This window comes from Dipodomys ordii, unplaced genomic scaffold, assembly GCF_000151885.1.
Source record: "Dipodomys ordii isolate 6190 unplaced genomic scaffold, Dord_2.0 Scaffold13, whole genome shotgun sequence".
NCBI lineage: Eukaryota > Metazoa > Chordata > Mammalia > Rodentia > Heteromyidae > Dipodomys > Dipodomys ordii.
The window spans coordinates 12621500-12690159 of NW_012267229.1; the positions used below are offsets into that span (position 1 = coordinate 12621500).

Consider the following 68660-nt stretch of genomic DNA (forward strand, 5'->3'; position numbering starts at 1 on the left):
GATAATGAGTACATTTCTTATCAAGCATTGTAGCCTCCTCCTTTGTTTACCCTTCCCATCCCTTCCCAGCCTCCCCCCGCCCCCATATATATATGCTTACTGCTGGCCACCAGTGGCTCATATCTATAGTCTTAGCTACTCAAGAGGCTGAGATCCATCTGGGCCCGTCTGGGCAGAAAAGTCTGAGACTCTTATCTCCAATGAGCCAGCAAAAAAAAAAAAAGGCTGGAATGGCTCAAGTAGTAGCCAGCTCTGAACACCAAGCATCCAGGTGCCAGTGGCTCAACATGCCTGTAATCCTAGCTTCCCAGGAAGCTTAAGATCTGAGGATCACAGTCCCAAGCCAGTCCAGGCAGGAAAGTTCATGAGACTCTTGATCTCTAATCACCAAAAAAAACGAAGAGGAGCTGTCGTTCAAGTGTTGAACACCAGCCTTGAAAAAAAGAGACAGTGCTCAGGCCCTGAGTTGCAGCTCAGGTACTGGCACAAACAAACATAGGATTGTACATTCAGGCCAGTTTAGTCTCTATAGTAACACTCTGTCAAAGCCCACCATAAATTATTCTGGATTATGCCTGTGATTACCAGTTCAGACCTATAGGAACAAGATCATCTTTTCAAAAGGAGGAGACTGCTGGGCGCCGGTGGCTCACGCTTATAATCCCAGCTACTCAGGAGGCTGAGAGCTGAAGATCACAGCTCAAATCCAGCCTGGGCAGGAAAGTCTTTTTTTTTTTTTTTTTTGGTCAGTCGTGGGGCTTGGGCGCTTTCCCTGTGCTCCTCAGCTCAAGACGAGTGCTCTACCACTTGAGCCACAGTGCCACTTCCGGTTTTCTAGTGGTTTAGTAGAGGTAAGAATCTCACAGACTTTCCTGCCCAGGCTGGCTTTGAACTGTGATCCTCAGATCTCAGCCTCCTGAGTAGCTAGGATTACAAGTGTGAGCCACTGACGCCAGGCTTCCATAAGACTCTTATCTCAATTAACCACCAGAAAACCAGAAGTGGCGCTGTGTCTCAAGTGGTAGAGTGCTAGCCTTGAGCTGAAGAGCACAGAGACAGTGCCCAGGCCCATAGTTCAAACCCCACGACTGACCAAAAAAAAAAAAAGGAGGTGACTTGTGAAGTCTATTTTACTATGTGTCCTGTCCCCACCCTAGATTTGGCACACAGCCTAAAATTGGTAATGCTGCTGGCTCGGAGCTGTGATGCCAGCCTATGCCCTCCAAGCTAAGAAGACATGCCTGCCTCATCTCCTACCAAATAAGGAGATGGAGCCCACATACAAAGGTAGTCCTGCTAATGTGTGCCTCATCCTCCACTCACATTCATGTTTTCTTTTCCTCCTCCAGATTTTAATGCCAAAAACAAAAAGAAAGTGGCAGAGATATACCAGGCCCTGAATAGTGATCCCACCGACGTGGCTGCCCTCAGACGCATGGCTATCAGTGAAGGCGGGCTCCTGACAGATGAGATCAGACGGGAAGTGTGGCCCAAGCTCCTCAATGTCAACATCAGTGACCCGCCTCCTCAGTCAGGTAAGGGAAGCCTGCCCAGAAGCCGGGAGAGAACCCGAGGAGCTTTGATGCCTGGGCTTGGAGCAGGAGCGGATGACTCAGTGGGAACATGTAGGAAATGCTTGTGCCCACGTGAAGAGCACTGAAATGAAGTTCTGGCCAGGCAGGATTTACTTGAGTCCAGGCTGGTTGTCAGAGTTGAGCTGGGCTCTGGGCAGTGGTAATACATTTTGAGAAATGTATAGCAAAAGCCTTATTGGGAAATACAACAGTCCTTTGGCATTGCAGTATTCAGTAATTGCTCTGAAAGCTGTTACTTCACTCATTTGCAGAGTCAGGTAGTGAAAGCTCCCTGGGCTACAGCTGGAAAGACAAAGGAACGCACTGTCGCCATGTGGCTGTTCACCCTCACCCCGTTCCCTTTCTTGCTTCCCTGCTCTTGGGGCAGAATGCCAGTGGCTGGAGATTCTGTCATTTACTTGGCAAATCTTTGGACTCCCGCTGTGTGCCGGGAGCTGGAGGTGACCCTCTCGCCAGCAGATTCACAGTGGCATGATGCCCCCATGTGGGGGCTGCTCTGTCACCGCCACGTTCTTTGGAATTGGTGGCCTCAGAGCGGTCAGCTTTTCGTTGGAAGGCAAAGGCACTGGCATGTCCCACTCAGTCCCAAGGGCTGCGCTGCTGTCACACTCCCGATGAGGTGAGGCGGGGTGCTGCAGGCTCCTCTGCTGCCCTTCAGTGTGGGCTGAGGAAAGCGCCCCCGTGTGGATGTGTTAGCAACAGCTCCCTCCTGCCTTTAGTTCCAGCCTCCGCTTTACAGTGCCTTGCTGGTAGAATTTCAGAGCTAAGAGATGTTAGGTTTGGGGGCAGGGATGCTGGGGATCCAACTCCAGGCCTGTGTGTACGAGGCAAGTGCTTTCCCACAGAGCAATGATATTCACAGCCCAAGGTCCCTTAGCTCCCCCTCCAGCTTCGCAGACATTCCTGCAGTAACGCATTCCCCTTCCTCTAGGAAAGGACCTGCGGCAGATGAGCAAGGACTACCAACAGGTGCTGCTGGATGTCAGGCGGTCTTTACGGCGCTTTCCCCCTGGTGAGAAGCTGTTCCATCTTGCCCCATCTCGAGTAAAGCTTCCTGTCCCCCTGTATTTGCTGTCCCCAAGTTGGCATCCCCTCACCTTCCACTGTGATAGCCCGCCCCAGAGGTGGTCATGAGAGAGCGAGGGGCTGGTCTTCGTGTCTCCTTCACACCATAAGAGCCACTTGATAGGGATTATTAGGGCCATGGTCTGGTGTTGAGAGGCATGTGGGTTTGGAATTCCATCTTTAAGTGGGACGGGAAGGGAGACCCTTCCCTCATGCTTTATGGAGTCTGCTCCTAAAACTGCCTCCTGCTTCCCAGGGAGCAGAGCAGAGGAGCCAGCCTCAGGCCTCCTCCGTGGGACCTGGTCCCTCTGTCTTCACAGATGCTTCACCTAGCCTTTACTGCCTCATCCCTGCCCCTGTCGCTCTGGGACTCTCACGCCTCCTGTTGACTGCTAACTTAGTTTGGATAAAACCTGGGCCGTAGTCCAGTCTCCTTTTCTTGCCCTGCTGGTCTGGATAGATGTATTCCCCTCTTTCCCTGGGCACCCCCTTTTCCTTCTCTCCTGTTTTTGTCACATCTGTGCCTCAGATTCTTTCTGTTGTACTTTCTTTCTCCATTCCTGTCTCAAACAGGCCTTAATTTTTACTCCTCTGCTTCGTTATTTTACCTCGGGTTCTTGGCTGACTTTGGGTTCTTATGTATCTCTGACAGTATGCTCTTTGGGAGAAGGGCTCTGTATTCAGTGTGAGCTGGGCCTTTGCTTGGCTTTGGCTCTTTGGGTGTTTTCCTATGAGAGCAGAGTCAGCAGTGCAGGAAGGCCGAGCTTCCACCGCCGTCCGTGAGGCTCCAGGTCTACCCAAATGGGGTTCAAACTGGGAATTCACAGTGGACATCCTTCCCTTTCATCTGGCTGCACGTTGCTCTGCCGTGCTTCGTCCACATGAGCCCTGTGAGTCAGCTGCCATCAGTGTGACTCTCTTGCAAAGTCTGGGTCCCTTGGGGTGTCGGTGTGCATGGATGTCAGCATGGGCCACTGGGGACCATTTTGCTCCTCTATCATGGGCTTTTCAAGTTGGCATAGACAGAGCTCTCTACGCTGTTTATTAAGACCACTCGCTTCCCAATGAACTCCTTTCTATCATATGCTAGCCAGAGTTGCATCTTCTGGAAAGATTTTGGTAGAGGAGCTGGAACAAAATTTATCATTTATAATTTAGTTTTCTGGCCATTACTAATTTCAGTTAGCTGGGCCTTGAGGTCCAGGTTCACCCCAGCTCCAGAAGTGCCTGGGAGAGGCAGGATTTGACCCAGTCAGGCTTGCCGCTTTGGCCTGGCACCTTTGGCTCTCAGGCTAAGTGAGCTTTTGGCCTTATCTTTGTTCTACACTAACTCAGGCAGAGCAGGTTAGCCATGGCACTGAAATCCAGATGAGCGTAAGTGAGTGCGGTCATTGTGTTCAGTGTGTACTATGGGGGAAAGTGAGGGAAGGGGTGACATTTTTTGAGAATTGGGCTCATTGTGCTCATTCCTTAAGGAATTGTAATCTCTTTGTACAACTCCTCAATAATAACAATGAAAAGGGAAGACGGAAGGGAAGCTAGGTGGGCTGAGGAACCGCACTGCCCGGCAGGGCACACGGCCCCACACTTGGAGTCGCTGAGTGTGTCCCCGCTCTTGGCTGCAGCTTGGGGCAGATGAGGCCTTCCTGCAATAGTTTTCTTTAGAGGGAAACACAACTTTTGCCATTTATAATTTTATATCCTTTAAAATGTAATTTCATCCCCAAAAGTTGCAAAATAGGGCAAAGAATTCCTTTTTCCCAGGTCTCTTTGTGTGAACATATTACCATTTCTGTTTTAACTGCTCTCTTCTCCACACAGAGAAATCTCATTGTGTTCTGCATAAGAGTAAACAGCTATAGACGCTTTACCCAAGACAGCACAGTTAGCAAGATCAGTGAAACAATGAAAAGTGTTCTTAGCGATCTGCAGAATTATTCAGCTTTCACTATTTATCCTAGTAATATCCTTTGTGTGAAGAAGAAATACAAATTCATGTATTGCCTGTTCAGTATCATCTGTGTTTTTTGCCAGCACTGGGGTTTGAGCTCAGGGATTCGACCTTGCTGGACAGGGACTCTACCACTTGAGTCACGTGCCTAGCCCTTTTTGACCTTAGTTATTTTTCAGAGATAGCCTCATCTTTTTTTTTTGCCAGGAGCTGACCTCACCCTGCAATAATCTAATCTGTGCTTCCCATATACCTGGGATTACAGGCATACACCTCCATACCTGGCTTATTGGTGTGGGATCTGCCTAACTTTTTTGCCCGTTGTGGCCTCAAACTACAGTCCTCCTGATCTCTGCCCACTAGCTAGCTGGAATTACAGGCATATGCCACGACTCTTGGTCCTCAATGTGTTGTTTGTTTGTTTTTTTTTGAGACAGTCTAGATAGCCTAAACTCCTGCCTAAGCCTCCCAAGCGCTACAATGAACAAGTAGCCACCAGCACACCCAGCAGTTGTCAGATCTCTCAGCTTCCCTTAATTGGTAACCATTCCTTTATATTTTATGGCAGGCCAATTGTTCTGCTGAACATCCCTTCCTTTGAGTTTTTCTGGCCCTTCTTTTTTTTGGGGGGGGGTCCAGTCGTGGGGCCTGAACTCTGGGCCTGGGCGCTGTCCCTCAGCTCTTCAGCTCAAGGCTTAGCGCTCTACCACTTGAGCCACAGCGCCACTTCCGGCTTTTTCCTTTTTGCTTATGTGGTGCTGAGGAGTCGAACCCAGGGCCTCATGCATGCAAGGCAAGCACTCTACCACTGAGCCACCTTCCCAGCCCCTTTCTGGCCCTTCTTCATGTGATTCAGGATTATGTATGCACCATGCGGATCTTGCAAGATGTCCTCAACTTACTTTTGCTTTATTTTCTCTTACTGGACACTTTTGCTGGAAATCACTGGCCCTTCTTCTTAACATCCTTGTTACTGGGTGATATCCAGTGTTCAAACATACCCTCCACCCCACCCCGTCCCCAGGCATGCCAGATGAAGAGCGAGAAGGGCTCCAGGAAGAGCTGATCGACATCATCCTCCTAGTTTTGGAGCGCAACCCCCAACTGCACTACTACCAGGGCTACCATGACATCGTGGTCACCTTCCTGCTAGTGGTGGGTGAGAGGCTGGCAACATCGCTGGTGGAAAAACTGTCTACCCACCACCTCAGGTACACATGCCCTGTACGAAAACTCCTGGCCCATTTTCTAGTCAGGTGTTTGAATGGTTTGGACGCATACCACCCACCCACTGCCGAGGTGCAGGACCCAACCATGCTCACTGGGTTGTCTCCCTGCAGGGATTTCATGGACCCCACGATGGACAACACCAAGCACATTTTAAACTATCTGATGCCCATCATTGACCAGGTGAACCCGGAACTCCATGACTTCATGCAGAGGTATGTCTGTGTGTCCATACATCAAAGCCCTACTTGGCACTACCCCTCCTTCAGTTCTTCTCCAAACCCAGTTCAGCTTTATCACCATCTTTCCTTGATTTATTTAGTTGCTTCAAGTTGCTTTCCAGTCTGAATAATGAGTTCAGCACACAGTATCAGAGCCCTGTTTGAGGACTATGCAGTTTTGTTTGGGGAATGCAAAAAAGGATGGTAGGGCCATGGCTTGAGTTTAGTTGTAGTGAGTAGAGGTGGACAGGCAGGTAGGCGAACACAGACTTTCATATTTCTGCCCCAACCGCCAAAGCCCTGGAGGTGGAAGGAAAGACAGCCACTGTGGGCAGGTTCATCTTCCAAGTACTAAGAAATAGTTCTTTGCAGAAGTCATAGATTAAAGGGGAGGAAAAGAGTCAGGCACTGGTGGTGCATACCTGTAATCCTAGCTACTCAAAAGGCTGAGGTCTGAGGATCACAGTTCAAAGCCAGAGTAGGCAAGAAAATCAGTGAGAGGGGCTGGGAATGTGGCTTAGTAGAGTGCTTGCCTAACATGCATGAAGCCCTGGGTTTGATTCCTCAGGACTACATAAACAGAAAAGGCTGGAAGTGGCTCTGTGGCTCAAGTGTAGAGTGCTAGTCTTAAGCAAAAGAAGCTCAGTGACAATGCCCAGGCCCTGAGTTCAAGCCCTAGAACTGAGAGAGAGACAGAGACAGAGAGGGAGGGAGGGAGAGAGGGAAGGAGGGAAGGAAGGAAGGAAGGAAAACTTAAAGAAAAGAAAAGAAAGTCTGTGAGACTCATCTCCAATTAACCACCAGAAAATCAGAAGTGGCACTGTGGCTTAAAGCCTTAAGCAGAAAAAGCTCAGGACAGCACCCAGGCCCTGAGTTCAGGCCCATGACCAACAAAAAAAAAAAAAGAGAGAGGGAGGAGGGGGTAACTTACGGTTTGGGATGTTTGGTTCCATGCTGCTGAAAAGTCCTAGCACATGCCAAGCAAGTGTGTACTATTGAGGTACCCTACTCCAGACAGCGCAGTGGCCTCATACCACCGAAATTACTTTTAAGCCTGGAAAGATGTGCCTGTGCCCTCAGTAGAGTAGACTCTCATGATTCCCACAAGACAGTATATTGGAAATGAACTTTACAACTCTGGGGTAGGGGGGAATGAGGGAGGTGAGAGAGGGAAGGGATAGTGAGAGAACCAAGGACAGGGGTAGAATGCTTGACAAGAAACGTACTCATTGCGCTACTGTAACTGTGACCTCTGTACAGCGTCTTCACAATACAGTTAAATGAAAAAAAAAACCCAAGAGTAGACTCTCAAGGAAAGCCTCAGCATCTTTGTGCATGGCAACTCCTTGTTCCTTAGTTAAGCATTAGGAGAGCACCCAGTAGCTAGGCTCCAGTGGCTCACACCTATCATCCTAGCTACTCAGGAGGCTGAGATCCGAGGATTGTGGTTCAAAGCCAGCCTGGGCAGAAAAGGCCATGAGACTCTTATTGCCAATAAATTACCAAAAAAAAGCTGGTGGCGGAACTATGGCTCACATGTAGAGTGCTAGCCTTAAGCAGAAGCCACTCAGGAACAGAACCTAAGCCCCAGGACCAGCCCAAAACAAAAAGAGTACCCAGTGAGAGGAGATACGATTTTGTTTATATTTATATTTTATTTATTTTTGTGATGCTGGGATCAGACTCTGGGCTTTTCGCATACGAAGCAAGTGTTCTACCAGTGGTACATCTCCAACCTCATGCTACTGGGTTTGTTTCTTTGTTTCTTTTTGTTGCAGTTGTGCTGCTACTGGGTTTTTAACCCAGGGCCTTGTGTCTCACTCGGGGCTAGTGCTCTTCCACTTGAGCCAGGCCTCCACTTCCAACTTCAGTTGATTAATGGACATAAGAGTCTGGACAATTTACCTCCTAGTAGCTAGGATTGTAGGTGTGAGCCACTGATGCCCAGCCCTCGTGGCACATTTTTAAAACATTGTATTTTGTGAAGAGATGCTGAATCCCTACATGGCAGACTTTCCCAAATGCTTCTTTCTCATCAGTGCTAAGGACAAAGAAGGCCCAGGAGCGGGGAGGGGGGAATGGCCCAGCGGGGAGCCTAACACCTCATTTTCCTTCGCTCCTAGTGCTGAGGTGGGGACCATCTTTGCCCTCAGCTGGCTCATCACCTGGTTTGGGCACGTGCTGATGGACTTCCGGCATGTCGTGCGGTTATATGACTTCTTCCTGGCCTGCCACCCATTGATGCCCATTTACTTCGCAGCTGTGGTAGGTACCTGCTGCAAGCCATAGGGAACGTGCAAGACTGTGTTTCCCCAGGCTGGGGCCCCTGTGTGCAGCTCTGTCAGTGGGGTGATCAGCGCCGAGACTCTGCTTTACTTCTTCCTTGGTGGACACAAAGTTTGCTGAGTGTCCTATCAGTGGAGGCTGAGAGGCGGGTGCCTGGGCCCCATTTGTCAAGTGTCTGAGGCAAGGCCTTCCTCCCCGCAGATCGTGTTGTATCGTGAGCAAGAAGTCCTGGACTGTGACTGTGACATGGCCTCAGTCCACCACCTGTTGTCGCAGATCCCTCAGGACCTGCCCTACGAGACACTCATCAGCAGAGCGGGAGATATTTTCCTTCAGTTTCCACCTTCGGAACTTGCACGTGAGGCAGCTGCCAAGCAGCAGGCTGAGAGGTGAGGGGCCCCCGAGGAGGTGGGGTGCCTTTGAGGGCTGGTGTCTGCGCTGGGGGGTCTGCCCAGGTGCTGCGTCTGGAGGAGTCCCCTCCTTCGAGGCTGTGGCTCTTGTCAGCGCGCTCAGTGCTGTGCATCCCAGCTCCTTTCCTTGCCCACTGGTGCCCATAGTGCCTCCTTTCTTCCTTCCCCTAGAATGGCAGCCTCTACCTTCAAAGACTTTGAGCTGGCATCGGCCCAGCAAAGGCCAGACATGGTGCTGAGGCAGCGCTTTCGGGGACTTCTGCAACCTGAGGCTCAAACAAAAGATGTCCTGACCAAACCAAGGACCAACCGCTTTGTGAAACTGGCAGTGATGGGGCTCACGGTGGCCCTGGGGGCGGCAGCGCTAGCCGTGGTAAAGAGTGCCCTGGAGTGGGCCCCGAAGTTTCAGCTGCAGCTGTTCCCCTGAATTTGGCCAGAAGAGCTACTTCCTCGCCCAGTACAGCAAAGGCCTCACCCTCCGTGGGAGGACTGGGAGGCTGGATTGCCTTGATTAAAAGGGTTTCTGCCAGGGTGATCTGTTCGTGCACCCTTGCCTGCCTGTTCGTGGCTGCCTTGGCTTGGGCAGCAGTGCAGCAGCAGAACCAACCTGCCACCCGCAGTGGACCTGGGTGCCCTGCAGCCTCCCCACACCGGAGAAGGGGAGGCTGGGCTTCCCTGGCTCTTGGGAGTCTCTAGGCTGCCAGGTAGAAAGTGAGCTGATTCTGGATGCTCAGTCAGACAGGAAGGAAGGGGCTACTCAGGTGGGGCCTTGGAATGAAAGTGAAGGGGTTGAAGAAACCAGCCAGGGAGCCCAGCCTCCTGCCAGGGCCTCATTCTCTCCTAAGAGCAGCTTCAATGGCTGGTTAGATCCAGAGTCAGGTGGGAAGTAGATTACTAGCTCGTTCCTGTGTCAGTCCAGGAATCATGTGGGCATTCCCAGTCTAGTGAGGAATAGTCTTGCTTAGACTGGTTTTGTCTACCTTCTCATTCTCCACAAGCAACTTTACTTAGAAAAGATACTTTTATTACTATTTTTAGAATTCTATACACCTGACACATAAGATAGTCTCACTTTATAAAAATAATAGTTCCTTCATGGAAGAAATGCTTCTCCTCAGAAGGATGAGCAGATCCTGAAGTTACTTTCTGCTCAGCTGTGTGACACTTCCCCTTTGCCTTGGTGGCATTCCCAGTGTCCTGGCCCATTTCCTTTCTTTCCCCATTTTCCAACAGTAGGTACCACTCACTTCTTTCACCTTGTCTTTGGGTTTATCTCAACTGCCAGTCTCTGCCTAGTTGGGAATGTCATTGGAAACTTACTGGCACCCAGCAAAGGGCAGATGGGTAGCCTCAAGCGCTAGCAGGAGCCCACACAGCTGCCCTGCCCCAAGGGCCCTCGAGGCCCTGGGAACTGGGGTCACTCAGTCCTTCTGGGACAGCTTTCCTGTAAGCAAAGCCAGGTTGATTTCTCCATGAACTCTGGCTTGGAAAACAAAGTGCCTTTGCTGCTCTAAAGGAGGGTGTATGCAGAGCAGCGTGTGCTTCTGGCTCCCCATTCTTTTCTGGGCACCGCTCTCATGGCAGGTGGTTTGGTGAACGTGCCAGTAGCACTGCGCCTGCCCTGGCCACAATTCCACACCCTCCCCGTGTGCCAGTGCCTGGCTCTTGGCACGCCAGGCAGCTGGCTATCTGCTGAGTTACACAAAGCACTTTAAAGCCAAAACAAGCGCACGGTGGGTCGTTCCCCATGTGCGGTCCTGCCTGGGCTGGCTGGGAAGTGGACAAAGGACGCAGAGGTGGCATTGTGGCAGACATCCTGTGTTCTCCCATGGCAGCCTTGTCCTCTCTGTAAAGTACTTGGACAGGGGTGGAGAGAGCAAGGGAGGAGAGCTTCATGCTGGTGTCCTAGGAAGCAGGTGGGGTTTATGCTGTGGCCTGGGAAGCAGAGTTTTCCATGGCTTTGCTCACATCAGGCCTCTCCCTGCCACTGAGGAGAAAGCATTACCTGTTTACCTTCAGGTGATTTACTTATTCTGTAAAGAATATGTGTAAATATTTTGTACAGAGCCCTGTATGAAATAAAGAGCCATATGTGGTAACTAATCCTTTGTCCTCTGGTAGCCTGGAGCTTGCTGAGAACAGGCCTGCTACCCTGCACTGCAGGCAGGCTGGAGCTGTGGTCTGTGCGTCCCTGGTGGGCCTTGACTTTCCAGGAGACCATGGGCCACCCTGCAGTTCCTGTGAAAGACTGACTTGCCTATGTCAGCTCTGGGGGCAACCCCCACACACACACACTCCCAGTTTTCTGTTCTTGTCCAGCCACCAGCAGCCTCAGTGTTCCCTGCTATTCGAACAGGCCTGCCAGTCCCAGCTGGGTTGTTTCAGGTGTTCATGGATGTCTTCTGGCGCTGAGGGGCGGTGTGAGGACCCAGGGCTGCCTGACAGGACTTCTTTAATGTTACCTCCCACCATGCCATGCTGCCCTTGATGTGGCAGCCATGGGCAATGGGCTACAGTGAGCAGTCTGCCTCTGGCTCACCCTGGAGGGCTGTGCAGACAATGAGTAGCTGGGGTGAGACCAGGGGCCAGGGTCTAGGGCTTCGGTTATTTTTCCAAGAAGTGGAAGACCAGTGTCTTGTTGCCCTTACCAATCCCTTTGGTCCCACTTGAGACAGACTAATTAGGTGACCTAAAGTGGGACCTTACAGTGGGCAGCCTTAGGGTGGGGCTGCTCACCAGAAAGACCAGGCGGTTAGGGGGCTGTCTGGGGTGGAGCTGAGCTTCTAGGGGAGTGGGGCAGAGATCATGGAAGCCCCTACCCCACCTTGTTCCCATCTGGCTGCTTCTGCATGCACCAAGTCCATTACTGAGCCTGGGAGTCTGGCAGCCCCAGGACAGGCAGAAGTGTGTCCCCAGGCGCCCCATCTGGTGGGCATCTGAGGCTGGGCAGTCGCTGGGCCAGCCCTTTCACTTGTGGCACTTGGTACCCACACCAGCTAGTGCTGGGGTTGTATTGCTGGATCCCAACTGGGGTCAGCCCCACACCTTCTGCAAGGGCAAAAGGAGACGACACGTGACTCCAGCACGAAGGCTGTGGGCGCACAGCCCAGGTGTGTGGCAGGACCTGGGATGGCTCTGCCGCTTCCTCTCAGTGCTGCAGGGAAGCTACTTAGTTGCCCTCAATGCGAGGTGAAGGCACCCCGCCCCTTGCTCTGCGGTCTGCTCAGGGTGCCTGGGTCAGCTTTTCTGAGTGGGCACCATGTAGCAGAGTGACAGCCTTTGGGGGGGGGGGGAGGTTATCAAAGCCATCTTGATGGTAGATTGGGCCACCTTGGCCCCCTCCATGGCAGCAACCTCCGTTTCCCTCTCTCTACCCAGCTGACCCCCAGCCCTGCACCACAGACTGACCTGCAAACTGCCTGTCCCAGAAGCTGGGCGCAGGTGTGCCAGGTCTGCCACAGCCTCCCTGCATGGTCAGCCCCATTACTGAAAACAACAGACCCATTCCCAGAGACCTCCACACGGGGCCCACGACAGTCACCCCTTCAAGGACAGTCCACATTCCCTCCTGGAAAACCATTTTAATTCACTTCAAGTGGCAGAACAGGAGACAGCGCTGGGTCAATGCGCTGTGCTTCAGTCCTGCCCGGTCTCTCTCTGGCTCTGAACAGGTTCACAGCAGCTCTCAGAGGCACCAAGCCTCCAATAACAACAGCAGAGCAAAGTTACCCCAAAAATGGACAAGCAGGGGAGACAGCAGGGGCTCTGTGTCCGGGGCAAAGGTGACACGGGAGGAGAATGGAGTTACGGAAGCTCAGAGGCTCCAGCCAGTGAGACCTTTGGCCAGGGGCTGCTTCAAGGCTGGCATCAGGCAGAGGAGAGAGTTGCCAAGAGCACTAAGAGGTCCAGCCAGCGAGCCCCGAGGAAAGGCAAAGGCACTGGGGCAGATGTGACTGTGGACAACAGCCGACTCGGGCTAGTCCTTGCGAGACCCGTGATGAGCATGCCGTCCATGCAGTGCAGGCCTCGCCATGCCAAGCACAGAGGCCTCTCACAGGCCAGAAATCAAAAGCAAGGCCAAAGCTCCAGGCCCAGACCTGCCCAGCAACTGCCTACAGATGTAAGGCTGGATTGGTGTGGAGTCCCGCCATCTTCGGTTCAGTGGCAGTTCTGACAGCTGGGGTGGCAAGGAATTCCATTGACCCTGCAGCGGCAGCCCCCACTGGTGTCCCCTGGGCCCTGAGACAGAGAGAAGAGGAGTCAAGGTGGTGACCACTCCATCAGCCCAGACTAGGCACACCTCCTCCCCCTCCCCCCCTCACCACGGTCCCAAAGGTCCTCCCCCCAGAGCAGCCTCTCCAAGGACGCCCCCTCATCCTGCCTGCCTGCTGGGAGCCACCACGGAGCCCTTTCTGAGCCGCCTCAGCCCCCTGGCCAAGAGCAGAAGCGAGTAGCTGGGCCTTGCATGTATGGACAGCCAGCAGAGGGCCGCGGGAGGGCCCCCCCCCAGCAGAGGGCCGCGGGAGGGCCCCCCCCCCCGCCTCCCGCAGAACACAAGCGACGCCAGCCTCCACGCGAGGTGCTCCCGGGTGACGGGCCCCCTGCTACGTACTTCCGCATTTTCCTCCCTTGATTCTAAGGAGAAGCCTGAGACAGGCCCTGCTACTGTTCCCATGTCAGGGATTTTATGTTTTCGAGGCTAGAGACATGGCTCAAGTAGGTAGAGTGTTTGTCTAGCAATGGTCCTGGGTTATATAGAATAAACAATTTTTACACTATGAAGTATTACACCATTTTATATTTTGCTAGCACTACAGTTTTTGGGGTTTTTTTTGGGGGGGGGGGTCCAGTCATGGGGCCTGAACTCTGGGCCTGGGCGCTGTCCCTCAGCTCTTCAGCTCAAGGCTAGCGCTCTACCACTTGAGCCACAGCGCCACTTCTGGTTTTTTTCTTTTTGCTTATGTGATACGGATGAATCGAACCCAGGGCCTCATGCATGCAAGGCAAGCACTCCACCACTGAGCCACCTTCCCAGCCCCCTAGCCCTACGGTTTTGACTCAAGGTCTTGCACTTTTGGCTCTGCTTGCTTGCTCTTCTGACACTCTATCACTTGAGCCACATTTCCAGACTGGGTTTTGCTGGTTATTTCGGAGACAAAGTCTCACAAACTTTCTGTCCTGGCTTTGAATCTTGGCCCTCTGGATCTCAGTTTCTTGAGCTAATATAAGCAAAAACCACTTGCACTTAGTCTTTTGATATGTCCAAACTACTTAAGTCCTAATAGTGCAGAGCTCGGGAGCTGTACAACACAGGCAGTCGGTTCCGTTTGGCTTATGGGCTGTAGTTTTCCAAGCTCCCTCTAAGGCCAACCCCAGCCCTGTTCCTGGGGGACTTACGCCCGGGCCCCAGCGCGGGCCCTTGGTGACCCAACAGATCTCCGTGTGGCACACCGTGCAGCGGATCCAGTCGCAGCCGTCCTTTTTCTGCACCACAATCTGGCACTGCGGGCAGTGCATGGCCTCGCCCTGCTGCAGCATCACCTGGGGCAAGGCAGGTGCTAAGCGGGCCACTCCCAGGGAGCAGTGTCGCCCTGCTGGGTTTACAGCAGTCCTCCCCACCGGGCCCTCTTCCCACTTCCACCGGGCCTCTTGGCTGACTCCCATCTCCAAACACGAGTGTGGCCGGGAGGGCCAGGCCTCCAGAAACTTACAAACGTGGCCCTTTCTCAGCCCCAGCTCTCAGACCCCCTGGCCCTTGGCCCTGCCTCACCCTCAGCATCTCCGTCGTCTGCCGGGCAGCCATGTCATTCTGAGCCCGAAGGGCCAGGTCGTCCTGATACTCCTTGCAGTTCATGTGCTCGTGGATGGCCTGCAGGAGTGGGGGACTCTGGGTGAGAGAAGCTTCCCCAGGGCTCAATTAAGGAGCTGGAAGGGGCTGGGAAGGTGGCTCAGGGGTAGAGTGTTTGCCTAGCATGCATGAAACCCTGGGTTTGATTCCTCAGTACCACATACTCAGAAAAAGCCAGAAATGACACTGTGGCTCAAGTGGAACAGTTCTAGCAGCTCAAGTAGGACAGTGCCCAGGCCCTGGGTTCAAGACCCAGGACTGGTACTTAAAAAAAAAAAGCCGGGCGCCGGTGGCTCACACCAGTAATCCTAGCTACTCAGGAGGCTGAGATCTGAGGATCACGGTTCAGAGCCAGCCCAGGCAGGAAACTCCATGAGATTCATCTCCAATAAACCACTAGAAAACTGGAAGTGGTACTGTAGCTCAAACGGTAGAGCGCTCGCCTTGAGCTGAAGAGCGCATGGACAGCACCTAAGCCCAGAGTTCAAGCCCCACAAAAAAATAAATAAAAAATAAAATAAAGGGCTGGGGTGGCTCAGTATAGAGTGCTTGCCTTGCATGCCTGAGGCCCTAGGTTCGATTCCTCAGCACCACATAAGCAAAAAGAAAAAAAATAAAAGATATTTCAAAAAAAAAAAAGCTACTAGAAGTGGTACTCACTAAACACTGTTGAAGATGAATTATACAACTTGTGGGTGGACAGGAGGGAAAAACTGGGAGAGAACAAGGAAGGTGTGACTTGTCCAGAAAGAAATGTACTTACTACCTGACTTAGACAACTGTAACCCCATGTAAATCACCTTTATAGTAACCATTTTTTTTAAAGGGTTTTTTTTTTTTTTTTTTTTTAAGGAAGCTGGAAAAGGGGAGGGGAGGGGAAGAGAGGGGCAGGGCAGGGCAAGGCAAGGACACAGGACACAAAGCTTTTTGTTTCGAGACAGCTTCTCACTATGTAGCCCAGGCTGGCCTTGTGTCCATCACAGTTCAGAAGAGGGCACAGAGAGCCACAAGCAGGGACGACCCAAGAGAATGCTGCCCCTTAGTGGGTGGCTTCCAAGGGCACACAGCCAAAGCGGCCTAGGGAAGATCAGGCAGGGCTGTCTGGGTTTGAGGTCAGAGCTCAGTTCAGATTAGGGTTGAAGTATGGTTTGGAGCTAGGCTTCCATGGGGGCCAAGTTAAGCACTTGGTCCAGCGCCAGGGCGCAGGCTGAGATTGGAGCAGGGGCTCATCTGGAACCTGGACAGGGATGTTGCACAATGGAGACCAAGATTCAGTGGATAACTGGGTCTGGACTCTTGGTCCAGGATCAGAGCTCAGGATGGGGCTCAGTTAGTGCTCTGTACTGGGTCAGGCCTATGTAGTGCTGAGGAACCTGCTGGGGCCGGGGCCGGGGCCGGGGCCTCTCCCTGACCCCACAGGGCTACCTTCCCAGGGCACCGAGCAGGAAGTGCCGTGAGCTAGCTGGGTGAGGACATGGCGGCAGCAGATCCTGCCCACCTTGCAGAGCAGGCAGTTGACGTGGAAGCACACGGGACAGGTGAACTCATTGACATCATCCTCAAAGAAGCACCAGCCCCTGCAGTCGGGGGTCTTGCAGTGGTAGCTGAATGCACTGCGGGTCTCTGCCAGGGAGACGCTGAGGTCCAGGAAGCGCTGGTAGTCCTCAGGGGACAGGAGCTGCCACGGATATGCATGCTCTGCTCATTCGAGCTCAGAAACCCCACAGCCAACCTTCCTCCAGCAAGCACACTCTACAAGCCTAGCCTAGTCCCTCAATTCCACCCAGCCCACACTCGGCTCTTCACCCAACCCTCCTATGCTTAAAAATGTCACCCAGAAAGGCTAATGCTCTGAAGACGAGGGAGGTGACGGCTCCACAGCAATGCCTTGACTGTGCACTTAAAAGTGGTTCAAATGGGCTGGGAAGGCGGCTCAGTGGTAGAGCGCTTGCCTTGCATGCTCGAGGCCCTGGGTTCGATTCCTCAGCACCACATAAGCAAAAAGAAAAAAAGCCGGAAGTGGCGCTGTGGCTTAAGTGGTAGAGCGCTAGCCTTGAGCTGAAGAGCTGAGGGACAGCGTCCAGGCCCAGAGTTCAGGCCCCACTACTGGACCCAAAAAAAAAAAAAAGTGGTTCAAATGGGGCTAGATGTGGTGGAGCACGCACTATCCCAGCTAGTTGGAGAGTTGTGGTAGGTGGACCAAGATCCCAGGACAGTCTGGATAAAAACATAGGACTCAGCCGGGAACCAGTGGCTCACGCCTATAATCCTAACTAAGGAAGCTGAGATCTGAGGCTCACAGTTCAAAGCCAGCCCAGGCAGGAAAGTCCGTGAGAGTCTTATCTCCAATTAACCACCAAAAAACTGGAAATGGCACTGTGGCTCAAATGGTAGAGTGCTTCCCTTAAGCTGAAGAGCTGAGGGACAATGCCTAGGCCCTGAGTTCAAGCTGTGGCTCAAGTGGGAAAACACCATCATTGAGCAAAAAAGCTCAAGGACAGTGCCCAGGCACTGAGTTCAAACCCCAGGACCAGAATAAAACAAAACAAACAAGCAAACATAAGACTCTGAAAAGCAAACTGAAGCAAAAAGATCACTTGCCTAGCAGGTGTGAAGCCCTGAGTTCAATCCCAGTACCAACAAAACAAAACAATAAATTAAATGTTATGTTTATCTGACCACAGTAAAAGGAAAATGGACAAAATTTCAATGAACAATGTGAGGAGTGTGGGGAAATCGTTATCCTGGTACATATGTCCACAAGAATAGTGCTGCGGCAGCAACAGCGCTACCACCTCAGCCTTTCCAAAGACAGTGCCCTGGCTGAGGAGGAGCAAGCAGGCTCCCTCCAGCGCCACTGACCACTAGGGATGACCTCTGCACAGGTTCCGAAGCACAGCTAACTGAGGCAGCTGTGCTGCTGCTGGTCTTGAGGGAACCCTCACACCCAAGTTCTCTCTTGACTGGGTGGTGGTCGTGAGGCTTACATTTGTTAAAACGCACCCAACTGCACACTTACAATGGGTCTATTTTATTGTGTGCAAAATATTTTCTAATAGAGGACATTAAGAACATGTAGACCCAGAAACATAGGGCAACCGGCCAAAATACAATGAGAGGCTCCCTGGGGCCCAGGACTGTGGGTGATTTTCCTTTTTGATGTTTGATCTGGTTTTCTGTGGTTTAGGCATGTTGCTTGTTGTTTCTCTAAAAACAACACCAACTGCCTCAGTCCGTGACCCTCGCCTCCCCACTCCCTGACCCCTCCATGTTGCTGAGGCTTGGGTCAGCTCCGATGGCTCCCCAGGGCTCTGCAGCCCTCAATGAACACTGGCCCAAGGTGGTCCCCTTAGCAGAGACAGACTTCCTGGGAAAACCCAGAGGCCTGTGACTATGGTGCTAAGAACAAAAGGAATGTCAGTCTCAGGGTCTCTCGCTACAGCAAGCCCACCTCAGCCAGCAGCCAGAGTTGTCTGCTCAGAAGCTCCAGGGACCAGGAGCTGCTCTGATGTCAGAGTGAGCCTGGTTCTTCCCTGGGCCAAGCCCCGTCTCACCTCCAGGAAACACTTAGGGAGGTTTGGGGAGGAGAGGTCCTGAGGAGAAAGAGTCACAGAAGAGAGGCAGGAGTGATAGAAAACACCTGGGGCCTTGTATATGAATCTGGGTGTTCCTTCTAAACCCAGGCCACCTCCTGGCTCCATGTTTTGGCCAGGGAGCTCAAAATGCCCAGTTCTGGAAAGGCCATTTCCCAGCAATTTTAAAGTTGGAAATCACATCCAACAACCACCTTACGGTCAGGGAAATGGAAGCCTAGAGAAGGAAGAAGATCTGCTCTAGGCACAGCCGTCAGCAAGGGAGCCTGGCAGTTAATGATCTCAACCACAGGGTCAACAGTGCACAGGTGCAGCACAAGCCTGCTGCTGCAGTGCCAACCACACAGATGCCTCCTGGCCATGTGATCTGTTTGGCCAATGGGACTGCAGCAAACAAGTCAGCGCTGCCCGCCAGCTCCCAGCCTGCAGACCTTCCCTTCCCATCCCTTCCTGCCCTTACCGCCCGGATCTCCCTCTCCAGCAGCTTGCCAGGACAGGAGTAGGTGTTGTCAATGAAGGGGCAGGAGACCTCTGCCTCTTGGCTGTTGCGGATGGTGCCCTGCAGGCACTCCCTGGGGAGGGAAAGGCAGGGGTTAGGCTCAGGCTGGCCACCCACACTTGCTGGGCACAGACTGATCCAGGGCCCCTCTTCAAGCACTCCCAGTTGGGTTACTCTTCAATTCCCTTTTCCCATGCCTCTGGCTGCCAAGCCATCACACCAAAACCACCACTTCTGACACCACTATTTCTGACTCCATGTACAGTACAGGCACCAGTGGCTGTGGGGTTAACATGGCCTTCCCACCACAATGGCAGCTCCAGGAGGCAGGAAGGGAGACTGGCACTCTGGCAGCTCCACCACGGTGGGGAATGAGCACCTTTTCCCAGCCCCGGGGTGGGAATGCTCCCCAGGAGACTCACAGGGGCCAACTGTCCAGCAGCAAAGGACGGGTGGAAGTAAGCCTGCCAGGCAGGCCCCCATGCCCTTACACAGACAGGACGACAAGGGACAGGTGAGGGAGGAGGCCCTGACCCTCAGAACTGCGGCCGCGGCTAAGTCAATGGGCCACTCTCTACCCCTCCTTTTTCATCTGCAACTGGAGAGGTAGAGTCTACAGTGCAGTTCTCTGGGCATCCAATCAGAAGGGTGAGTGCAAAGCCCCACCCACATACATCCACTTAGGGTAGGGCCTGGATGGGTACACAGGGGCGTGGGGCAGGGTCGCACCTGCAGAAGGTGTGCAGACACTCTCGCAGCACCACAGCCTCGCCAGGCGCCAACACTGAGTAGCACACCGGGCACTCAGCGGGCTCCGTGTTCAGCACCAGACTCTTCTGCTCCAGCTGGATATGCTGCTGATAGTTCCCCTCCTGCTGCTGCTGCTTCCGCTGGGCACATGGGTGGGCGGGGCCGTGGGGTGGGTCAGGGTCTGGGGTGGTGGGGCAGGAGTCCGGGCAGGGGAAAGCAGGGGCAGAGGGTGGGGAGGAGGTAGGCTGGAACTGCAAAGCTGGGTGCTGGAAGGCAGCTGAGGAGGCCAAGGGGCAGGAGGGGGGCCAGGCTGGAGCTGCTGCGGGTGTCAGCCAGGAGAGGTTTTGAATGGTGAGCCAGGGGTGGCAGAGTGGTGGTAAGGACACTTGGTGGAGCCAGAATGGGAGGAGCAAAGCCAGCGCACAGCCAGATCGCAGATGGGGCCAGACACTGAGTCAAAGCGAGGGTTGGGGCATGGATTCAAAGCCGTGATTCCAGGGTAACTCGGGGCGTGTCACCCCAGGGGGCAGTGGGGAGCCAGGTCACAGGAAGGCAGGGGTGAGCCAATACTAGAGGATAGCCTTGGGGTAAGAGTGGGGTCCAGGGTGAGGTGTCACTAGGTAGAGAAGGAGCAAGGTCACAGACAACCGGGGTGAGGTCATGGCTAAGTACAGTCAGAGTTACAGCTGGGGTGTTGAGGTGACAACCAGGAACATGGGCGGGGGGGGGGAGGGGGGAGGGGGGGAGGGATTAAAGGCAGGAGCAGAGACGCAGCCCACATGGGGCAGAGTAAGTGAAGAATCTGAAGGGCACCGAATGCGCTCAGGGTGACCTCAGAGTGGGTGGTTCAGAGTCAGTGCAGAGTGACAGCTAGCAGTGTACTCAGAGGGGCAAGAGGCGCGGTAGGTACAGCTGGCTCCCTTCCTGCCCAGGCCTCCTGCCAGGCGCAGTGGGTCCCCCTCCAGACCCAGACAGCGCCTCCAGTCTGTCCCCGGATGCGCACCCACCTGCTGGTACTGGCGCAGCGCCTCCTCCTCGCCAGCCAGCCGTGCTCGCTCCTCCTCGTCAGGCTGGTAGGATGCAGGCACCTGGTAGGCCTCGGGTCGCGCCCTGCAGCACATCTCACAGCCGGGCCTCGTGGGCTTGTTGATGAAGGTGCACCCTGGGCACTGCCAGCCCACCTGGAGGCAACAGGCTGTGAGTGGAGAGAGGCTGGACTAGGCACATGGGTCAGAGGAACACAGAAGGTGGCCACTTACTGGTGGGGGCTCTGCACCTGGCTGTCCTGGATCCTGAGGGGCACCAGGCTTGGGAAGGACAAGCTCCAGAGGACCACGTGGCTGCAATGTGAGATCCTTGAAGCCCAGATCTGTTGAAGGGGAAAGGGATAGTGGATCCATGTCCACACCCTGAGCAGCCAGGCAGAGCCCTCCCTGCTACCCTCCCTTCCTTCCTGGGCTGTCTCCAGCCTGTCCTGTCAGGTGGACACCCTGGATCCCCCAGGGTCTGGCCCTAGTGCACCCACCACTGTGCCACCTGGCTCTTCCCAGGCCACCTAAAGGACACCAGGAGAGGGACACTACTACACTGAAGTAGGCTTGATCAAACACAGACTTACTCCATTCACAAGGGCACTCCTGCCAAAAAGAAAGGAAGCAGGTAGGTACCTCAAGTGACTCACACCTGTAATACAGCCACTCAGGAAGCTAAGATCTGAGGAGTAAGGTTCAAAGCCAGTTGGATGAGGAAAGTCTGTGAGACTCTTCTCTCCAGTTAACCACCAATAGGCCAGAAGTAGAGCTGTGGTTTAAGTGGTAGAGCACCAGCCTTGAGTGACTAAGCTAAGGGGCAGTGTCCAGACCCAGTTCAAGCCTCAGTACTGACACAAAAATAAAGGAAGGAAGGGAGGAAGGGAGGAAGGGCTAGAACTTTTTATTTTTGGTCAGTCATGGGACTTGAACTCGGCCTGGGCACTGTCCCTCAGGTCTTCAGCTCAAGGTGAGCACTCTACTACTTGAGCCATAGCTCCACTTCTGGTTTTCTGGTGATTAATTGGAGATAAGAGTCTCAGGAACTTTCCTGCCTGGGCTGGTTTTGAACCTCTATCCTCAGGTCTCAGCCTCTTTAGTAGCTAGGATTACAGGCATGAGCCACCAGCACCCAGCTAATGCCGGACCTTTTAAAAGTCAGCTCAGGAGTCAAAGGACCAGAGGAGTCTCAAGATCAGAAGGGGCTGGAAGCTGAGCGCTGGTGGCTCACACCTGTAATCCTAGCTACTCAGGAGGCTGAGATCTGAGGATCAAGGTTCAAAGCCAGCCCAAGCAGGAAAGTCCATGAGACTCTTGCCTCCAATAATCCACCAGAAAAGTGCCAATTCCAGATTTTTCTGAGTGGTTTATTAGAGATAGTCTCACAAGACTTTCCTGCCTGGGCTGGCTTTTAACCCTGATCCTCAGCCTCCTGAGTAGCTAGGATTACAGGCATGAGCCACCAGTACCCGACTGAGACCCTTCTTTTTAAGGAAATCCATGCCAAAGCATTTTTTAGGAGAGAGGAACACAGAATGACCCAAATTATCTTGTATAAAGCAAGTCAAGGGCTGGGAAGGTGGCTCAGTGGTAGAGCGCTTGCCTTACATGCATGAGGCCCTGGGTTTGATTCCTCAGTACCACATAAGCAAAAAAGAAAAAAGTGGGAAGGGGCGCTGTGGCTCAAGTGGTAGAGCGCTAGCCTTGAGCTGAAGAGCTGAGGGACAGCACCCAGGCCCAGAGTTCAGGCTCCACGACTGGACCCAAATAAATAAATAAAGCAAGTCAAATGAGGTAAAATGTTAACATTAAAGGTGTATGGGAAATCTGTACCATTCTTTGGACAATCCTCTAACTTTCTACAGCTCTAAAATACTGCGCAAGTACTAAGTTTAGAATGAACACTAGTTGTAATTAGCCTCACACTCAACTTACAAATAGAGAAAACAGGAACAGAGACAGGAATGAGCTTGCCCGGGGTCACAAAGCTGGTAAGTTTGACAGGAGCAGTCAACCTGGCCCCCGATACCATGCCAGCTGTTGTCCAACTGGTTCTGTGAAATGCTCGCTAACACCCGTGTCCCCTCTTCCCCACAGGTGGTATCCTCTGCCCGTGGGCCCGAAGGGCTGCCCTGCCAGGGCCTCGCTGTGGACCGGGCCTCACCTTCCAGCATCCGCAGCTGCCGCTGCCGCTGCAACTCCTGAGGGTTGAGCGAGGTGTTGCAGGCTGACAGCAGGTACAGGTAGGCACCGTCCCCATTCTGCCGCACCCCATGGGAATGCAGGGTCTCCTGATCTCGTGCCAGCCGCTGCCCAAACACCCACTGCTGCAGGGTGGGTGGAAAGCCGTAGTCCAGGAAGACCTGAAGGAGCACCCCGAGAGGGAGAGTGGGAATGGAAGGCCAGAGAGAGAGGATGCACCAGAAACAGAAACACCCCCATCGCCCTTCAACACCCTCACTTACCATGTCCTTGAGGGAGGCTACTGTCATGTCTGGTCGTACAGTGAGCCAGATGGTCACAGTGTGCATCTGGGCATCCTCCACGCTCACACACAGCCTGCAGGGAAGGCAGGCCCAAAGCTCTAGCCATGTGACCGGTTTGCATGCACATGCAAGCGTGTGCATGCTCAGCCCCAATCAGAGGAGGGTCTCCCTGGATTCTTGTACCCCTCACTTTCCTCCTCTATCTGACCACTGCAACCTCTCCTGGCTGACTCACACTTTTAGAACAAACCAGGCTCAGTGCACCACAGGCCTCCCAAGCCTATCTACCACCAACTCTCAGTCAAACCACCACCAGCTGTTTCTAACCTCAAGCCAAGACTCTTCAGTGTCCTTGAAGTGCACTAATCTGTTCAACCACCCCAACAAGCAGGAACTGTACCACTTTATTACACACAGATACATGAGACCCTGACTGCTCGCATAAGGAGGAATTGTTAGAGGCAGGATTTAAATCCAAGTAGTAGTATTCCAAAGTGCTCTTTTACTTTACAATGATGAGATCAAACCCAGAGAATCCCACATGTGAGGAAGGTGGTTCACTATTGGGCAACAACCTCAGCCTGATATTTTAGCACCAACTTTGTGTGTGTGTGTGTGTGTGTGTGTGTGTGCGCACGCACACGTGCCAGGAGTGGGGTTTGAACTTAGGGCCTAGGCAGTTTATGCCTTACTAACCACTAACATTCTCAAAGATTCCCACACATTTTTAGAAGATCAGAAGCAAGAAAAAGGGGTAACAATGCTGATAGGAAATGTACTCATTATTACCTTACTCATGTAACTGTACCCCTCTGTACAGTATCTTTATAATAAAAAAAAAGAAGCAAGAAAAGGGTCTTGATGAAAAAACAGAGCTGACCCCAAAGGAAACAGATCTAGGGTGGAGAAGAACTAGAGACATAGCCGAAAATTACAGGTGAATCTCTGATGAGCATCAATGCAAAAACTTTCAAAAAAATTCTTGTACACTGAATTCACCAACACATTAAAAAGATCATACATATATTGCATCAGGCGCCAGTGGCTCAGACCTGTAATTCTAGCTACTCAGGAGGCTGAAATCTGAAGATTGTGGTTCAAAGCCCACCCAGGCAGGAAAGTCCATGAAACTCTTATCTCCAATAAACCACCAGAAGTGGTGCTGTGGCTCAAGTGGTTGAGTGCTGGCCTTGAGCTGAAGAGCACAGGGACAGCACCCAGGCCCAGAGTTCACCCCACAACCAACAAAAAAGAAAGGAAGAAAGGAAGGAAGGAAAGAAGGAAGGGAGGGAGGGAGGGAGGGAGTAATCACCAGAAACCTAGAAATGGAGCTGTGGCTCAAAGTGGTAGAGTGCTAGCCTTGAGCTAAAAGAAGATCAGGGCCAGTGCCTAGGCCCTGAGTTCAATCCCCACAACTGACAAAATGAAGAGTATATTGTTAAACCAGACAACGGGGACCTTCTGCTGGCCAGAGCCTCTCAGAAGACAGGTCTCAGGTAGGACCCAAAATTCTGCCCATGTTGCTGGTTCACAAGTCACACTTGGAAGCAACATGGCGCTTTCTACTATCCTCCAAGCTGCAGCAGCAGTTCATCTCACAGAGCAAACTACTGTGCATCTGCAAGTGAACTGAGAAAGCTTTAACGAAAAGTCAAGAAAAGCTGGGCAGGGGCTGGGAAGGTGGCTCAGTGGTAGAGCTCTTGCCTTGCATGCATGAGGCCCTGGGTCCAATTCCTCAGCACCACATAAGCAAAAAGAAAAAAGCCAGAAGTGGTGCTGTGGCTCAAGTGGTAGAGTGCTAGCCTTGAGCTGAAGAGCTGAGGGACAGCGCCCAGGCCCAGAGTACAGGCCCCACAACCGGACCCAAAAAAAAAAAAAAGAAAAGCTGGGCATGGTGGCACACATCCGCAAGAAGTCCCCTGTATCCATTCTCCCTTGTTTCCCTCATCAAGTAGAATTCCCGAGTTCTAGCTAGATGCCTGGCTGGCTTTCACAGCTTCCACTCAAACTGAGCATGGTTGTAAAAGTAAGATCTGGTCTGTAATAACTGTACAGAAGTATGTAAACTGAATTATGTTCTTAAGAAGTGTCTTCCCAGCTGGCAGCATCTATAATCCTAGCGACTCAAGAGACTAAAGTTCTAAGGATTGTGATTCCAAGCCAGCCCATGTAGGAAAGTCTGTGAGACTCTTTATCACTAACCACCAAGGGGGGAAAAAAAAAAGCCAGAGTAGAGGTGTAGCTCAAGTGGTAGAGCACTCGCCTCGAGCAAAAAAGCTTAGGAACAGTACCCAGGCCTTGAGCTCAAGCCCCAGGACTGGCACCAAAAAAAAAAAAAGATGGGATGGCTGCGGCTGGAGCAGCTATCTTCAAGCATGAAGCAATCCTCAGGATGGAGGCCAGGAATGGCAGGATAATGAGATGGAAGAAAATTAGCCTCCACTTGATCTGGTTTTTTTTTTCTGCCCCACATCTTAAAATATCTCCTAACCAGATAGTTTTATACCATTTTTAAAAAATGAGAAAACAAACTGAAATGGGAAAAATATATATATACTGTATCTCGTAATTGTTTAGTGACAGAACTGGGGTTTGAAGCTAAATCTTCTGACAGTACAAGCTGACAGTGAAGCCATGGGTTCAGTCCCCAGTACTACAAAACCAAACAAAACACGGGCTGCCACAAGGGTTGAGAGACCTCAAGTCCCTACCAGCCATGCATTCCTCACCTGATGTCCTGTGTTGGGGAGACCTCAGGCTTCAGTTGTACACGCAGGGGCACCCGCTGCTCTGCCAGCCAGATAGCACATTTCACAGCTACCTGTTCATCTCCACCAGCCACTGCCCGAGCCAGGCTCAGGGCCATCTCTTCCGCTGAAAGCCAGAACAGAAGCAGTAAACACAAGGTTTGCTTTGGGGGAAGTGAGGGTGAGAGGTGGCTTTCTAGTGAGCTCCTATATTAATCCTAGATTAAAAGTCCTTTTCTCTGAGAGGCCTTCTCTGACATGCCCCACTCTCCTCCACCCCAGGTACATTTGATTCCATTTGTCCTTCATACTTAAGAGTCCCCCATACTTCCTATTCACTTACATGACAAGATAAACACAGCTCCTACTGTGTGTCACTCACTGTCCCAGAAACTGGGCTTAGACACAAACACACACACACTCTGAACTCCCAGTTCAGTGCAGAAGACAGAAAGAGTACATTTAACAAGAGAAAATTAGAGGGTGATCCAAGCTGGCAAGAAAGAAAGAGGTGCCTGGTGGTGGTGGCTCACACCTGCAATTCCAGCTACTCAGGAGGCTAAGATTTGAAGATCCAAGTTTGAAGCAAGCCTGGGCCAAAAGGTCACTGAGATTCTTATCTCCAATTAACTACCATTAAAAAAAAAAAAAGGCCAAGTCTCAGTGGCTCAACTCCTGTAATCCTAGCTACTAACGAGGCTGAGATCTAAGGATCGAGTGGTTCAAAGCCAGCCCAGGCAGTAAAATCCATGAGAATCTTATATCTAACCATTAAAAAGCCACAAATAGAGCTGTAGCTCAAAATGGTCGAGCACTAGCCTCAAACACAGAAGTTCAAGGATGGCACCTAGGTCCTGAGTGTCAGCCCCAGGTCCAACACAGGGAAGAGAAAAAAAAAGGAAAGGAAGGGAGGAAAGGAGAGGAAAGGAAGGGAGGGAGGGGAAGGAAGGAAGGAGAGAGAAAGAAGGAAGGAAGGAAGGAAATGAGGGAGGGTTTCTGGGAAGAGGTCACACAGGCTGGGAACTGAAGGAGAGCAGGTCTCCCAGGGTTCTAGGCTTGGTTCTGAGAGATGTATTTCCAGCAGTCAGTCCAGGGACACCCCAGGCGGGTGGAAGGGCCGAGGGCACAGGCAAGAAGCGCTGCTGCTCAGATGCACTCAGGTCTCCCCGGGCCCAGGAGCGTCCTCGGGGCGCGGTGTGGCCCAGCCCCGCGCGGGCCCGGCCCCCACGCCGCCTCCGCAGTCAGCGGGTCGCAATGTGGCCGGCGAGGGGCCCCCGTCCCGCCAGCCCCGCCCCGCGTCGGTGCCCACCTTTCTTGGTCTTGTCGTCCATCGGGGCTGGCTGCGCCCATGCCCCCGGGCCGCGGCTCCGGAGGAAGGCCACCTGCGGTCACCTGAGGGAGGGCGCGCGGCCGGGAGTGCTCAGCCCCGGCCCGAGGCCCCCCGCGCGGGCTCGGCACCCTCCGAGTCCCGGGGCCCCGCGCAGCAACGGGGCGGCATCACACGTCCCGGGGCCCCGCGTGGGACGGGAGAGGCGAGGTGGGGAGCGCAGGGGGCGGCGCGACGCCACGCGGCAGGGAGCCGGGGGTCCCAGGCTCCGGGGAGGCCCGGGTCATTCGGAAGAGAAAGCGAAAGTACCGGCCCCGGAAGCGGGGAAGGGGGGGCCGGAAAACCGTCTCCTCATGGGGACCCCCCCTCCCGCAAGGCGCCCAGCTGCCGCAGGCGCCCGGCGGCCCCCGGAACCCCCGGCCTCCGCGTGGCCTCCCGGAGGCCCCACCCCGCCCTCCCGCGGACCACCCACTCCCGGGCTCGCTCACCCGCCGCGCAGCGCCCCAGAGGGAGGGGCGGGCCTGGAAGACGGAAAGGGGCGGGGCAAATGTGGGCGTGGCCTCTCGCAACGGGCGGAGCCTTGGTGTGGGCGGGCGGGGTTTGGTTTGGGGCGGGGTTTGCGTCAGGAGGCGGGGTCTGCGTTGGGGCGGGGCTTTTCTGAGGGCGGGATCTAGATTGGGGGCGGAGTTTGCGGGGCAGCGGGGACCAGGCATCTTTCGGCTGCTGAGGACAGGTTAAACTTCGCACCGGAAGCCAGGAGCGGGTGGCTCACGCCTTGCAAACCTAGGCACTCAAGACTGAGATCTGAGGATCGAGGTTCAAAGCCATCTTGGGCAGGAACGCCTCAGTGAGACTTATCTCCATTCAGCCATCAGGAAACCGAAAGTGGCGCTGTGGCTCAAAGTGGTAGAGCGCTATAGCATTGAGCAGGAAAAGCTCAGAGACAGTGCCCTTGGGTTCAGTCCCCACTACCGACACCAAGGGGGGGGGGGATGAGGCTCTGAGTATAATCTGCTCAAGGATATTCAACTGGAGTAGGGTGTTTGGGGTACTGTAAGTTGAACTCGGCTTCAAGCTTGCTAGGCAAGCATACTACCACTTGAAAGTTTTTGTTGTTGCTGGTATTTTAGTTTAAACTTAGGGCCTGTGTAGGCTAGAGCTCTACCACATCTGTTTGTGCTGGTTATTTGGTGATGTCCTCAAATTGTTGTAAGGTATATTAAATAGGTAGGTTTCATTAGGTAGCCAATGAAGAGAACACCACACGCTATTCAGGCAGGAAAAGAAGTTTATTTACCGAACTGCTGCCCCACCATGCATGGTGGAGAAGCATGTCTGAAAAGGGGGGAGGAAGGGGGGAACGACCCACCTCTGGGCCAGGACTTATCTAGACCAGGGACAGGCAGAGGTGTGGCTAGGTGGGGGAAAGGTGTGGCCACACTAGATCTGTATGTGACCTCTGGGTCTGGGACCATCCTAAGGTCAGATGAAAGTCACGTGACCAGAGTTGGCCCAGGATGTGACCTAGCAGGAGGGGAAGGTGACTGCTTCCAGGTCTGCCAGTTACCTAGCATCTGGCTTGCCTCCGCTTTTCTGCTTCTCTTTCTCTTTCCTTGACAGGTCCGAGGGTATCAAGTTTCCCAAGGCTTCCTTCTTGCTAAAGTGGCACTTTCCCACTTGAGCTATACCTTCATTCCAATGTTTTGCTGGTTAATTGGAGATGGAGCCTCTCAGACTTTTTGGTCTGGGCTGGCTTCAAACTGTAAACCTCTAGGTCTCAGCCTTCTGAGTAGTGGGGCTTATTAGTGTAAGCCACTAGTGATCAGCTTTATTGTTCCAGACAGGGAGGTACTATTGTAGCCAAGGTTGGCCTGAAACTTGTGATCTCTCAACTGCTAAAATGTAGCACCATATTCAGCCTCCAGTGTGTGTGTGTGTGTACAACCCACTCCTACAGCTTGAACTCAGGGCCTGGGCAGTGATCCTGAGCTTTTTATACTCAAGGCTATTGTTCTACCACTTAAGCCATATTTCCTGTTCCAGCTTTTTGGTGGTTAATTTGCAATAGTCTTAAAGACTTTCCTACCCAGGCTGACTTTGAACTTCAATCCTTAGATCTCAGCCTCCACAGTAGCTAGAATTATAGGCATGAACCACCAGCACCCAGCCAGTGAGTATAAAGGCCACATATTTTTAGCAATTCCTATCAAGTCTGTTTTACTGCCTGCTAAGATGAGCTATGTGATATGCTCTGTGTGCTGCTGTTGCAGCACAAGCACACATTTGAAACCTGAAGACCACCAAGGAGTGAGGGCTGAACCCCTGGAGTATGCGATAGGTAGAGTGAATTAGTGGGAACACATACCCCTTGCTGGTGATTGTGATCTATCCTGACATGTGTGGGAAGGCTAGATTGCTTCTGGGAAAGCATCTCCCATCCTAGGGAAGAGCACTAAGAATGGCAGCAATGAATGCTTCTTGCAGGGTTTAGCCAGGCACTGCTTCTTCTGGATGTTTGGACTCACTTGTCTTGCTTGAGTTAGGAACTATTATCACAGCTCTTATTGATGAAGAATCAGAGGCAGAGTGGTTAAGAACCTTGCTGATGGATAAACAGGTGGAGACAAGGATTTAGTTCTGGACAGCCTAACTCTGTAGTGCTAAATTCTCAACTACACAAGGTCACTCTCCTTCATCTAATGTGACATATGGTACTGCTCTCACTGGATACCAGCCCTCTCCAGTGACAACAGAGCCAAGGATGGAAGAAGCTACATGAGGCATTCTTACCCAATTGGCTCTGTGAGATGAATCAACCATTCCACCCCATTCACTAGAATCCACACCATTCACTGACTTTCAGCTGTGTGCAAAATAGATCTTCTGCTTCAGTCACTTACTTGTTCACCTCCATTCCCTTAAGCACACAAAGCAAGTTGTCTATCACTGAGCTATATTCCCAACCCTTCTTTTCTCAAAAAGGTACCCCACCTCAGACCCCATTACATCTAGAAGAAACAGAAAGTGTGCTGGAACATCAACAGGGTTGTAGGGAATCTGTTTTCATCAACCATTCAGCAGAGGTTGAGACATATCTGGCCTTCATTGTGGGGTTGGCTTGAAGGCAGAAAAAACAAGAAGAAATCCCCTGGGGAAACTAAAGTATTTTGTTACCCTTTTTATTAGGCACAAGGTAAAAATATACATCCTTGATCACCAAACCATGGAATTGACTGTGGTCCTGGACCCTGAATGCCCCCAGAAAAAGTGTCTATGTGGACACAGGAGTGGACAGGCCTGGAGCTGTCCAGAGCATTCCAAACCATGCCCTGAATCAGATAAGCAGCATTCTCTTGTTGCATTCTTGACCTTCTGACCTGCATTCTTGGCCTGGAAAGGAGACTTTTTTGTTTTTGTTTTTGTGCTGGTCCTGGGGCTTGAATTCAGGGCTTGGGCGCTGTCTCTGAGCTTTTTTCTCTCAAGGCTGGCACTCTATCACCTGAGCCACAGCTCCACTTCCAGCTTTTGGTGGTTAACTGGAGTTAAAAGTCTCATGGACTTTTTTGCCTGGGCTGACTTCAAACCTTGATCCTCAGATCTTAGCCTCCTAAATAGCTAGGATTACAGGCATGAGCTCCCTGTCATGGCTGAAACTCGTTTTCTTACAGTGCTGGAAATCCAGGGGTTTTCACGTGCTAGACATGTGCTCTACCACTGTGCTACACCCCTCAACCCAAAGAGATTTTTTTTTCTTTTTTGGCAGCATAGGGGGTTTGAACTTAGGACCTTGAAGTTGCTAGGCAAGTGCTCTCCTATGTGAGGCATTCCGTGAGCTCAAAGAAAGTCTTTTATTGTTTTTTGTTGGGTTTTGGGGGGTTTGTTTTGTTTTGTTTTGTATTTTTCTGGTCATGGGGCATGAACTCAGGGCCTGGGGGCATTGTCCTGAGCTTCTTTGTGCTCAAGGCTAGCATTCTGCCACCTGAGCCACAGCACCACTTCTATTTTTTTCTGAGTAGTTTATTAGAGATGTGTGTCACAGACTTTTCTGCCCAAGCTGGCTTTGAACCGCAATCCTCAGATCTCAGCCTCCTGAGTAGCTAGGATTACAGGTATGAGCACCGGCGCCCAGCTCCAAAGAAAGTCTTGATGGGAAGCCAGAGCTGAAGAAGGCCAGCTCCGGCCTGACCCACGTTCACAGTATTGAGTTGCAGGGTCAGGCCTGCAGCCTTTGGCACAGAGCTGCTCTTTCTGTGAAAGGTGCTAGATCCCAGGCAGCTAGGTTGTCATGAGAGGACTGTGCTATGTCAGCAGGGTCTGGCACAGCACACGTGAAGGATGACCCTGGTATGAAGTGTGCCATGCCAGTCTTGTGGCACATGCCAGCTCTGCCAGCTGGGAGTCTTGTTTCCCTTGCTTACTGCTATTTTCCCAGCACACAAAACAAGCCGTACACACACACACAGCACCCCAGCTAAAACGTGGGTGGAAGAGCACAGGTGCGCCCGTAGCACACCTGCTCCCCTTTGTCCCTCCCACAAGGCACTTAGGTTTGGTTCATTCCAAAGAGGCAAGAGGAAGCTGGAAGACCCCCAAACTCAGCCTGCTGTTGGAAGCTCAGCATCTACTACAGTGGCCCTAGCCATAGAGACTCAGCTCTCCTTCGCCCACCTCCTCCTCAGCCTCCTCCAGCCGTGGTCCATCAGGGACCACCTGGTCAGCCTCGCAGTGGCCGGATCGGGATGGGACCAAGCGGATGGGGTCGTCTCGCAGCCATGGGTGCAGCAGGATGCCCAGGGCTGTGAGTCGCTCTGCTGGCTCCCGCCGAAGGAGGCAGCGGACCAGGCAGCGGGCCGGGGCTGAGAGGTCCTCAGGCAGCGCAAAGGCCCCACGGCGGATCTTGCCAAAAAGCAGGATAGGCTCTGAGTCTTGGAAGGGGTAGTGGCCAGCCAACATGGTGAAGAGGGCCACACCCAGGCTCCAGATATCTGCTGCCTTGCCGGAATAGGATGTCCTGGAGCTGAGGATCTCAGGTCCCACGTAGGCTGGACACGCATGCTTGTCCCGCAGAGAGTCGTCTGGCCCGGTCAGCACACAGGCATCTTCCAGGTTTTCCAGTACTAGCTTGGTCCTGGGGCAGACACAGGAGTCAGGTCCCCACAAGCCACCATCCATGCCATCACCTTCACTGGCACCCACCTGCCCAAGACCTACTGGCATATGATAGATAAGAGCCAGCCCTGGGCCACTAGATTGCCAATCCTGTCTCAGACAAGGAAGCCCAGGCTCAGAGAGGTTAAATCATTTCTCAAGTCACAGAGCAATTAGTAAGATTCCCAAGGGAGCACACTTCCCAGCAAGGGCCTGAAGGGTTCAGTTTTTCTTCCACCAGATACAAACTCAGTGCCCTGATGGCTGATTATCAGGGGAGAAATAGGATGGGTGCCAAACATAGCAGGTTCCTGCCTGAAAAGGATAACACTGGCCCAGTATTTACTCTGTGGCCTCTATGTACCTGGCCCCAGGCTAAGCTCAGATCCTGGCTCATTTCATTCACCCTGGCTACAACCTGTATGCAAGACATGTTGGCACAGCTCCAGGGCACTGGCCTGGGATGACAGCCCTGGGCCTCACCCAGAGCCAAGGCTGCAAACCACTTGTCCTTCTCAGGCTCCCATTCCCATTTTGTCCAAAGAGAAGCAAGAAATAGTGACTTAAGCTGGGCTCGCATCACTCCTAGTCTGTCTGTAATCCTAGCTACTCAGGAGGCTGAGAGCTGAGGATCGTGGTTCAAGCCAGCCTGGGCAGACAAGTCTGTGAGACTCTTATCTCCAACTAACCAGCAAAAAGCCAGAAGTGAAGGCATGATTCAAGCAATAGAGTGCTGGCCTTGAGCAAAAATGCCAAATGGGAATGCAAGGCTCTACGTTCAAGCCCCTAGTACCAGACCATACATAAAAATTAAATTTGTTGGCCGGGCGCTGGTGGCTCACGCCTGTAATCCTAGCTACTCAGGAGGCTGAGATCTGAGGATCGAGGTTCAAAGCCAGCCCAGGCAGGACAGACTGTGAGACTCCTATCTCCAATAAACCACCAGAAAACCGGAAGCGGCGCTGTAGCTCAAGTGGTAAAGCGCTTGCCTTGAGCTGAAGAGCTGAGGGACAGCTCCCAGGCCCAGAGTTCAAGCCCCACGACCGACAAAAAAAAAAAATTAAATTTGTTGGGGCTGGGAAAGTGGCTCAGTGGTAGAGCGCTTGCCTTGCATGCATGAGGCCCTGGGTTCGATTCCTCAGCACCACATAAGCAAAAAAAAAAAAAAAAAGCCAAAAGTGGTGCTCAAGTGGTAGAGCACTAGCCTTGAGCTGAAGAGCTGAGGGACAGCACCCAGGCCCAGAGTTCAGACCCCCCCCAAAAAAAACTTAAATTTGTTTTATTTTTCATTTTAATTTTTGCAGTGCTGGTTATGCAACCACAGGCCTCACTCATGCTAGGCAAGCACTCTACCACTGAGCTATACCGCCAGTCCCAGAGATCATATTTTAATGCAAAAAATTCTAGTTTTTAAGATGTTGGCAGCCAATGTCAATTTAAAAAAAATGATGCCAGGTACTGGTCTGTAATCCTAGCTACTCAGGAGGCCTAGATCTGAGGATTGAGGTTCAAAGCCAGCCTGCGGAGGAAAGTCCCTAAGACTTTTATCTCCATTTAACCATCAGAAAACAGGAAGTAGAGCTATGGCTCAAAGTTATACAATGCTAGCCGTGAGCACAAAAGCTCAGAGACAGTGCTCAGGCCCTGAGTTCAAGTCAAGCCCCACAATAAAGAAAGAAAGAGAGAAAAAAAGAAAGAAAGAGAGAGAGAGAGAAAGGGAGAGGGAGAAGAGAAAGGAAGGGAGGGAGGGAGGAGCAAAAAAAAAAAGAGGGCTGGGAAAGTGGCTCAGTGGTAGAGCGCTTGCCTGCATGCATGAGGCCCTGGGTTTGATTCCTCAGCACCACATAATCAGAAAAAGCCGGAAGTGACATTGTGGCTCAAGTGGTAGAGCACTAGCCTTGAGCTGAAGAGCTGAGGAACAGCGCCCAGGTCCAGAGTTCAGCCCCTGTGACTGACAAAAAATGAAAAAAAGAAAAGTGCACATATCCTACTGTTTACAACTTCGACTTCATTTTCTTCCGGTGCTAGCAGGGGGTGGGAGATGACAAAACCCAGAGCTTCGGAATGGCAACCCAGAGCTTCTGAAAGCCTACAACATCTCCTGTAAACAACCCACAGAGCATTCCTGATGTGCCTGCCGCTCAAGGCACCACTTCCTGAGTGCCTCCTGGCATTGCACAAATGCTGACACAGCTTGGGGGAACGGAGTCTCTACTACTGCTTGATAAGCGAATGCCACTGGGCAAGGCCAAACAGCATGTGAGAAGCAGCAGCTCGATTTAAAACCCCAATGGAGCTGGGGCTGCAGCTCTACAGATAGCAGAGCAATTCCTAGCAACATACAGGACCCTGGGTTCAATCCTGAGCACCATAACAAACAAATAAATAATAAACACATGCAGTTCTGTCTCCACAGCCTCCTTTCTGTCAACTCTTCCAATGAATGCCTTGGAAAGACTAGAGAACATGCTAAAGTTATGTTCAGGTGTACCAGCTTAAACACACACACACACACACACAAACTGCCCATTCTACATCTTACCAAGAGGCACAGTTGTCTTGACAGAAAGTATAGAAGGAGCCTGGGGTGTAGCTTAGGTAGTGCAGAGTACCTTGGCAACTTCACAAGCTTGAGGCCCTAAGTTCAAAGCCCAGTACTACAGTCCTCCCCACCCCCTTCCTATTTCTGAAATAGAAATTCAGCCTTCGGCAAACATCAGCTCCAGGCAAGATGGATGGCCTGGAGATTATTAGGTGAAAGTTTAAGAAGAAACAGGATGTTTATATGCGTCTCTAAATTCCTTCCCCTCCACCCCCTGCTCAAGATATATATTACAAAAGGAACACTTTAGAATTTTACAAGCCAGGTGTGCACACTGCCTGCAATTCTGGTTTGATTAGAATTAGGAAGAATGGTCCCAAATTGAGGACATAATTATTATTACTGGTGGAACCAGGATTTGTATGCAGTGGCTTTAAGTGCCTCTTGCTTGCTAAGCAGGCATTCTATGGCCGAGCCACAGCTCCACCAAAGGAATATAAAATAAAGAACTTCACATGGCAGACACCACTTTTACCTCATGATCAGGACTAATGACACATTAAGGACACATCAACTTGAGCCTCCCAGTATAAAGTAATAAGGGCCTCTTGATTCTGTGGTATTCTGTGTGTGTGTGTGTGTGTGTGTGTGTGTGTGTGTGTGTTGTGTGTGAGAGAGAGGGAGATGGAAAGAGGGAGAGGGAGGGAGAGAGAGGGAGAGAGAGGGAGAGAGAGAGAATACTGAGGCTTGAACTCAGGGCCTGGGCATTCATTGTCCCTTAGCTTTTTCACTTCAGGCTCTACCACTTAAGATGCTCTGCCTTTCTGCTGGTTACACAGATCTTCCTGCTGGGACTGGCTTCGAACTGTGATCATCAGATCTCAGCCTCTGAATAGCTAGGATTACAGGTATGAGCCACCTGTGGGGCCCAGCTTGTGGTATTTTTTTCTTTTCTTTTGGTGCTAAGGATGAAACCCAGAACTTTGTGCATAAATATGCAAGTATGCTACCACTGAGCTATATCCCAGACCTCCAACTAATTTGCTATTTTTGCTAAAAAAAAAAAAAAAAATCACCTCCAATCTACAGGGCACATCAGTCCAATCCAAACTGAAGAATCTACACTGATTAGATACTGACCAGTACCCTTGAAAAGGTCAAGATCAGGCAGATACAGGTGACTCACAACTGAGTTACATCCCCAGCTCAGCGCACCTTCCTAGGTACTCCAGGGGTGGCGTTTTGAGACTAGCCCTGGCATAAACTGGGGAGACCTCCGGGCCTCAGTTTCCCCACCTCACCCATCTCCTGGGTGCATCTCAAGGTCTTGGCGGCCACACTCACCTCTCCCAGTTGGTGAAGACAAAGCGTCGCAGCTTGAGGTCGCGCAGGACCAGGCCGTGCTGGTGGCAGTGCGCCACTGCGGTGGCCATCTGACGGAAGAGCGCAGCGGCCTCGGGCTCGGGGATGCGGCGGCGCCTGCGCACCAGGCTGTGCATGTCCCCACAGGTCCGAGAGAAAAAGACGTAGAGCTGAGGGCCCCGTAGGACCTCAACGGGCCGGGCCACAAGCTGGCTGGGGGGCAGCTGTGCGTAGGGCTCCAGAACAGACCGGGCCTCACAGACCGGGTACACCTGTGGGCAGAGCACAAGATGAGCACCACTGGGGACCTGGGGAGCCCACTACCCTGTAAACAGGCACTGAGCACTGTCGCCTGCTCACCCAACCCTGCCAACACCATTGCAAAGGCAGGTGACCTGTTCCACATTTCACAGTGAAGGAAACCGAGGGGCCACGGGGTCACCAGAAGCTCGGCTGGGCCTTGGAACCCAGGCCCTTCTTCATCTGTGCTTTAAACTGCTATCCTCTTGATGCCTGAAGCTGTGAATAATTTCATACAGAAAAACAACCCCTGAAGCAGAGAGACCCAGAAGATCAGAGATGGAGTGTGCTTATCATCACCCGAGCTTCCAGGTGTGATGCACAACTGTAATTCCAGCACTTAGAAGGCTGAGGCTGGAGGACTGCAAGATTGAGGCCAGCCTAGATGACACAGCCAGTCTCTGCCGATAAATGAATGAATGAGCCAGGCACTGGTGGCTCACACCTGTAATCCTAGCTGTTCTGGAGGCTGAGATCTGAAAATCCAGGTTTGAAGCAGCCTGGGCAGAAAAGTCTATGAGACTCTACCTCCAATAAACCACTCAGAAAAAGCTGGAAGTAGCCAAGTGCTGGTGACTCACACCTGTAATCCTAGCTACTTAGGAGGCTGAGATCTGAGAATCACAGTTCAAAGCCAGCCCAGGCAGGAAAGTCCGTGAGACTCTTATCTCCAATAAACCACTAGAAAACTGGAAGTGGTGCTGTGGCTCAAGCGATAGAGTGCTTGCCTTGAGCGGAAGAGCACGGGGATAGCACCCAAGCCCAGAGTTCAAGCCCCATGACCAACAAAAATTAATTAATTAATTGAGGCTCATGGACAGTGCCAGGCCCTGAGTTCAAGCCCCAGGACTGGCCAAAAAAAAGGAAAGATCTACAAAGCCACCTTCTCTGAGCCCTGCTGACCCTTTCACTCACCCACCCAGCTCACACTCAGCCTACCTGTGCCAGCCACAGAGAGCTAACTGGATCGACAGCCATGGTCCTACTCTCCTTTGTGAGGACAATGGGGCTGAGATTCCCAAAGTACCAGGTGCTAAGTCCTTTGGGGCCTTTATATAACCCCCTTTGCCCTTCTGGAACTCCCTTCTCCCACTTCTACCTGGCTAACTCTGTCTCAGCCTTTGCTGACAGCCCCTTAAACACTAGCACCTCTCCACCGTGTCTAGAGTGGTTACATGCTGTGGGCTGTGTAGATAAGCTGCAGATGCCCCAGGGCTGGGCACAGGCCTTGCTTCACCTCTTTGGCTGCAGCCCAGCTAAGAGACTACTGGCTGCTTCCCAATGCACACATCAATAAAGGAAGAGTGCTTCTGTACTCCAGCAATCCTCTAGTGCCCAGACTCTTTGCAGCCCCCTGGGATGCTCCAGGAAAGAGTCCCCAAGACATTACCTTGCAGGTGTACTCCAGACCTGTGGGGCTGTGCAGGGCCCGGTGGGCCCGCCCACCCTCCTCAGGCTCCAGGAGGATATAAGGTCCCAGCTGGGAGGCAGGGGCTATGGCAGGTGCACCGTCTGGACCAGGCGGTGGGCTCAGGGACAGTGGGCAGGTTGGCAGCCCAGGCTGGGGTCTACTCCGAGCTCGTTTCACGATAGGACAATCAGTATCTAAGTCATCACTGGACTCCAACCCCTTCTTTCTGGAGTGGGGACCAGCAGGAGCAGCGAGAGGGGTGGCTTGCATCTAGAAAGAAGGGAAGAAAAGCATTATGGGAGGTAGTGAGTGGCTCCTCTCTTCTCCTCTGGTGAGGAAGTGCATCAACACAACCCTGGGAAGACTTCCAAACAGTGGGAGAAATAAAGCATCCTGTAGATGGGGATTCCTGGGATCTAATCCCGGCTTTGGCACTTCCTGGATAGGTGGGAAAGTTCTTCCACCCTTCTGCCCTGGTTTTTGTGAAATGGGAACAGGATGTAACACTCACAGGATTTGGGGAGCAGAAGCTCACATCTGTAATCCCACTTACGGAGCGGGTACAGATTGAGAGGACTGAGGTTCAAGGCCAGTCCCAGCAAACAGTAAAATCCACCTCAAGAAGCCAGCCAGGCTGTAATCTCAGAAACAGGAGCGGGATAAATAGGATTTCCGTTCTATTCCCTCAGGGCAAAGACTTCATCGAAATCAAGCTAGAGCAAAAAGGGTTGAATATGGCTCGGGTACTGGAGCACTGAAAACATGAAGATCTGTGTTCAAATCCCAGTACCCGCCGTCCCCTCCCCCCCCAAAAAAAGAAGTTATACAAAAACAGTATATAAAGCCTTGCACAGCAGGGTAGGGAACAGCAAAGACTCATCACTACTGCTTCATTATTACTATTGTTATTGGTGTTATTTATTAGCAGTATTTTGGCAGTACTAGGAATTAAACTCAGGGCCTCACCATTTGAGCCATGTCTTTTGCTTTTAGGGTTTCCCTCACCCCCCCCCACTTTGGGTGGGGGATTGTTATTTGTTTCTTCAGATATGGTTCTTAGCAAAAAGGCCTTATCCTCCTAACTTGACAAATAGTTGGGTTTACAGGTAAGTATCCAAAATTACAGGCATGTACCCTGGGCATTCTAATACTTTGAGCCACTGCTCTACTTCTGGTTTTCTGGTGGTTAATTGAAGATAAGAGTCCCACAGACTTTCCTGCCTGGGTTGGCTTTGAACCGTGATCCTTCCAGCTCAGTCTCTTGAGTAGCTAGGATTACCAGTGTGAGCCACCAGGGCCTGGCTTTAATGATTCATACTGTAAGTCTTAAGAGATCTTCAGAGGGAGGAGGCTAGTATGACAATCTTCCCTGGGCCACCCTGTAAATGCTCAGTACCCTGTGCAGCACTGTTGCCACTCCGAGATTGGACATATTATATTCCAGGCTGTCTCATCCCAACACACGTGGAAGCACCTGGCGGGCGAGGGGGAGGCTGGGATACCCTGCTTTGGACGGATGGGGTAACTGACTTCTTAAACCAGCAAGGGATTGTGTAGCCTAAGCATGGAGGCAACACATAATATCTACCTCTTGCGGTTCCCTACCATTGATGAGCAATAAGGACCATGGGCCACGCCACAGGCTCCCCCATCTCCCCCCACCCCGGGGCAGACAGGTGCGCACACACCTCTCACAAACACACTTCTTCCAGGTGACACACACCTGACCGTCCACAGACACACACAGGTGTGCACGTGTGCACACAGGTGCCGCTCAGTCATCGACCTCTCCCGCCCCGCCTTCGCCCGCCAGGCCCCTCCCGTGGGAGCAGAAGCCGAGGCAACCGTGTTGAGGGGTCACAGAGCTCAGCGGACCCCCGAGACTGGCAAAGGCTGAGCCATGGGAAGGAGGTCGGGGCGGGGCGCAGCGGAGCTGCACACCCCGAGGTCTGAAGGCGCATCCCACGCCGTCGGCAGACGTGCGCTAGCCACGCACACGGTACCCACGCACACCGGGCAGCCCTGAGGCCCCTGGACCCTGAGCCCCGCGCTCCCTGCGCGCCCCACAGGTGTCCGCGCAGCGCCCAGCCCTTCCCGCGGCTCGAGCCCCGCACCCGCCATCACCCCGATCTCACCCCCGCAGGCTCCCGCAGAGCCCCGGACACCGCAGCGGCTCCAAAGGGGCCCCGCGCTCACAAAGCCCTTCCGCACCCGCCCTCCCGTGCCCGCCTGGGACCTCCGGCCCCGCCCCGCCCCGCCGGGGCGCAAGCCGGCCCCACGCGGGCGAACCCCGCGACCCGCCCTCGGCCCCGGCTGCCCCCCGCAGCCCTCCGGCCCCCTGGCAGGTGCACGCCGTCGCCCTCCGGCTGGGTACCTCGTGCTGGCGCCCCGCGCGGGTCCCGGCGCCGCCTAGGATCCGAGCCGCCCGGGCACCGGCAGGGGGAACGCGGTCCGCTCGGCTGCGGCCGATCTCGTGCCCCACGTCTAGGTCGCGCCCCGTCGATGCGTGCAGAGCCTTCCCCGCTTCCGCTGCGAGTGTCCCGGGGACGCCGCGAGCCCGGCTCCGGCTCCGAGCCTGGGTGATGCAAACCTGAGCTAATCCGCAGCCACCCGCCGCCCGCTGCCCGCCGCCCGCAGCGCGGGATTGCACCATCTCCGCCCCGCCTCCCGGGGGGCCCCGCCCCGCCCGGCCCCTCCAGCTAGGTCCGCCCCACGCCCGGCAGGAGCTGGCCCACTAGGGCCGGAGTTTGCGGTGCAGACTGTAGCCGCTGACTCCCTATCACCTTGGGGGGAAAATAGTTTCCTTTCTAAACCTCTGTTTCCCCATCTATTAGTGGAAAGAACATCCTTTTCAGGGGTGTGTGTGTGTGTGTGTGTGTGTGTGTGTGTGTGTGTGTGTATGCGCGCGTGCGCTGAGTTTAAATCTGGGATACCACTGGAACCATGCTCCCCAGCTCTTATACGTTGACTTATACTTCAAATAAGGTCTCATGTGTCAACCTGGACCCTATCCTTCCATTTATGTTTCCAGTGTGGTTGGGACAGTAGGCTTGTTTTACCAAGCCTCGCTTTTATTGATTGAGATAGGGTCAAAGGAACTTTTTGCAAAGTTTGGAGTAGCTAGGATTACAGGCATAAGCCACTAAACTGGCTTCTTTAGTTCAAACAAATACAAAACAAATCAATAAACAATTCAAGAGCTGGATGCTGGCGGCTCACTCTGTTAGCCTTACTACCCTACCGGTTGAGATCTGAGGGTAGAAGTTACAGGATCGAGGATCTGGCTACTTCCTTGCTGGAAGTCAGCCCAGGCAGACTAACCTAAGAAACTCTTATCTTCAAAAAACAGAAGTGGAGGTGTGGCTCTTGTGGTAGCACACCAAACTCAAGCAAAAAAGCTAAAGGAAAGTGTGAGTACAAGCCCCAACACAAAGCTAAACTAAATCCAGCTCCAAACCAGCTATGAAGCCGCCTAAGACCCTTGCTAAGACTTAACAGATTTTAAACTCAGCTGACTCTGAAAAGAATCAGTGTCTGAGCTTGGATGAGCAGCTTCCTAGCATTCATTTCACAGAGACATACCATCTGTCCCAGAAAAGTCTCTTCAAATCCTGTCTTAGGCTGAGGGGTTGGAGAGGGGATAGGTCAATGGTTGAGTATTCATCTAGTCTGTACCTGTGTCTGGCCTTAGTTCCAACCCCTGCACTTTTTTGGGGGTGGGTGGGGGGGCCAGTCATGGGGCTTGAACTCTGGGCCTGGGCACTTGTCCCTAAGCTCTTCAGCTCAAATCGAGCACTCTACCATTTGAGCCACAATGCCACTTCTGGCTTTTTCTGTGTATATGATACTGAGGAATTGAACCTAAAGCTTCGTTCATGTGAAGCAAGCACTCTACCACTAAGCCACATTCTCAGCCCCCATGTACTATTTAAACAAACAAAAACTCTCCTCTGCATTGCTCTTGTAAAGTAAATTATAGCAACACTCACTTCCTAGAGTTGTTGTGAGGATTAAATAAATTCATACATACAAAATGCTTAGAACAGAGCTGGAGGTGTTCTTGCCTAGCAAGGCCCTGAGTTTAAACCCCAGTACCACCAAAACAAACAAAAAAGTCAAATAGAATGAGTAGAAACACTGGAGACAGAGGGGAGATAGGACTGTTTAACAGGACTGAATCCCAGGCCTAGGAGGCCCTGGTGCTTCAAGTTTGGAGCAGCACTGTGAAGTCACAGGGGTCCAGCAGCTTCCTTGAAAATGCCTTTTAGGTCTTGATATCAGACTTCATCAGTACCAAAGGCCTGCTTTGTTTTCCTGGCTCTAGGGACCAGCTCCTCTGGGGTTCAGAGCCTGGGGCACACCAAGGGATTCCGGCATCTCATTTAATCCCAGCTACTCTTCTGCTGTAGGAAGTAATGAATGAACTTACTTTTTATCTATGTGAGATAGCCAAGGATGGCAGGAATAGATGCTTGCTTGCTTTCTCTCTTTCTCTCTCCCTCCTTCCTTCCCTTTCTCCCTCCCTCCCTCCTTTCTTTCTTTGTTTCTTGGGCTTGGGCTTGGGTGCTGTCCCTAAGATCCTTTTTGCTCAAAGCTAGAATTTTCCCACTTGAGCCAAAGGACCACTTCTGGCTTTTACTGTGGTTAATTGGAGCTAAGAATCTAACAAACTTTCCTGCCTAGGCTCACTTTTGGGTTTTGTTTTTTGTTTTTTTGTCAGTCGTGTGGCTTGAACTCTAGGCCTGGGCACTGTCCCTGAATGCTTTAGCTCAAGGCTAATGCTCTACTACTTGAACCATAGAGCCACTTCCGGCTTTTTCTGTTTACATGGTGCTGAGGAATTGAACCCAGGGACTCATGCATTCAGGGCAAGCGCTCTACCACTGAGCCACCTTTCCACCCCCCCTAGGCTCACTTTAAACCACAAGCCTCAGATCTCAGCCTCCTGAGTAACTAGGATTACATGCAGGAGCCACTGGCACCAGGCTATACTTAGATGCTTTCAGAGTTTCTATTTAAACCAGTCCTGTGCTGAATTTGCTTGGAGATTCCTAACTTGGTTTTGCTATGTATTAGGCCTGATTCTAAATGCCTGGTACCTGGGGTGACCAGACTGACCCAAACGTGAAGTCACAGCTTAAAAATCAGTAAGAAGATAAACCAGTGGCTCACACCTGCAATCCAAGCTACTCAGGAGGCTGAGCTTGGAGGATTGCAGTTCAAAGCCAGCCCAAGTAGAAACATCCAGGAGACTCTTATTTGTAATTAACAACAAAAAGCTGAAAGTGGAGCTGTGGTTCAAGTGGTAGAATACTAGCCTTGAACACAAAAGCTCAGAGACAGCTGGATACCTGGGGCTCATGCCTATAATCCTAGCTATTCAGGAGGCTGAGATCTGAGGATCACAGTTCAAAGCCAGCCTGGGCAGGAAAGTCTGTGAGATGCTTATCTCCAATAAACTACCAGAAAACTGGAAGTGGCATTGTGGCTCAAGTGGTAGAGTGCTTGCCTTGAGCTGAAGAGCAAAGGCACAGTACCCAGGCCCAGAGTTCAAGCCCCACGACCGACCAAAAAAAAAAAAAAAAAACTCAGACACAGTGCCCAGGCCCATAATTTAAGCCTCAAGACCAGCAAAATAAATAAATGAATGAATAAATAAATACAATCAACATAATATGAAAGTGTTCTATGTTTTCTTGAAAACAAAATTAGTCTTTATCATGACTGAGTGTAGATGAGTAAGACTCATTAGAAAGGAGCCATTTAAAGTTTATTTTGGTTTTGGTTTTGGTTTTATGGGCAGGGGGAGAGGTTGTGTGTGTATTGCCAGTCCTGGGGCTTGAACCCAGTCTGGGTGCTGTCCCTGAGCTTTAGTGCTCAAGACCAGCACTTTACCCTTTGAGCCACAGCTCTACTTCTGGTTTGGGGGTAGTCAATTGGAGATTAGTATCTCACAGACTTTCCTGCCTGAGCTGGCTTTGAACCGTGATCCTCAGAACTCAGCTTCCTAAGTAGCTAGGATTATAGGCATGAGCCACCAATGACTGGCAAGATTTTCAGGAAAAGAAGAAATGAGCCATGAAAAGACATACAAAGCCCAAGAAAATATTAAGTACAAAGACCCAAGGTGGGATGCTACTTTACAACTCTAGGCATTTTATCATCTTTGTGGGGTTTTTTGTTTGTTTGTTTCTGGGTTTTTGGTGTATTTTTTTTAAACAGCCACTGTCACCTCTCTTCTCTAGACCTGAGGAGTTCAAGGGAGGGCTTACAGAGCACAGCCAGTTTGACAGAGTAGAGATTTGAACCCGGGTCAGCTGATGCCATTTCTACAATGTCCTGGGATATTTCACAATCTTGAGAAGTCAGGAGCTTCTGCATGCACTGGTAGGTATGATCAGTGGAGTGTCATCTAGAGCATGGCCCTCAAATGTGGGGGCCTTGTCACACAGCAGTGGTTGTAAAATAAGTAAAGAAAGAGGGCTTAGCTCAGTGTTTACCAAAGCAGACTGTGTAGGATGCCGGTGCATGTGTGTGTGTGGGGGGGGGAGTTTAGGTCCCTGAGACCCTGTATGAAATAACAATGTAATGTGTGAGTTTCCTTTCAATGTGCTCCTCCTGTTTGTCCATTATCTTGGGTACCTGCAAGGGTGGCTCAGTGGTTCAGCACCTGCCTAGCAGGTACAAGGCCCCTAGTTCAAACTCCAGCACCAACAATGTCTTGGGGAGAAAGTCTCACTTAATAGCTCCTGCGCTTTTCACACCTCTTTTATTTGGGTGGGGGAAGTACTGAGGTTCTGTTTGAGCCACACCTCCAGCCTCACACCTGTCTCTGTTCCAGAACCTTTGGCCAGAAACAGGATTGAGCTAGAATTGCATAATCTTGTTTTGCTTTCCTTGTATTTGATTTTATGGTAAGCTCTTCTACAGAGTCAGTGATAGTTTTCCATTTGAGGTTGGTGATTTAAAATTTCCATTTCTAATAAATGTGGAAGGGGTTTTGGCTTTCTTTCTTTCTTTCTTTCTTTCTTTCTTTCTTTCTTTCTTTCTTTCTTTCTTCCTTCCTTTAATGAGCTGGGTAAAAGGAAAATAGGGAATAGTAATATAAATGAATGTCTTGGGGCCAATCAATTTGGAGAGATGGTAAGTGACTCAAGAGTTGCAGCTGGCTCTGTGTTCCTCCTGGGGAGCACTTTTCTAGGGAACTAGGCAATTCCCCTTTCTCTGGAATCTCTCAGACACTCTGCACAGTCTCTCATCATCTAGACCTAGCACAGGCTAAGGCCAGGAGAGGCAGGAAATGCCAATACAAGTGGCCCAGGAGCCACAGAGATTGTGATTCTTGTGCCTGTGTGAGTCTCCCCTCACACCACTCCACATCACCTCCCACTTCCCACCAAGCTGCTGCCTTCATCCCTGGTGGCAGATAAAGAAACCAGGACTCAGAGAAGCAGCGCCGTAGTCCTGAAGGGGAAGGAGCCAGAGGGATTTAATCAATTGGTCTGGCTTAAAATCCAGGTTATGCCAGGTGCTGGTGGCTCACACCTGTAATCCTAGCTACTCAGGAGGCTGAGGATGGTGGTTCAAAGCCAACCCCGGGCAGGAAAGTCCATGACACTCTTATCTCCAATGAACCACCAGAATACTAGACGTGGTGCTATGACTCAAGTTGTAGAGTGCTAGCCTTGAGCTGAAGAGCTGAGGGACAGCATCCGGGCCCAGAGTTCAAGCCCCACAACTGACAAAAAAAAAAAAAAATCCAAGTTGTGTCTTTGCTTAGCCAGCTACCTTGTACTCATGAGAAATTGGACACCGTGTCTCACACAACACCTGTAATAGCTTCAATTGCTACTCAGGAGGATTGCAGTTTGAAGCCAGCCCAGGCAAAGAAGTTGTGGGATTAATCTCCAATAAACAAACCAAAAGCCAGAAGTAGAGCTGTGGCTCAAGTGGTTGAGCACCAGCTTTGAGCAAAGAATCTATGAGAGAGTGCCCTGGCCCTGAGTTGAAGCCTTTGTACACACACACACACACACACACACACACACACACACACCTCCATGCACATAAACACATGCAGTTAATGGGCTGGAGGAGTAAGGGAAGGAGGGCCTCCTTTCTTGAGCATGGTCCTGCTTCAGTAGGCCTGGTCTGGGCCTTCTCTCTCCCTTTCCTGCAATCCAAGCCACATCCTGTGAACCCAGGATGGATTTCTGCCCACTTCACCAGTGAGCAATCTGGAAGTCAGAGAGCATGAGTCATCTGCTCTAGGTCACACAGTATACAGATAAGGTTTGAACCCAGCTGGGAGTGGCTCCAAAACCCACTTTGATCCACTATTTCAGAAGCCTCAGTGGGACTGAAAGAAAGTTCTAGAAGAAGCCCCATGCTTTCCTCAATGGTGAAGGATCCTCTTTCCATCCCTGAGAGGTGGATGATTTGGTTTGGTGGATGCTGGTTTGAGCTCTGAGCTTGCCTCTGATTTGGGGTGATTTGGGGGCAGCTACCAGTACTTCCCTGGGCTCAGGCACATAATTAGGGCTTTGTATGTGCGTGTTGGGGAGGGGAAGGGGGGAGGAGGGAAATGCTAAATCTCCAAAATTCTGGTGAGCCTTAAACCAGCTCCCTTCCTGGACTGGGCATATTGCTGAGTCATCTGAGCCCTGCTCATCTGCTCTCTGGTCCTGAGGCCATCAGAGGCCAGAAAAGGAAGATATTTCCCATGTTGGGTCCAGGCCACTGCCCAGCCCTTCCCTTTCTAAGAAAAGCTGGAGCGGTGGGGTGGGGCGGGGGAGGGGAATGATGCACAGTGTTTAGCCAGTTGCATCAGAAAGCCTTATGCAAGACACTCTCCCAGACAGAGACTACCCTGCCCCTAACCCCTGCTCCCACCCTGCTGCCCTGTCAGGCCAGAATGGCTCTTCTGGAATGACAGCAGAAGAGCAAATAGGAACTGGTGCTGAGAAGGTTAGAATTCCTGGCTGCCAGGAGTTTCTGGGGATCCAGAGCAAACTCCAGACATGGTCCCTCCTTGGAGAAACAAGAATCTAGAGCAGGGCACCTTAAGCCCTTAGGACGCAGGCCATAGCCTGAGCCCTCTTGCCTGACTTGGGATTGTCACTATACTCTGATTTGAAACCTTGGGCACAGTCTAGGCCCTGGTCTATGCATCCCCTAGCAATGACTAGCTCCATACTCGGCCCCACACTCAGCAACTGGCTTTGGTCATCTGACTGGGCACTTACCATTCCATTTCTAGTTCCTGTCAGAGTTAGAAGCCTGGGACAGATTTAGCTCTGTCTGCTCCATTATTCATGACCTCAGTCCCTAGATAAACCTCGACTTAAGCCCAGACACCCTGGTGGGAGATGTCTTCTAGGATTGGAAAGCTGAAGCACACACATCAAGCTAATATATACTGGAACAAGATAAATTATACAGGACTGGAGACATTCACACAGGGTGAGACTAAAGGAGGGTATTCTTAGGTAAGGAACACAAAGCACAATGCTGATGTGCATCTGATCAGACAAAATAATATTTATCTGCCGGGCGCTGGTGGCTCACGCCTGTAATCCTAGCTACTCAGGAGGCTGAGATCTGAGGATCACAGTTCAAAGCCAGCCCGGGCAGGAGAGACCGGGAGACTCCTATCTCCAATAAACCACCAGAAAACCAGAAGTGGCGCTGTAGCTCAAGTGGTAGAGTGCTTGCCTTGAGCTGAAGAGCTGAGGGACAGCGCCCAGGCCCAGAGTTCAAGCCCCATGACTGACAAAAATAATAATAATATTTATCTAAATGAACTCCAGGAAATGGGCCTTTGTTTCTACTTTTATTTTCTTTTTGTCTTATTTGTTTATTTACCTGTCTTTGGAAATTTAAAAGAGGACCCAGAAATGAAATGACAAAGGGTGAATAAATACAGCGGTGATACTCACTGGACACTATGTTGAAATGAGCTATACAATTTGTGGGTGAGGACAGGAGGAGAAAGCAGAGAGAGCATGGGAAGGGGTGACATTGTCCAAAAAGAAATGTACTCTTAATTTAGGTGACTGTAACCCTTCTGTACAGCACCTTTATAATAACAATAAAAAGAGAAAGAGAGAGGGGGGGGAGAGAGAGAGATGGGAGCCAACTACCCCCTCTCCTTGTCAGTAAGCTATGCTTTGTTTATACACCATGCTGTCATAGTTCATGCCCCATCCCTAGACCAGGCCCCATTCCTAGGTTATACTTGGTCTGTATACCATTCCATGTGTAAGCCACTCCTTGTCTGTAGGCCACACCCCCTCCCTAGGCCATGTCCTATCCCTAGGTCAGGCCCTAGGTGACACCCCAACCATGCCCAGCTTTTTCCATAAAACATTTACCGTTTCCACTCATTGCATTTTTTTTCCTTTTATTGTGCTGGTACTTTAACTCAGGGCCTGGGCACTGTCTCACAGCTATTTCACTCAAGGCTGGTGCTCTACCATTTGAGCCACAGCTCCACTTTCAGCTTTTTGGTAGTTTATTGGAGCTAAAAGTTTCATGGACTTTTCTGCCCAGGCTGGCTTTAAACTTTAATCCTCAGATGTCAGCCTCCTAAGTAGCTAGGTTCCTGGCTCAGATAGTAATGTTTTTAAACCAAAGCCTTGCATTAAGTCTTAGTTCTGTAGCCCAAGAAGTCCTAAAGCACTGTCTGACGGGTGGATCTAACTCTCGGCTTTGCACCAGCAGGGCTGTCTCCATGTGGCCCAGCAAGTATCCACAAGGCCCTGCCAGAGCAGCCATTGGAGGTTCATGCAAAAATACATTCACCCTTCCCATATTCCATCATTCCTTTGCTTGTCCTCCCTCCCTCCCTTCTGTGCGTTCCCTGGCTCCCCTCCCTCTCTTCCTTCCTCCTCCCTCAGAACCTCCTGCAGCCAGCAAAGCTGCCAAGCTCCCCTACCTTCTCATACACAGTGCTGGGTGTGAGCTGAGCTGTCAAATCCCCCCAGCTCCTCCCTGCTGAACATCTGGCCCGTGGACTCTGCTCAGGTCCACACCCCAGAGGACATCCTGTTTTCCTTCTTCTTTTTCCTGCTTTGACCCTGTGTCCCATGGCTGGATGTTTATGAAATCCTCTGAGTTCTTCCCTCACCAGGTTCCTGATGGCCTGGTGCCCAGAGGTTGCTTTGGAGAGGCCAGGCCAGGAAGCTCCCGGCAATGTTGATGCCAAGCCAGGCAGAGACTTGGAGCCAAGCCAGGGTCCTAGGGCCACGCACAGCAGAGGGTGAACCTGTGACAGACCCACACAAAGCTGCTGCTCCTACAAGGACCTGACCTGTCTGAGGCCACAGGGAATTGTGTGTGCTAGGGCACATGTGTCCCTCACGGGACATCTATGTGGCAGATGACAGGTACACATCACTGCCTACTAGAGTAGGACCAGGTTTGGACCTCATCAACGTGACACTCCACTTCTCAGAACCTGGTCTTTTTTTTTTTTTTTTTTGGTTCCGGTCGTGGGGCCTGAACTCTGGGTCTGGGCACTGTCCCTCAGCTCTTCAGCTCAAGGCTAGCGCTCTACCACTTGAGCCACAGCACCACTTCCGGCTTTTTTTCTCTTTGCTAATGTGGTGCTGAGGAATCAAACCCAGGGCCTCAGGCATGCAAGGCAAACGCTCTACCACTGAGCCACCTTCCCAGCCCCTGAACCTGGTCTTTACTTGGTAAGTGCTCAATAAATGTAACTGCTTAAAGTAGCAGAGGAAATGCAACTACACAACAGTTCCATCCTTCCCACTGTTTACATGTCTAGATCTGCAGACCTCATCCTAATATTGTGTGTGTGTGTTGGAATTGGGGCTTGAACTCAGGGCCAGGGTACTATCCCTGAGCTTCTTTTGCTCAAGGTCAGCACTCTACTACTTGACAGCTTCACTTCTGGCTTTTGGATGAGTGTCATGGACTTTCCTGCTGTAGCTGGCTTCAAAACTCGATTTTCAGATCTCAGCCTCCTGAGTAGCAAAGGAGTATAGGTGTGACCCACTAACACTTGACTTTTTTTTTTTTTTGGGTCCAGTCGTGGGGCCTGAACTCTGGGCCTGGGCGCTGCCCCTCAGCTCTTCAGCTCAAGGCTAGTGCCCTACCACTTGAGCCACAGCGCCACTTCCGGCTTTTTTCTTTTTTGCTTATGTGGTGCTGAGGAATCGAACCCAGGGCCTCAGGCATGCAAAGCAAGCGCTCTACCACTGAGCCAACTTCCCAGCCCCTTGACTTTTTTTTTGTACCCCGTGCATTTTGGTGCACACTCAGGCAGGTAACAAACTTATTCCAGAACTTGTGCATGAATATATTGCTTCACACATGGTTAGATGAATACTAATATTCTTCTCCATTTGCAGCCAACAATGTACCCCTTGCCCATCTCAAGGGACTTTACTCTCTCCAGGAGCAATGTTCCTGGGACCAATGCCCTCAGAGACACCCCCCACCCCCGTTCACTCCAGCAAGGGTGAGGTAGGTCATCCCCTGGGTCAGTAGGAGGCCCCCCAGGGGGCGAGGCAGCATCAGGTGGTGTGGAGTTGGTGCACAGGCTCTTGCATTAAAGAGGTGGAACAGAAGGTGAACCTTCAGAGGCCTGGCTATATGTTTAAACAGGCGGTTGGCTGAGAAGATAATCTTTCAGTCCTGAAGGAGGTCAGGGAACTGACCAATGGCTAACTATGGAGGAAGACCCAGCAGAAGCAGCAGCAGGAGGCCAGGTTGGTCAGTAGGGAACAGGTGTGGTGGGGAATGGGTGACAGGACAGTCTGGGACCATGGAATTGAAATCCAGCCTCCAAGTATATGCAGTTGAAAATACATGCCTGGAATCTGGGAGCCCATCGACCTCATCAGCTGATGCCAGGGTTAAGTGAATTCATGCCGGTCAAGCACTGAGAACACGGCCTCGTCCATGTTAATAGGGGTCAGCTGTTCTGGTCCTGAGCACCTCTTCTCCACATTCCTCTCCAGGTGAGAGATTTCCTTCCCACCCAGGGACTGGAGAGCAATGGCCCAAACCAGCCAGCATGGAACTCCACCCTGCAGAAGCTTGAGAAGGACACCATCTATTCATCATTAGTTTCAAACCTGTAAATCAAGGAAAATAACCCTCTTCTTAAAGGGTTATCTTGTGGAGTATAGTGGCTGACACTTGTCATCCCAGCCTTTCAAAAGGCAGAGATCAGGAGGATTGTAAGGCAAGGCCAGCCCCCAGCAAAAACTCAGGGAGACCCCAGTATCAATAAGCTGAATGCAATGGATCACCTGTTTTCCTATAAACAAGATCATAGCCCAGCCCGAGGCGAAGTGCTATCTCCGAAGTTACCTAATGTAACAAAGGGCTAGAGGAGAGGCTCAGTGATAAAGTGCTTGTAGCAAGCGTAAAGCCTTGAGACAAGGCAAATGAGAAGCAATAAACTTATACACAGATTAAGGCACTCTTTTTTTTTTTTTTTGTCAGTTATGGGGATTGAATTCAGGACCTGGGCACTGTCCCAAAGCTTTATCACTCAAAGCTAGTAACCTACCACTTTGAGCCACAGATCCACTTTCGGTTTTCTGGTAGCTAATTTTTTTCTTGCCTGGGCTGGCTTTGAACCATGCTCCTCAGATCTCAGCCTCCTAAAGTAGCTAGGATTACAGGCATGAGCCATCAGCACCCAGCTAAAGCACCCTTATAAGAGTGTATGTATTTCTTTCCCCCTTCTCCACACTCCAGGAAGAAAGAAGCAAAGGCAATATCCATCCCAGCTGTTTATTGAGGGAGAGGAGGGATGGAAGGAGACACAGGGTACAAAGGGTCTGGCCTGGTGGGGAAAACTTGAAACCTTCTGGAAGCCTCAGGGAATGAAGAGACTGGGAGGGATGAGATCCTTGCTCCCCCCAGTGGCAGAGAAAAGAGATGCTGCCTCTGTCTGGCAGCCTGTAGAACGAAGGGCTGGGCTTTCAGGACAGCACATTTGTCAAGGTCGGGGTCAAGGTCAGGACCCAAGGGCATTGGTGTCCCAAAGGTGTGGTCTTTAAGGGACAAAACATCCCACTTCTTATATTTCCTGGCTCTTAGAGATCATTTATATTTGTACCCAAAGTATCTTTGCAGTCACCTGGGACCATTAGGTTAATCTTTCTCACCAAACTAGTCCCTGGCCCTGAGGAACCAAGAAGTTGCCGCTTCTGTCCCCATTGCAGATGGTTCTGCAATGCTCTCTGAACCTGGGACCCCCCCCACACACACCTGTCAGCCTCCTTCACCTGCACACAGAGGGGGCGGGGAGGGGACTAATTGCCCACAATGCACTGGACTGTGGAGCTCCATGCCACAACGCAGGAGAAAACACCATAAAGAAGGTCAATGTTTTCATTCTCTGCTGGAGGGCAAGTCCAAGTGGGCCTGTCCTCCATGGTGGCATCCTAGTCGATGAGAACACCACCACCATCTTTGTCTCCGGAGGGAACTGTTTCTATCACACGGAGACAGAATGTCACACACAGGAATCCCCTCCAGACCTCTCACAGTAGAGAAGGGAGGAACTGATCAGAAAGGGCAGGGGCTCAATCAAGGTCACAGACAGGAAAGAGTGGGGAGAGGCCGAGGGAAATGTTCTCTGCCACCAAAGGGCTTGGGGTGGGGGAAGTCTGGGGAGGGATTGAGAGAGGATGGCATCTTGGATGGTTGGGATCCTATTCCTGGGGAAGGGGCTGGATTAGGACTCCAGAACTGATCCAGAGTTGGGCCTTCTGGGGGCTTGGATAGAAGGGTCCTGCAAAAGGAGAAGTTGGGGGGATGACAGGGGAGTGAGGTGTGCTGGGGAGAAGGCTTCGGGCTCCTCCTCGAGCTTCTGTGCTCAAGAGTCCCGCTTGGGCTGAATGGTCTGGACAGAAGATGGCCCAAAGGGGCTGGCAGGTGTGGAGAACCAAGACTGACCGCTGGCATCACGGAAGATGGGGGACAGCTGCTCGGGCTCATCCCTGAAGACTTCCACGTGGCTGTCGGCTTCGGTGTCCAAGGGCTCAGCCTTGGGGTCCTGGCTCATCCAGCCGGTCATGGCCCAGAAGAGGCAGGCGGCCAGCAGGATTCCGGCTGCCCCGCAGAGTGCCGTGCCTGCCAGACGGCACAAGCTCAGGGCCCGGTTGTAGTCGGCTGCCCGCACATCCAGCGTGGGAAACCTGCCATCGCTGACCGTCTCCATCTTGGGGGGCACAGCATAGCCCGTGGTCAGGGCTGCTATACCCAGCAGCAGGAGTAGAGTCCCTGAGGACAGGCTGATCTGGGGAGAGGTAGACAGAAAGCAGGCGGCAGGGTCAGCTGGGATTCCCTGCTAAGGAGCCACTTGGATCCTACTTGCAATAAAAGGCAAACTCTTTTTTGTTGTTGTTAGTCATGGGGCTTGAACTCTGGGCCTGGGTGTTGTCCCTGAGCTCTTCAGCTCAGGGCTGGCACTCTACCACTTGAGCCACAACACCACTTCCAGTTTTTGGAGTGGTTTATTAGAGATAAGAGTCTCATGGACTTTCCTGCCCGGGCTGGCTTTGAACCGAGATCCTCAAATCTCAGCCTCCTGAGTAACTAGGATTACAGGCGTGAGCCACTAGCACCTGGTTTCCATGAGACTCTTGTCTCCAATTAACCACCAGAAAACCAAAAGTGTAGCTGTGGCTCAAAGTAGTAGAGCTCTAGCCTTCAGCAAAAAAGCACAGGGATAGTACCCAGGCCCTGTGTTCAAGCCCTATGACTGACCAAAAGAGAAAGGGGGGGAGGAGGGGGGGGGAGAGAGAGAGAGACAGAGACAGAGACAGACAGAGAGAGACAGAGAGAGACAGAGAGAGAGAGAATGGGAATCAGAGATCACACGTGGGATTCACAGAAACAATCATGGAATCCTTCCTTGTTGGTTTGTTCTGGTTTGGTTTTCTGAAGAAGGATCTTGCTATGTAGCCTAGGCTGACCTTGAACTCACAATCCTCCTGCTTCAGTTTCCCAAGTGCTGGGGTTACAGGTGTATACCACCACAACTGACTCTGTTTGGAATCTTGAAGCCTCTTAATTTTCTTTTCAGTTCCCACCTAGCAGTGACTTTTTTCCAGCTGACCTTGAGTCTGTCTACCATTATCTGGGCTCTATCCTATTCCCTTGTCCTTTCTTCTAAGTACCCTCAGGTCTCATCCCAAACCCCCCTCCTTAGGGACACCTTCCAGGATGCCTACAATCTGGGCATGTGTCCCACTTTGTGCCCATCTATCCCTCAGGTCATCCACCTCACAGCACACTTGGAAAAGCATTTTAGTTCCTAGCAACATAATGTTTGTCTGTTCCAATAGACTGAGAGCCCTATGAGTGTAGAGACTATACCTGGGCTTATCTGTTGTCTGCACATGCTTGCTGAATGACTAGACCACAGCTAGGAGTTCTTCAAGGACCAGGTTTTCCTAAATTCTGTGCCCCCAAGAGCCTAGTACAGTGCTTAAACATAGATTTTTTTTCCCTGTATGAATCAGGCTGGCCTCAAACTCAAGATCCCAAGATCCTCTGGAGTGCTACTTAGAATATATAAATACATACCTTGTCCTAGAAGTCTTTTTTTTTTTTTGGTCAGTTACAGGGCTTGAGCTTAGGACCTGAGTGCTGTTCCTGAGCTTATGTATTCAAGACTAGTGCTCTACTACTTTGGGCCACAGCACCACTTTTGGTTTTCTGGTGGTTAATTGGAAATAAAAGAGTCTCATAGAGCCAGGAAGATGGCTAAATGGTAGAGTGCTTGCCTCCCATGCATGAGGCCCTGGGTTCAATTCCTCAGAACCACGTAAGCAGAACAAGCCAAAAGTGGTGCTATGGCTCTAGTGGTAGAGAGCTAGCCTTGAGCTGAAGAGCTGAGGGACAGCACTCAGTCCCTGAGTTCAGGCCCCACGACCGACAAAAAAAAAGAGTCTCACAGACTTTCCTGCCCAGGCTGGTTTTGAACTGCAATTCTCCTCCTCCTCCTCTTTTTCTTCCTCTTCTTCTTCTTCTTCTCCCCCTCCTCCTTCCCCTCCTCCTCCTCTTCCTCCTCCTTCTCAGTTGTGGGGCTTGAACTCAGGACCTGAGCGCTGTCCCTGAGCTCTTCAGCTTAAGGCAAGTGCTCTACCATTTGAGCCACAGCACCACTTCTGGTTTTTCTGGTGGTTAATTGGAGATAAGAGTTTCACAGACTTTCCTGTGTGGGCTGGCTTTGAACTGTGATCCTCAGATCTCAGCCTCCTGAGCATAGGTGTAAGCCACCGGTGCCCGGCTCCTCTATCTTCTTGTGTATAAGTTGGTACCTCTGTAACCCAGGCTGTCCTAGAATTCCTGGTCCTCCTGTCTCAGCCTCTGGAATGTTGGAATTGCAGGTGTGTACCACTATACCTGCCTGATAACATGTTTTTAATTTCTGGCTATCTTTGTTGATATTCACAAAACAATTTGCAGGGGGCGGGGGCAGGGAGGCTGGGAAGGTGGCTCAGTGGTAGAGTGCTTGCCTTGCAAGCATGAGGCCCTGAGTTCAATTCCTCAGCACCACATAAGCAGAAAAGGCCGGAAGTGGAACTGTGGCTCAAGTCGTAGAGTGCTAGCCTTGAGCTGAAGAGCTGAGGGACAGTGCCCAGGCCCAGAGTTCAAGCCCCATGACTGACCAAAAACAAAAACAACAACAACAAAAAAAAAACAATTTGCTGGGATTCTGACTAGAATTCTGTTGAATCTATGGTCAGGTTGGGAAGAAGTGACTGGACAATATTGAGTCTTACTACCCAGCCAGGAACATGGAATATCCTTCCTTCCTTCAGTCCTAGGCTGGAGCAAAAGAGCTCATCCAGAAACATCCAGGCTCTGAGTTAGAGCTCCACGACTGACTAAAAAAAAAAAAGGGTGGGCCGGGCGCTGGTGGCTCACGCCTGTAATCCTAGCTACTCAGGAGGCTGAGATCTGAGGATCTCGGTTCAAAGCCAGCCCGGGCAGGAGAGACCGTGAGACTCCTATCTCTAATAAACCACTAGAAAACCGGAAGTGGCGCTGTAGCTCAAGTGGTAGAGCGCTAGCCTTGAACTGAAGAGCTGAGGGACAGCGCCCAGGCCCAGAGTTCAAGTCCCACGACCGCAAAAAAAAGAAAAAAAAAGGGTGGGGGAGATGGGGAGGCAGGAGGGGAAGAAAGATGGGAAGGGATAGGAAGGGGAAATAAAGGAGGAGGCAACAATGCTTGATAAAAAATTGTACTCATTGGGCTGGGAAGGTGGCTCAGTGGTAGAGTGCTTGCCTTGCAAGCATGAGGCCCTGAGTTCAATTCCTCAGCACCACATAAGCAGAAAAGGCCCTCAAGTGGTAGAGTGCTAGCCTTGAGCTGAAGAGCTGAGGGACAGCACCCAGGCCCAGAGTTCAGGCCCCACGACTGGACCAAAAAAAAAAATTGTACTCATTATCCTGCCCATGTAATTGTAACTCCTCTGTAAGGTATTTTCACAATAAAAAAAAAAGGGGGGGGTGCGTTTCTGGATCAAACTTTACCTGTAGGCCCTTAACCTCTTGCCTCTCCTAGAAAATGAGCTTTATTGTTAGAACTTGTTTGAGTTGGGTTTTCTGTTGCTTAAGTATGCAGGACTTCTTACTACATCATTATCTGCTTTTGTTTCTGTCTTCTGAGTCCTAAATCCAGTCTTATGTCCTCATAAAGCCACAGGAACCCCTCTGGCCTTACCTTCCAGCACAGTGAGGGCCAGGGTTGGCGGGGACACAGGACTGGGGGTCCTTCAGGGTCGTCGCTGAGAGCAGTTCCTGCACAATCTTCATAGAAGAGGTGCAGATAGGAGCGGACTCCGTACCACTTGCTCTCCTCAGCATTGCTGCCATGGCTACAAGCACAGGAACGGCTGCAGCTCAGCATCATGGATCCCTGTGGGCACAGATGCAGCTGCCAGAGGGTCAGTGGGAGCCTTAATTTCCTCTCATCCTGAATGCCCCACCCTCATGAGCCAGCCAGGCCTTCCAGATCTCTCTCTCCATTTCCCTGAGTACTCTGAATGAGCAGATCCCTGAGTGCTTCGCCCAGTGACCAGTGAGCCTTGTGTAAGCTTACTGTGGAGGTCACTCTGTGCCTGGAATGTGGGACTCTAGATCGGAGCCGCAGGCCTACCACTTTCTCTCACTGTGTTTAGTGCTGACTAAGGGTAGCTCCTGGAACAATTACTGAAATTCCTTTGCCATCATTTCCATTCTGAACTCTTGGTTGCTCCCTAGCCCAAAAGTGAAAGATCCTATGTTTCCCTCCCTTCAGAGCCTCTCCTAGGGGGTATTATCATAGCTGACTCTTGCCCAATGGGCTGAAGTCTCCAAGGCCCCAAAGGATTTCTCTCCATAGCCTCCAAGGATTTAGTCATTTCATAGAAGGTGAAATTTAAGGGCCCTCGGAATTAAGGGATGCTAGACTTACAGAAAAAGAACACTTAAGGGTGCTGGGAAGGTGGCTCAGTGGTAGAGCGCTTGCCTTGCATGCATGGGGCTCTGGGTTCGATTCCTCAGCATCACATAAGCAAAAAGAAAAAAGTCGGAAGTGGTGCTGTGGCTCAAGTGGTAGAGCGCTAGCCTTGAGCTGAAGAGCTGAGGGACAGCGCCCAGGCCCAGAGTTCAGGCCCCACAACCGGACCCCCCCAAAAAAAAGAACACTTAAGAACCCTTTGTTCACAGACCAAGAGCCTGAAGCCTGGGGGATGGGAGATCTGCCATTTAGGGCTCAAACCAAAGCCAGGGGAAGAGACTGGGCTCTGTCCCCACCCTCCTGCATCAAGGCCTCAGCCTTTCTAAGCAGATTCCAACAAAATAAAAAGCGTGCTTGCTCTGAAGGGTAAGAAGCATCCCAGCCTCTCTCCCTGCCAGTCAGTGAGGCTTTCATTCCTGCCTAGACACACCAGCACAGGCAGCACAGAGAACTCCCCCACTACACACACGCACACACACACAAATACATATGTAAACACACAGATGTACACACACATATTAGAGATACATGCACACACATTTGGGAGTGTTTCTTGGAAACCCTCCAAGTCACACAAGTACACAGCCTTCCTTGCTTGTCAATAAAGCCCGTTCACAGATCGAGGCTTTCTATCCTCTTCTCTTCATAGTTGAATGGAAGGAAGAGGAAAAAGGGGAATGTGTGTGTATGTGTGTGTGTGTAGTGATAGAGCTGGAAATGGCAGGAGCTAAAGAAAGACTGAGAAGGAGGTGGCCAGAGGGTTGGAGCAAGGATCAGGTGGGGAGTGGGGGCGGAGCCAGCGCGACGGGGGAGGCGTGGCCACTGAGGTGGAAGAGGGCGTGGCCTGCGCAACGGCTGCCCCAAAGCAGATGCGCAGGGGATGCCGGGTGCAGAAAAATGAATGAGCGCCCCAGGGGCGATCTGGGAAGGAGCAGCAAGCATTAATGGGAGACCTCAGGTTAGGGGGCGTAGAGGGAACTGCGGGAGGGGGGGAGTGTGGGCTCGAGACAGGCGCTCCCCTTTAATTCACGGCTCACCCGCCCCAAATGTATGTAATCAATCAGTCTCGCCGCCTCGGGAGAAGGAAGGTGACCTTGACGACGTTCCCCTGGGCCTGGCCCCGCCCCCTTGGTCTGGGCCCCCCCCTCAATTTTAGGGTTGCCGGGAGGAGTCTAGCGGGTGAGAGGGGAGGCTAGGAGGGAGAGGATGCTGAAGATCCCGCGGGTTGCCATGGGAACCGCAAGGGAGGTCCCTCGCCCGCAGCGGGGGGGGGGGAGGGGGAAAGGGCTTGGTGGAAGGGGAGCGGGAAGAGGAGGGGGCTGCGGCGTCGGGGTGGGGGGTGCACTGCGGAGGAGGAGCAGGGAGGAGGTGACGAGCCCGAGGGCCTGAAGATGGGTAGAATTTGTCGTCTCCGCAGCGCTTGGTATTGTCGTCCCCAGATAGCCCCCACCCACCCCCGCCCACTCCTGAGCCCTACGCTGCCCAGGCGGGGAGAAGAGGAGTCCTTCCCCGCCGGGGGTGGCCCTCCCTACACCACCATTTTTCCCCCTAATCTGAACATGCCTCCTTTAGACGAAATTAATTACGACCCTTCCCTAGAGGGAAACTGAGGCAGGGCAAAGTAGACATGGGGATTTCGACAGGTGTAGGGGGATCTGGCTTTTGAAGCCTCGCCTAGGTCCATGAACCCTACGGTGCCGAGGGGCGCTAGGCCTGATGCTGTCCCGGTCCCCTCTACTTCCCTGGGACCCCCCCCCACACTCCCCCCGCCCCCCCCCGACTTCCCAGAGCCCGAGGCCCGGGCGCAGACGTCCTGCCCGAGGCGGGCCAGCCGGAGCCGGAGCTCTGGGAGGAGGTGGGGCTGCTGCAGCCGCAGACACCGCGGCGCAGGGGTCGGGCGCGGAGCGGGGGGCTGAGCTCACCTATCCGATCCGCCTGCTGTTTCCGGCGAGCGAGCAGGAGCTGGGGCTGGAGCCCGTACCGAGCAAAAGTGGGTTTGCTTCGCGCCTGCGCCGCAGTCCCGGGCGGGGGGTGATATGGGGGCGGGAGAAGGAGGGGGCGCCCGCCTCCCCCCAGGGGCTGGCTTTGCAGATTGCCTTCTCAGCCAGCACCGGGAACCTTTCCTGAGCCCCCTTCTCTCTCTCTGAGACCCCAGGCTTCTCATGGAGACCCCATAACCCTTACCCTTCATGTAGGGCCTGGAACTCGACACCCAAGTTCCCACCACTCCTCGGCCCCACCGCTTATCCCCTCCTGAGCCTCCATCTCCTAGCTGTATCCCCCCCACACTATGGAATCCCGCGCCTCCGCTCAGAGCCCCCCCCCATCACAGCCCCCGATCTGAGCACTTGCTCTCACAGCCCGACCACCCTCCCAGGTCCCCACATCATCGGAGCTCACGGCTTTCTGCCCCATTAGCACCTCTGGAAAGCCCTCCCCTCCAGGGAGGGAAGCCCCCCGCCCCATCCCTCACCGAGGACTCTCGACAGTCCTCTATGATCTGTCCATGTCTTTTCCTCTTTGAGTCCCTCTTACTCTAAGGTGGGAGTTGGAATGTGGGGCGATGAGGGAGATCTTGGGGGGTCTCACCCTCTCCCCTTTGGAAAGAGCCAATACGCCTCTTGGACTCTGCGCCCAGCTTACCCCAAGTCTTGCCTTGGCCGTGCATGCCAACTGCCACCTCTGGGGAGAGTCAGCCATTGCCAGGCAGCAGCAGCAGCAGCAACTTCATGCCTGTCCAGTTGCTCACACAGTTGCTGTGTGATCTTAAGAAAGCCACTGTATCTCTCTGGAATCTTACCAGAAACCATAGCACACAAACAAGCCTTCATGCATGTTTGAACAACTCTTCTGCCTTTCCCTGTTCTGGAGGGGGGTGGGGGTGGGGGAGGGGGAGACCCAGGGAAGAATGAGGCCTGCAAGAAGGGGCTGCCTCCCATAGTGCTTGGAACTGAGTAGATGGCTCAGTAAATATTTACTGAACACAGCCACAAATGCATGATGCTCTTCATGTATTGAAGTGCTTTATGTGCACTACAGTGCTTATTTAACTGCCTGTGTTGGAAGAAGACACTCCACCACAGAGGAGGGTTGAATGAGTTTCTAGAAGTGATGGAGAGAGAAGTCAAGTGTACAGGGGGATGGGTCGACCTTGAGCCAGCAAAAGAGGACTTTGGTGTCCTCTGGGAAGGAGGGAAGCTTCCCACTGGGAAGAGAGACCACGTGATAGTTGTGAGCTGAACTCTGGAGGTAAGAGATCCAGGTGTGAATCTTGGTTCTGCCACTTGCAGCTGACGTGGTTTAGCCACTCAGAGCCTCAGTCTTTTTTTTTGGGGGGGGTCCGGTAGTGGGGCCTGAACTCTGGGCCTGGGTGCTGTCCCTCAGCTCTTCAGCTCAAGGCTAGCGCTCTACCACTTGAGCCACAGCGCCACTTCCGGCTTTTTTCTTTTTGCTTATGTGGTGCTGAGGAATCAAACCCAGGGCCTCAAGCATGCAAGGCAAGCGCTCTACCACTGAGCCACCTTCCCAGCCCCCACCTTCCCAGTCTCTTCTATAAAAAGGAGACAAAAGCCAGGCACTGGTGGCTCACGCCTGTAATCCTAGCTACTCAGGAGGCTGAGATCTGAGGATCGCGGTTCAAAGCCAGCCCGGGCAGGAGAGACCGTGAGACTCCTATCTCCAATAAACCAGCAGAAAACCGGAAGTGGTGCTGTAGCTCAAGTGGTAGAGCGCTCGCCTTGAGCTGAAGAGCTGAGGGACAGCGCCCAGGCCCAGAGTTCAAGCCCCACGACCGACAAAAAAAAAAAAAACATAAAAAGGAGACAAATAATTTATGTCTCAAAGGGGTTCAACAGGCTGGGAAGGTGGCTCAGTAGAGTGCTTGCCTTGCATGCATGGGGCCTGGGTTTGATTCCTCAGCACCACATAAATAGAAAAAGCCAGAAGTGGCACTGTGGCTCAAGTGGTAGAGTGCTAGCCTTGAACTGAAGAGCTGAGGGAAAATGCCCAGGCCCAGAGTTCAAGCCCCACAACCAAAAAAAAAAAGGGGGGGGGTTTCAACAAATGAAATGAGACATGCATGTAATTAGAGGTTCAAAGCTCTTGGCATAGGCTCACATTATTATGATTATTCATTATTTTATTGCTAAGTGGCATAGATAACGAGAAAAACAAGGCGTCTATTTAGAGGAAGGTTGTAGTTCAGCAGGAGGTGTCACAGGGTATCGTAAAGGAGATAAATAAGTCTAGGCTGGACATGTGCCACCTGTTGTCCCAGCTATTCAGGAGGCTGAGGCAAGAGGATCATTTGAATCAGAGTCCAAGACCAGCCTGAGCAACACACTGAGACACTGAGACTCTGCCCCCCTCCAACAAAGAATCCACATATATGATTCCATTTAGATGAAATACCTAGTTGGCAAGTCCAATTGGAGGAGGGAAAGTGGGGTGAGCTCCTGGTTATAAGATTTGTTTTGGTGAAGAAAATATTCTGGAAATAATGATGGTTTACAGCACTGTACATGCATGAAATGTTACTGAAGACAAACTTTGTATTTAACTACAATTTTTTTTCTATTCTCAGTGCTTGAACTCAGGGCCTGGATACTGTCCCTGAGCATCTTTGTGTTCAAGACTAGCACTCTACCATTTGAGCCACAGCACCACTTCTGTCTTTTTCTGAGTACTTTGTTGGAGATGAGTCTCACAGCCAGGCTCCAGTGGCTCACACCTGTAATCCTAGCTACTCAGGAGGCTGAGATCTGAGGATCGAGGTTCAAAGCCAGCCCAGGCAGGAAAGTCCAGGAGACTCTAATCTCCAATAAACCACTCAGAAAACCAGAAGTGGCACAGTGGTTCAAGTGGTAGAGCATTAGCCTTGAGCTGAAGAGCTGAGGGACAGTGCCCAGGCCCAGAATTCAAGCCCCACAATTGACACACACACACAAAAAGTCTCACAGACTTTCTTGCCTGGGCTGGCTTTGAACCACAATACTCAGATCTCAGCTTCCTGAATAGCTAGCATTACAAGCGTGAGCCACGGGTGCCCTGCTTTTACTACAATTTATTATTTTTTTATATTTTTGGTCATGGACCTGGGCACTGTCCCTGAGCTCTTCAGCTCAAGGCAAGTACTCTACCACAGAGCCACTTCCAGCTTTTTTATGTGGTGCTGAGGAATAGAACCCAGGGCCTCATGCATGCATGGCAAGCACTCTACCACTGAGCCACCTTCCCAGCCCTACTACAATTTTTTTTAAAGGGGTAGTAGACCATGTGCGGATGGCATGCACCTGTAATCCTAGCTGCTCAGGAGCCTGAGATCTCTAAAGATCATGATCCAAAGCCAATCTAGACAGAAAAGTCTGTCAGATTCTCATCTTCAATTAACTACCAAAAAGTCAGAAATGGAGCTGTGGCTCAAAGTGGAGTGGTAGTTCAGGAACAGTGCCCAAGCTCTCTGTTCAAGTCCCAGTATGGGAACAAAAAAAAAAGGGTTGGAGTAACAGGTAATTGAACCACTCACATTTACATGTGCTGTGATAATTAATCTTCTTCAAACATATGAGAAAAGAACTTAAAAATAGTTGGATTACACCAGGTACCTGTGATTATCGCCTATAATGCTAACTATTCAGAAGCTAAGATCTGAAGATCAAGGCTCTAAGGCAGCCCAGATAGGAAAGCCCATGAGGCTCATCTCCAGTTAACTACTAGAAAAGGCTGGAGGGCTGGGAATGTGGCTTAGTGGTAGACTGCTTGCCTAGCATGCATGAAGCCCTAGGTTCAATTCCTTAATACCACATACACAGAAAAAGCTGGAAGTGGTGCTGTGGCTCAAGTGGTAGAGTGCTAGCCTTGAGCAAAAAAAGCTAAGGGATGGGCTGGGAAGGTGGCTCAGTGGTAAAGCGCTTGCCTTGGATGCATGAGACCCTGGGTTTGATTCCTCAGCACCACATAAGCAAAAAGAAAAAAGCCAGGAGTGGCGCTGTGGCTCAAGTGCTAGCCTTGAGGTGAAGAGCGCCCAGGCCCAGAGTTCAGGCCCCATGACCGGATCCCCCCCCCCAAAAAAAAAGCTAAGGGACAGTGCCCAGGCCCTGAGTTCAAGCCCCACCCCCCAAAAAAATTGTGCTTTTGGATCACAAGATGAAGGGGCCTGGCAAATATCTCAGTGATACAATATATTTATGGCACGTGCAAGATTCTGGGTACTGTGCCTCAGCACCAAAAAAACACAAAAAAGAACAGAGCCAGGTGCTGGTGGTTCACGCCTACAATCCTAGCTACTCTGGAAGCTGAGATCTGAAGATGGTGGTTCAAAGTCACTCTGGGCAGAAAAGTCTCTGTGAGAATCTTCTCTCTAATTAATCACTCAAAAACCAGAAGTGGAAGCTGAGTGCCGGTGGCTCATGCCTGTAATCCTAGCTACTCAGGAGGGTGAGATCTGAGGATATCGGTTCAAAGCCAGCCCAGGCAGCAAAGTCCAAGAGACTCTAATCTCCAGTAAACCACCAGAAAACTGGAAGTGGTGCAGTGGCTCAAATGGTAGAGCGGTCGCCTGGAGCTGAGGGGTGAGGGACAGCATTCAGGCCCAGAGTTCAAGTGCCACGACCAACAAAAAACAAAAGAAAACAGAAGTGGAGCTATAGCTCAAGTGATAGAGCAGTAGCCTTGAGCAAAAAAGCTCGGGGATAGTGCCCAGGCCCTGAGATCAAGTCCCACAACAACAACAAAAAGAACAATTTTAAGGGAGAAAATGAAGGAAGGGGTGACATTGTCTAAAAAGAATTGTACTCATGGGAGGGGGTTGGAGGGGAGTGGAGAGAAAGAGGGAGAAAAATGAGGGAAAGGGTAACAAGTTAGACAAGAAATGTAATCACTGCCTATTTATATATCTGTAACCCCTCTGTACATCACCTTGACAATAAAAATTTTAAAAATTACCCAACTTATGAAGTGGTAACCCCTCTGTATAACAGTTTAATAATAACAATAAAGTGGTTTTTTGTTTTGCTTTGTTTTGTTTTTTGTCCGTCTTGGGTCTTGAACTCAGGGCCTGGGCGCTTCCCTGAGCTCTTTTGCTCAAGGCTGGTGCTCTACCACTTTGAGCAGTGCTACTTCCCATCTTTGAGTAGTTAACTGGAAATAAGAGACTCACAGAGAGTTTTCTGCCTTAGCTGGTTTTGAACCAGGATCTTCAGATCTCAGCATCTGGAGTAGCTAGGATTACAGGTGTAAGCCACTGGCCCAGGCAACAATGAAGTTATTTAAAAACAAACAAACAAAAAACAAAACAGCATAGAAAACTTCATCAATTTGTGAAAATGCTCCAGGACAAAGATTAAAGGTATGGCCACATCAATTTAAAATTTTCCCTTTCTATGGGTTAAAGTACCCCAGAGGTAAAAATCAATCAAAGTGAGAGGTTGGAGTATAAAAAGCTTTCAGTGAAGAATTGCTCATACAACAACTTAGGTGAATGAAAGGCTGCAGCTGCAGAGCACATTAGAAGTGTGGTTTTGCACGTGTTGCTCTGGAGAGCAGCTATTAGAATAAGAGCACACTGGGGTAAGAAAGCTGACTAGAAACAACACATTGAGCAGTATAGCCAGGTACACCTCAGCCTGACACTGAGGCTTGAGCTCAGGGCTTTGAAACTAGCAACATAACAAGCACTGTCTCAAAACAACAAGTGTGGGGATTTGACTCAGTGGTAGAGCAATTTGCTAGCATGTATAAGGGCCTGGGTTCCTGCACCCATACCAAGAAAAATAAAAAAGCAAACAAACAAACAGGAAAAAGCAATTTAGATTGTTAATCTAACTGGGCACTGGTGACTCACACCTGTAATCCTAGCTACCTAGGAGGCTGAGATCTGAGGATTGCAGTTTGAAGCCAGCCTGGCAGGAAAGTCCGCGAGACTCTTATCTCCAACTAACCAGCAAAAATCCAAAGTAGAAGTGTGGATCAAGTGGTAGAGCACCAGCCTTGAAGAAAAAAGCCTAGGGAAAGTGAAAGGGGTCAAGCCCCAGTACCAGCTCACGCGCGCGCGGGCGCACACACACACACACACACACACACACACACACATGCTCAATGGCTCACACCTGTAATACTAGCTATGTAGGAGGCTGAGATATAGAGGACTATGCCTCAAAGCCAATCCTTGCAGAGAACCCCACAAGATTCTATCTCCAAGCCAGCCACAGGTGGCTCACACTTGTAATCCTAGCTACTCAGGAGGCTGAGATCTGGGGATCACTGTTCAAAGCCAGCCCAGGCAGGAAACTCCCCATGAGACTCTTTTTTTTTTGGGTCGTGGGGCTTGAACTCTGGGCTTGGGAGCTTTCCCTGCGCTCTTCAGCTCAAGGCGAGTGCTCTACCGCTTGAGCCACAGCGCCACTTTTGGTTTTCTAGTAGTTTATTGGAGATAAAAGTCTCACGGACTTTCCTGCCTGGGCTGGCTTTGAACTGTGGTCCTCAGATCTCAGCCTCCTAAGTAGCTAGGATTATATCTCGAGAGACTCTTATCTCCAATAAACCACTAGAAAACCAGAAGTGGTGCTGTGGATCAAGTGGTAGAGTGCTCGCCTTGAGCTGAAATGCTCAGAGAAAGCATCCAGGCCCCGAGTTCAGTCCCCACAATCGACAAAAGAAAAAAAAAAAGATTCTATCTCCAAACAATCCAGCAAAAAGAGGCACTGGAGATGTGGCTTACAGGGTAGAGCACCAAGAGAGCTCCCTGAGTTCAAATCCCAATACCAGAAAAAAAGAAAATTAGCTACATTGTTAAAGCTGGGTGTGGTAAGCACATATTTGTAAGCTCAGCACTTGGGAGGCTGAAGTCCGAAGATCCCAAGTTCACATAATGAGCCCCTGTCTCCAACAATAACAGTTTCAGGCGGTGAGGTTTATTGGTTTCATTTGATTTTGGTGGGGGGAGGGCAGGGGAACCCAGGGCTTTTGTACTCCCTAAGCACCTGTTCCACCTAGCCCAGCCCTTGGGCGTGGTTTAAGTACACAAAATGAAGAGTCAAATGAAGTAGAAACCTAAGAAATCACAAGCAAAAGATTTCATAAGCACGGGCTGGTGATGGTCTCAGCCTGACTGGTCCTAATCACTAACACCCATTAGGATAACTGCTGTCCAAGAAAAAGAAGAAAAGAAATATTGGAGAAATAGAGAAACTGGAACTCTTTTTGTTGTTGTTGATCGTGGGGCCTGAACTCTGGGCCTGGGTGCTATCCCTCAGCTCTTCAGCTCAAGGCTAGTGCTCTACCACTTGAGCCACAGCACCACTCTGGCCTTTTCTATTTATGCAATGCTGAGGAATCGAACCCAGGGCCTCATGCATGCGAGGCAAGAACTGTACCACTGAGCCACCTTCCCAGCCTGAAACTGTGAACTGGTGAGTGTAGAATGGTACAGATGCTATGGAAAATGGTATGGTGATTGATTCCTTGAAATATTAAAATCAAACAAACACCTGTGCTGCAGGCTGGGCATGGTGGCTCACACCTGTAATCCAGGCACTCTCAAGTCTGGGGCAGGAAGATCAAGTTTTCAGCCAAGGTGGGTGCTGGTGGCTCACGCCTGTAATCCTAGCTACCCAGGAGGCTGGGATCCATGGATCATGGTTCAAAGTCAGCCTGGGCAGGAAAGTTCATGACACTCATCTCCAAAAGCCAGAAGTGGTGCTGTGGTTCAAGTGGTAGAGTGCTAGCCTTGAGCAAAAAGGAGCTTAGGGGTAGCGTCTAGGACCAGAGTTCAAGGCCCAAGGGGAAAAAAAAAATTTTAATTGAAAAAAAAAAACGTGTTGGAGGTGCATGGTGCTGATCTACTCAATAGTGTGACTATATTTAATGCTACTGTATGATATGCCTGAAGCGATTAAAGTTATACATTTCATTATATGCATTTTACCGCATTTTTAAAAATCAAAATGTTGGGGGGGGATGAAGTTGTGGAGATGGGAGGGAAGGGATGGTAGGAGAAAAACAAAGGAGGAGGCAACAATGTTTGATAAGAAATGCACTCATTACCTTGTTCATGTGATTGTAACCCCTCTGTACAGTATTTTCACAATAAAAAACATTTAAAAATAAAAATGTTCTTTTTCCTTGGGGTGGGGTGGGAGCAGTCCTGGGGCTTGAACTCAAGGCCTGGGCGCTATCCCTTAGCTTTTCATTCAAGGCTGCTGAGTTCTACCACTTGAGTTGCAGCTCCAATTCCAGCTTTTTCCTGGTTAACTGGAGATCAGAGTCTCACAGACTTTTCCTGCCCCAGGCTGGTTTTAAACTGCTACTCAGATCTCAGCCTCCTGAGTAGCTAGGATTGCAGACAAGAACTAACTGATATAAGGCTGAATTCAGCAACTGAACCAAACATACACAAGAGAAGTGGGAAAGCCCTAAAGAGTTTGTGGCAGACGACCAGAGCCTGAGATCAGCCACAGAGGCAGCTTTTCCAAGTTACACAGCAAATCCTGCACTGCCCCATACCAGGCTTCTTTCATTCTGGGGTTGTGTCCAGGATTCCATAGAGACCCTTGGCTTCAGACTTTCTGGAACAGAAAAAGAACTTGACATTTAGTTAAAAGGAAATCCCCAAATCAACTGAGAGTGAGAAACTGGGTTGCTAAGAAACCCCGAAAGGATGAGAGAGCCACTTGGCATCCATCACCAGGCAACGTAGAAGCGAACCAGGCAGGTCTGCCTGCAAACACCTCTGCTTCCTCTCCAGAGCTGCCTCGGATGCCAAGCTAGGCATGCTGATAAAGACTCCCGATCCAACCACCTAAGTGCAAGGTTGGGAGAAACTGAGGTCTTAAAGGGGGCTGCGGAATGAGTCCAAGGCCCCTCTGATTTCTCAACAAGAGCAGGAACAAACAGCATGGGAGCACATGATCTCTGGGAATGGGCAGGTGTGCCTGAGGAAGAGTTGGAGAGCAGCCCATAGCTGCAGATAAGTTTATAAAAAAGCTAAAAGTGACTGGCACCTGTGACTCACACCTATCTATAATCCTAGCAGATCAGGAGGCTGAGATCTGAGGATCCAAGTTCAAAGCTAGTCCGGGCAGGAAAGCCCATGAGACTCTTAACTCCAATTAACCACCAAACAGCCAGAAGTGATCTGTGGCTTAAGTGCTAGAGCCTCAGTTTTGAATGAAAAAGCTAAGTAACAGTTGTCCATGCCTGAGTTCAAGTCCTAGTACCAGCACGCCTGTTTGTGTGTGCGCGAGGGCACTCGCACACACACACAGAGCAAAGAAATCAACTGCAAAAAGGCCTTGAATTCCTGAGGGTAAATGGGAAACCTGGAAAGGTCCTCAGTATTCGTCAAGTTTGTGTCTTCAAAAGAGCCCCAG

The 68660-nt window shown here is 51.4% G+C and overlaps 4 protein-coding genes across 5 annotated transcripts; 1 reads left to right on the forward strand and 3 right to left on the reverse strand.

The window, feature by feature from the left end:
- The first annotated feature begins 1256 nt into the window (after window positions 1-1256).
- On the forward strand, window positions 1257-10858 carry Tbc1d20 (TBC1 domain family, member 20). Of its 2 annotated transcripts, none has more exons than XM_013011050.1 (7): window positions 1257-1535; window positions 2527-2607; window positions 5636-5822; window positions 5952-6053; window positions 8183-8324; window positions 8622-8734; window positions 8927-10858. In XM_013011050.1, the coding sequence occupies exons 1-7, from the start codon at window positions 1328-1330 to the stop codon at window positions 9180-9182; spliced, it is 1089 nt and encodes a 362-aa protein (XP_012866504.1). In that variant the 5' UTR covers window positions 1257-1327; the 3' UTR covers window positions 9183-10858. The 2 variants fall into 2 exon arrangements, with proteins under 2 accessions (XP_012866504.1, XP_012866503.1); XM_013011049.1 differs by having other exon boundaries at window positions 1259-1535; window positions 8547-8734.
- A 1463-nt stretch (window positions 10859-12321) lies between these two features.
- Window positions 12322-27572, reverse strand: Rbck1 (RanBP-type and C3HC4-type zinc finger containing 1). The gene is made up of 13 exons (XM_013011006.1): window positions 27522-27572; window positions 27016-27098; window positions 25689-25833; window positions 22939-23032; window positions 22638-22836; window positions 20705-20814; window positions 20453-20626; window positions 19425-19585; window positions 18657-18768; window positions 16102-16281; window positions 14526-14624; window positions 14153-14296; window positions 12322-12994 (listed from the first exon to the last, which is right to left on the reverse strand). The coding sequence occupies exons 2-13, from the start codon at window positions 27035-27037 to the stop codon at window positions 12914-12916; spliced, it is 1521 nt and encodes a 506-aa protein (XP_012866460.1). The 5' UTR covers window positions 27038-27098; window positions 27522-27572; the 3' UTR covers window positions 12322-12913.
- A 3540-nt stretch (window positions 27573-31112) lies between these two features.
- Window positions 31113-40385, reverse strand: Trib3 (tribbles pseudokinase 3). The gene is made up of 4 exons (XM_013010798.1): window positions 40171-40385; window positions 37776-38066; window positions 36068-36357; window positions 31113-32161 (listed from the first exon to the last, which is right to left on the reverse strand). The coding sequence occupies exons 2-4, from the start codon at window positions 38064-38066 to the stop codon at window positions 31669-31671; spliced, it is 1074 nt and encodes a 357-aa protein (XP_012866252.1). The 5' UTR covers window positions 40171-40385; the 3' UTR covers window positions 31113-31668.
- Window positions 40386-52656: 12271 nt separating this feature from the next.
- Nrsn2 (neurensin 2) lies at window positions 52657-56706 on the reverse strand. The gene is made up of 2 exons (XM_013010849.1): window positions 56518-56706; window positions 52657-53079 (listed from the first exon to the last, which is right to left on the reverse strand). Exons 1-2 carry the CDS (start codon window positions 56704-56706, stop codon window positions 52657-52659), a joined length of 612 nt encoding a protein of 203 aa, XP_012866303.1.
- Window positions 56707-68660: the final 11954 nt, after the last annotated feature.

Bases quoted from the DNA above. Each gene is read 5' to 3' on its own strand.
- Tbc1d20 (XM_013011049.1), top strand. From the start codon at position 1,328: ATGTTTTCTTTTCCTCCTCCAGATTTTAATGCCAAAAACAAAAAGAAA. The intron at 5,823-5,951 runs GTACACATGCCC...GTCTCCCTGCAG, and splicing joins CTGTCTACCCACCACCTCAG to GGATTTCATGGACCCCACGA. The intron at 8,735-8,926 runs GTGAGGGGCCCC...TCCTTCCCCTAG, and splicing joins GCCAAGCAGCAGGCTGAGAG to AATGGCAGCCTCTACCTTCA.
- Trib3 (XM_013010798.1), bottom strand. From the start codon at position 38,066: ATGCAAGCCACCCCTCTCGCTGCTCCTGCTGGTCCCCACTCCAGAAAG. The intron at 36,358-37,775 runs GTAATGTCTTGG...CTCTGCCCACAG, and splicing joins GTCTGGAGTACACCTGCAAG to GTGTACCCGGTCTGTGAGGC. The intron at 32,162-36,067 runs GTGAGTGTGGCC...TGTCTGCCCCAG, and splicing joins GTCTTCACCAACTGGGAGAG to GACCAAGCTAGTACTGGAAA.
- Nrsn2 (XM_013010849.1), bottom strand. From the start codon at position 56,706: ATGATGCTGAGCTGCAGCCGTTCCTGTGCTTGTAGCCATGGCAGCAAT. The intron at 53,080-56,517 runs GTAAGGCCAGAG...ACCTCTCCCCAG, and splicing joins GGCCCTCACTGTGCTGGAAG to ATCAGCCTGTCCTCAGGGAC.
- Rbck1 (XM_013011006.1), bottom strand. From the start codon at position 27,037: ATGGACGACAAGACCAAGAAAG. The intron at 20,627-20,704 runs GTAAGTGGCCAC...TGTTGCCTCCAG, and splicing joins CAGGTGCAGAGCCCCCACCA to GTGGGCTGGCAGTGCCCAGG. The intron at 16,282-18,656 runs GTAAGGGCAGGA...TATCCGTGGCAG, and splicing joins TGGAGAGGGAGATCCGGGCG to CTCCTGTCCCCTGAGGACTA.